Source organism: Drosophila mauritiana, chromosome X (genome assembly GCF_004382145.1).
Source record: "Drosophila mauritiana strain mau12 chromosome X, ASM438214v1, whole genome shotgun sequence".
In the NCBI taxonomy this organism is placed as follows: domain Eukaryota; kingdom Metazoa; phylum Arthropoda; class Insecta; order Diptera; family Drosophilidae; genus Drosophila; species Drosophila mauritiana.
Genome location: NC_046672.1, coordinates 4,136,069 through 4,196,817, shown reverse-complemented (window position 1 = coordinate 4,196,817; position 60,749 = coordinate 4,136,069). Strand labels below are relative to the sequence as shown.

General features: G+C 42.5%; 6 protein-coding genes across 9 annotated transcripts; 4 read left to right on the top strand and 2 right to left on the bottom strand.

The window, feature by feature from the left end:
• Positions 1-5,028: 5,028 nt before the first annotated feature.
• On the bottom strand, positions 5,029-44,701 carry LOC117146369 (1-phosphatidylinositol 4,5-bisphosphate phosphodiesterase). Of its 3 annotated transcripts, none has more exons than XM_033312522.1 (15): positions 44,149-44,701; positions 33,956-34,000; positions 17,316-17,878; positions 17,185-17,244; positions 13,513-13,659; positions 13,148-13,227; positions 9,808-10,044; positions 9,573-9,739; positions 9,203-9,507; positions 8,641-8,805; positions 8,210-8,576; positions 6,822-8,085; positions 6,601-6,757; positions 6,446-6,535; positions 5,029-5,202 (listed from the first exon to the last, which is right to left on the bottom strand). In XM_033312522.1, exons 3-15 carry the CDS (start codon positions 17,493-17,495, stop codon positions 5,134-5,136), a joined length of 3,288 nt encoding a protein of 1,095 aa, XP_033168413.1. In that variant the 5' UTR covers positions 17,496-17,878; positions 33,956-34,000; positions 44,149-44,701; the 3' UTR covers positions 5,029-5,133. The 3 variants fall into 3 exon arrangements, with proteins under 3 accessions (XP_033168413.1, XP_033168414.1, XP_033168415.1); XM_033312523.1 differs by lacking the exon at positions 13,148-13,227 and adding an exon at positions 12,523-12,602; XM_033312524.1 differs by lacking the exons at positions 33,956-34,000; positions 44,149-44,701 and adding an exon at positions 18,830-18,927.
• Positions 37,246-40,228, top strand: LOC117146370. Its single transcript, XM_033312525.1, has 4 exons — positions 37,246-37,534; positions 38,793-39,151; positions 39,217-39,707; positions 39,767-40,228. Exons 1-4 carry the CDS (start codon positions 37,396-37,398, stop codon positions 40,032-40,034), a joined length of 1,257 nt encoding a protein of 418 aa, XP_033168416.1. The 5' UTR covers positions 37,246-37,395; the 3' UTR covers positions 40,035-40,228.
• A 396-nt stretch (positions 44,702-45,097) lies between the features above and the next one.
• Positions 45,098-45,555, top strand: LOC117147210 (39S ribosomal protein L33, mitochondrial). The gene is made up of 3 exons (XM_033314023.1): positions 45,098-45,220; positions 45,276-45,379; positions 45,443-45,555. Exons 1-3 carry the CDS (start codon positions 45,180-45,182, stop codon positions 45,490-45,492), a joined length of 195 nt encoding a protein of 64 aa, XP_033169914.1. The 5' UTR covers positions 45,098-45,179; the 3' UTR covers positions 45,493-45,555.
• A 72-nt stretch (positions 45,556-45,627) lies between these two features.
• Positions 45,628-52,418, bottom strand: LOC117147209 (bifunctional lysine-specific demethylase and histidyl-hydroxylase NO66). Its single transcript, XM_033314022.1, is given in 3 exon segments — positions 45,628-46,673; positions 46,676-48,020; positions 52,045-52,418. Coding segments are annotated over 3 exon segments (2,523 nt in total). The 5' UTR covers positions 52,261-52,418; the 3' UTR covers positions 45,628-45,711.
• Positions 52,419-52,643: 225 nt separating this feature from the next.
• LOC117147382 (DNA repair endonuclease XPF) lies at positions 52,644-56,556 on the top strand. 2 transcript variants are annotated; one of them, XR_004459836.1, is made up of 8 exons: positions 52,644-52,938; positions 52,997-53,158; positions 53,226-53,822; positions 53,876-54,030; positions 54,093-54,919; positions 54,986-55,962; positions 56,051-56,195; positions 56,399-56,556. XR_004459836.1 is itself a non-coding variant. In XM_033314254.1 (7 exons), the coding sequence occupies exons 1-6, from the start codon at positions 52,718-52,720 to the stop codon at positions 55,925-55,927; spliced, it is 2,904 nt and encodes a 967-aa protein (XP_033170145.1). In that variant the 5' UTR covers positions 52,644-52,717; the 3' UTR covers positions 55,928-55,962; positions 56,051-56,556. The 2 variants fall into 2 exon arrangements, 1 of the variants encoding a protein (XP_033170145.1); XM_033314254.1 differs by having other exon boundaries at positions 56,051-56,556.
• A 91-nt stretch (positions 56,557-56,647) lies between these two features.
• On the top strand, positions 56,648-59,365 carry LOC117147383. Its single transcript, XM_033314255.1, has 2 exons — positions 56,648-57,011; positions 57,072-59,365. The coding sequence occupies exon 2, from the start codon at positions 58,948-58,950 to the stop codon at positions 59,230-59,232; it is 285 nt and encodes a 94-aa protein (XP_033170146.1). The 5' UTR covers positions 56,648-57,011; positions 57,072-58,947; the 3' UTR covers positions 59,233-59,365.
• Positions 59,366-60,749: the final 1,384 nt, after the last annotated feature.

Genomic DNA, 60,749 nt, shown 5'->3' with positions numbered 1-60,749 from the left:
TACATATTGACCATCTCTTAAATCTAATAAGACTTTCTAAAAGTAAAAAGTGTTGTTAATCGCAATCATTAACATTTGATAATTATTATTTTTTTTTTAATTAATCAATCAACAATATATAACCACGCGTTTGTCAAGAATGACAAAAAAAATCTTTGTGGTATAAATATAAAGCCATGCTGGTCCTTGGATAAAAATTCTAATTGATTGTTTTTATACATTAATCACTTGGTTTTTTTTTCCATGAACCAAATGGTTTAAGTGCTGCAACCAAAATTGTGAAGATTATTATAATACGAGTGGGAATTATAAAATACGCATAGCAGAATTCATAGATTTTATATAGTCTACTTTTAACAAGTTTTTATTTTCCCAAAGTCGTTTAAAGGTGCCGAAAAAATATATTTAAATAAAAAGGAACAAATGTATCAAGTTAAAAACCGAAATCATGCTAGATCATGAGCAAGTATCATGTAAATTGAATTTATGTATATATCAAATACATGTTATTCGTTCTTGAACTTAATGGTTTTAGAGCTGCAAGAAAAATTGTGAAATTTTTTATAAATATTACAAATATTACACATGATTACCATTCATTACCTTCACAGTGTTCCTAATAGATAGTTATTATTACACTATCTTTAGCAATACTGTCGAGATAAGGATGGGATAACGCTGCAAGAATAAGTATAAACATTTCCAATTCATCAATCTAAGCTTGATTTCACAGCTGAAAAGAGTGAACGCAACCATTTACGCCCTTGAATGCAGTCCTAATAAAGAATTTTTAATACACCAGTCGTGAGTGATACTTTCAGATGGTACAGTCGCACACCCGTCCTTGAAAAAATTACTAATTGATTGTTTTTATACATCAATCATTGGCTATTTTTCCTTTATCCAAATGGTTTTAGCGCTGCAACCAAAATTGTAAAAATTATTATAATACGAGTGTGAATTTAAAATACGCATTGCAGAATTTATAGATTTTGTATTGTCTACTTTTAACGAGTTTTATTTTCCTAAATTCGTTTAAAGGTATTTCTGAATAAAAAGGAACGAATGTATGAAGTTAAAAAACGAAATCATGCTAGATCAAGAACAAATATCATGTAAATTGCTTTTTTACATCAAATACACGATATTCGTTCTTGAGCTTACTGGTTCTAGAGCTGCAAGAAAAATTGTGAAATTTTTTACAAATATTAAGAATGTTACAAATTATTACCATTCATATCCTGGACAGTGTTCCTAATTGTCTGTTATTATTACACAAACGTTGGGAATACTTTCAAGATAAGGATGGCATAACGCTGCAAAAACAAATATAAACATATCCCTATCCATCATCAAATCAATCCATCAATCTAAGATTGATTTCAGTTTTGAAAAGAGTGATCGTTAGTGATACTTCCAGATGGTACAGCCGCATACAAATATTTCTGAATGAAAGGGAATGAATTTATCAAGTTAAAAAAAGAAATCATGCGAGATCTGGACAAATATCAAGTAGATTATTTTTATACATCAATTTAATGATATTTGTCCTTGAACTTCATTGTTTTAGAGCTGCAAAAAAAAATTGTGAATTTTTTTTAACACAACCATATATGTACGCCCCTGTGAGTATTCCTATTATACTGTTTTTGATACACCAGTCGTCAGTGATACTTTCAGGAATAAGATGGCATAATCGCATACCCCGGTAAAAAGAAATATAAATTTGTATATATTTATCCATCCTTCTTTGTTTGATTTCTATAAAAGAGAATGGTTAAGTAAACAACTTTAAAAGACAAAAATAGGCGAATTTCATTTTAAGATTTATTTCCAATAACCACCAAAACACCCAGTAACTTCTTAGTTGTTAAATCTTTTGTTTTTTACAATCTTTGTTGCAACCCAAAGGATTTTCGTATTGATTTTTATTTAATGTCCATTAACTAGTATGCTTAATGTTCTCAGCTTGTTCCGTTAAATCAACAAACGCAATCAGGCTAGAGTCTTAGCAATAGAGAATCCGTTTCTGTATCTGTATATATTGGATTGGATATATGTATGATGCTTAGTGTGTGAGGCTGTTCTAACATTTGGGCTCATTTGGTTTTTCGCGAAAGTTCGCAACATCTTAAAACTTGATAGGATACTAAACTAAACTATTTTTTGCAGGGGCCGAATTGTCGGATTCAAATAATAGCACATCTCTCGAGACAGCGGTGATATGAGGCTAAAACTAAAATATAAAGTAAGCTTAGTGCTGGCCACAAATAATGGCTTACATATAAGAGTAAGTGTTTTAAAAATCCAACTTAAAAGGAGAAATCTAGGGAAAATCTCTAGAGTCGCTTTGGAATAGGATTTATTGCAATTAAAGTTATTCGATATCGGAACAATCGTAATAATAATCATAATAAAGATAATAATGGTAATCATAATAGTTTAATATATAGTTCATAGTATATAATCATAAGTTCATACGCAGCATTTTTAATATAAGTTAATTTCATCGACAAGAACCTTTTGGTCTCGCGACCTCTTTAAACTATTCATTTCACATTGTTTGTTTGTTTGTTCGCAAAAACATAATCAATAAATACGTAGATAGTAGATACATCCGCGAGTTATCTGCCTCGCTTGCTATCGCTATTCATAATAATAATCTGGGTTTTTGCTCTCACAGAAGTACAAACTACAACAGGGTGGACCCAAGTGTATGGGTTACACCATCGTGCATATCCTGTAACATTTTTGCTCTAGCGCTTCATTAAAGACTACAACTTATTAAGATTACAAAATAACAAAAAAAAAAAAAAAAAAAATATATATATATATATATATAAAATAAACAAAAAAAATTGACACATTTACTAAGTGTAGAGAATCCGTCAATTGGCGGGGTAAAGTTTCTTAAATTGACCTCGAGTGATTCAGATTGGTTTTATATGGCAACAATGTTGTTTGTTTTCGTTATACGCTTTCTTTGGTTTTAGGGAAAAGTCCACTTGCCTTTGAAAAAAACCTTCACTAATAGTGCTCTTCAGAAGCCAATGTATGAATTATATTCGTAGTAGATGTAGTACCTTCAATTATTGAACAACAACTTGGGAAAAAAGGAACAAGTCCTTGAAGTATGTACCGGAATAGTTTTTACCCGCGCCAATAATTTTTGTGTGTTATAAGTGTGCCAAATTTGAGGGCTTTTCGACTAAGAGGCTAGGCCTCTATCTAATGTATACATTATACGAGCGAATAAATAAATTAGTTGCGATCTCAGTTAGACAATGTTCGTTTCACTTTTTTAGTTTTTGGTTAACATTGGGATTGGCACATTATATTACATATCATACAAAGCTTTGCAATCGTTTTCCTCCATCCAACCTTCAACTCGTGCCCTTGGGGAGAAATGATAATAAGACAGTGTTGGCAAAGGCGAAAGTATTGGAGATAAAGGGTAGTTGGGATTCGCTTTTTCTCGCGTTCGTGTAATAAAATGTAACCGCTTATCACATTTATAAAACTCGATCAATTCTCTAAATACATAGTCGTAGGCGTTGGTTAAATATTGTACATAATTTAGTACAGTTACCTTGTATGAGTTAACTAAATGTTTTCGATTCGTTAATAGCACAGTGTAAACGCTTCTCCGTTTTCGATCTTTAGGGCACATATTTAAATTTAAATTCAATTCAAATGGGAAATTACATTCTTTCTTTGCATCCTTGCCATAGTTTCGTTCAATTAATTTTCTACATTTTCGGTTTCTTTTTCTTTGTAAATTTTTTCGTTTGGCTTTGCAACAACTACAATACATGCAGCAAACAGCAAATTTTGAGTGCAACATAAACGCTTTTGACAATTCAAACAGAATCTATCTTAAGTTGTTATATTTGTCTCTTACTTTGGTATAATATTTACTAGATCTACATATGTATTTTTTGTTCCGTATGTGTATATATGTATATATTTTTGGCTACTTTTTTCTGGTAGTACACAATCGCAACATCTTTATCTCGTTCAAGTTTTTAATTTGGAAATAAGATAAACACAGCGGATAAAAATGTACATTTTATGTAAGTAAACCATTTCGTTTTTAATAATTCCGAAATTATTATTTCTTTCGTGTGTGGTAGGTGTGAGTGAGCGTGTTGTGTATATATAACTGCCGGTAGGGGTGTTTCTTTGTCTGAATTACACATTTAATACTTTGGTATTTATATTTATATTATATACGACGTGTGAAAGGGTATTCCTCCGAAGTTTTTGCAAAATAAATGCTCTTCAAAAGACCCCCAGCTCTTACTATATTTTTTCCGAATTACATAAACATTTCTGTCTGGGGTTGTTTGTCCGGTTAATTGTGGGCGCCTTGGATTGCTTAACTGGTTAATTGATGGCTTCGGCTTACTGGTTAGTTAATTGGCTAAGCTATTAGGTGGAGAATCGGAAACTCATGTAAGTTGTTCACTGGAAACATACGACTATATGGGGCAGGATGTTAGGTTGGTGTTATGTATACATATATGATTGTGTACAGTGCGAACTGTTCACCGATCAAAGAACAAAAAGATAGTTCTTTTAGTTGCGAATCGCACTGTGTGTGGTCTATACTTATCGGTGTACCGTTTTTATTGTGTTGTTAGCACAAAATACCTTACAAGATTTTGGTATCCTTTATTTTTCATTGGTTGTTTTTTTTTATGTTTTTCAAAATAAATTACAATCAATTCGAGAGGAGCAAGTCCCCATAAACTGCACACATTACTGCGTGACCTCCTCATTGACTAATTTTTTTCCTTATTCTTTTATCTTCATCAGAATCTTAAATAAATATAAAGCACAAAGTGTTTTTGAATTCTAGGTATTAAGAATATAAGCTTATGCTTCCGCCATAAAACATATACATAAATATTTGTAAGTTAAGTTACGTTTTCAAGATGTGGGCGAGTGTGTGTTTTCGAGTGATGGGTGTGTAAATGTAGTTTATAAGGAAAAGTATATATGTTAGCATCTTCAGCTAAATCAGCATTCTTTTTTTTTTTTGGTTTTTCTCAAATTTTTTAGTGTTTTTTTTTTTTATTCTGTTTGGTATCGCGGTGCTCTTTCCCGTTTATGACCATTGATCTGGGAATCTTAGGCATAAAATTCCGTTTTTCCTTGCGTCTTATACGCCTCCTCCTCGATTTTGTACATGTCCATAAGCTTGTTTTTGAAGCGGCAGTTGGATTTTGGTTGACAGACGGCAGCGTGTGAGACAGCAAATACAAAATATATTGCAAAAGTAAACAAATTGTGTGATTTTTGGTGGTTTAAATTGAAAGAGAGACAATGGGCATATGTGTACGTGTGTTAGAAAGAGACAGAGAGAGAGAGAGAGAAAGAGCAAGAGAAAATATAGAATATCCTTTTAGTTTTTCTCAATTACTTTGCCATTTGCGATTTGGGGCGACACAGCAAACAATAAATGACTAGGCGGTTAAGGTAAGGGTACGTGACAGATTGGGTTTTTAGACAGAGACAGATTTAGAGAGTGAAAGTGACAGAGAGAGAAAGAGAGAGGGAGAGAGAGAGGCCCATAAGGTAGTTCGATAGTAGAGCCGCGAGCTTGGTATTACGGATTATGGGATTCAAGCCAAGAATCATATAACACTTATAATTATTGGTGAAAAAAAAAAAAAAAAAACAGTCTTTAGACAGAAGATTTAGGGATATAGTGATTTTGACACGAGCATACAAAAATGATGAAAAAGCACAGAAAAGCAAAAATAAATAAAAATTGTTAAGCCAACTCAGTATTAACGTGGGACTATTTTCAAATCAAAAGTATTCGGCCAACAAAGTAATTCAAAAAGATGTTTAAAAGCAAGGCAAAAAAAGGAACCACATCAAAGAAAAACGCGATCTCATTTTTAATAGGATCGCGAAACCGTGCTCCAAAATTATCTGAACAAGTCGAAAACTAGGTAAACACGATGAATAAACAAAATGAACATGTACCAATAAATATATAATACATATATAGGAAACAGTAGATAATTACATCTTAGCAGTTAGTGTGAAAGATTAGCAGCTACTGACTGATCGATTACGTTTCAGGTTAGTACGGATGGGTTCGGTTAGGTTGGGTTTTCGTTTGTGATCGGTTATTGTTTATCGTTTATCGGAAGATGCATCCCCAGTCGATAATCTCTCTCTCTCTCACTCTCTCTCGATCGAAAATTAAGGGGCTACAGAAACTACAATCGTATCTGGGATGCATATCTTCACTTTGGTTTCAGTTTCGGGTTTTCTGTTTCGTTTTTGATTCATATTATTTTGTTAGGTTATAGATTATAACGTTTATCGTTTACGGTTTATCGCTTTCTAGCTGTACAGGTGTGGTTGTCTAAAGTACAGTCTCAATACTGGTTATAGTGTCGGTCTGCGGCCGAGTTTCGTTCAGTACCTTTTGCACGTCGGTACTGAATTCCTCGACCTGCTTCGAATGCGCCAACTTTAGTTTCTCCATCGCACGGCCCTGCTTAACGCCGATTTGCTGTAAGCAAATAAATACATATATATATGATTCAGTTTAGTTATTAAGAATAGAACAGAACTAACCTTCTTTTCCTCCATGAAGCGCTTCACATTGTTCTGGCGCTTCTCACGCAGCCGACGATCCTTCTCGTTCTTGGTCTTCAAGGTCTTGTCGTTCTGTACCTCCTTGGCGGTATCCGCCGACATCTTTGCTTGCTTGGCATTCAGATCCTTGATGTCCCTGCGCATCAAATATTATGGGTACTTGTTTAGAATGCGTTGTCGTTGTGTGATAGTTATCTCACCTGGCATGACGATCCTCCAGCTGCTTGATCTGCGCCGCCTGAACGGTGAGCATCAGTGCCTTCATGGCGTCCTGCGAGTCCTGGACATGTTGGCGCAGCATGTCCCATTCCTCCTTACGGTGCCTGGCGATCATGTCGGTCCACTGTTTGGTCTGGTCGTTGATCGAGTTCTTGATGTTGGCATCGTTGCGAATGTCGTCTTTGCTCTTGCCCTTGATCAACTTGTCGATGGCTGCATTCTGGGTCTTTTGCACCGAGGTGCGCTCTTTGGCGTGCTTCTTGCGCAGGGTGTCGAGCTCCTTGATTTGCTTTTTGCCCACCTTTTGGAAGCCTTTCTCCTGGCGCAGAGATTCCAACGTGACGGGCTCAAAGACTAGTGGTGGCTCCTTCTTTTCCTCCTCTTTGGCCTTGCCAGCATCTCGGGCGGCACCGCCGCTCTGCTCTTCAATGCCAAGGGCCTTCATCTGTTCGTTTTGCTGCTTAGCGGCACCGGCGAATCCACGCGGATCCGACAACATGGCCATGAAGTCCTCAAAGCCGTCAGGTACGTAGATCTTTAGCTCGATATTCACGAACAACATGGGCAACGACATGGGGAAGTTAGCCTCCGTGCGCAGGGAAACATGCCGATAGCCAGCCTGTAGACCGTCCAGCGGCAGAATACGTTGACCCAGAATCTTTCCGCTTTCCTCATAAACGCCAAATCTTAGCACAGCCAAGTCCGGAAGGACCACTTTGCGGAACACAAAGGGATCCTCATTGTAAACTGGATTCAGGCCATTATTGGCGACCAAACGCGTGCGAAACTCCTTCTTCACCGTGTCCGAGGGCAATCCAAACATGTCCACCTCCACATAGGTGCCCACTTTCTTGTCGGACAAGAATTGGCCGGCAATCACCTTCACGGAACACTGGGCCGCAATCACGCCGTCCACCGGCGCATCCGCAAACGGATCAAAATCCTTGTCGGCTCGACGCATGAAATCCGGTTTCAGTAGATAGCCACAGCCGCCGTTATACTCGAACTTGCCCTGGTTGAGTTGCATGGGTAAATCGGAGCTCTGGAAGTTGAGTGAGACCATCTGGCAGCCGGCGTTCCAGAACACCTGCGGCATATAGTTTGAGGAGTCCGCTCGTGTGCCCTTCGGATAAATTCGCGACATCTGACGCTTGTTGTAATTGACAAAGTCGATGGAGCTCTGCTTCAAGTAGTTCATGCCCGCCGATTCCGCAAACGAGGACATGTTGTGGGCAATGTTCTTTTCTGTGGGTAGGACACAAATTAATATGCATTAATAATAATAATAATTAATAATGGAATGTATTGAAATTACATATATATTTAAGCAACATTTAAGTAAATGTCTTGTTGGTATGTTGGTACATACCGATTGCCTTGTCGAAGCCCTGGAACTTGATGGGCTGCGCGTAATTGACCATGGAGGAGAGCCACGGATGCACGTTAGTTGTGGAGCCGCTGTAGTTGGCAGCGGCGGCTTCGGCCTCCGCTCCTCCGCCACCCTCGGCCGCTCCTTCGGCGGCGGCGGCTGCTTCCGGGGCGGGTGCGGGGGCGGCGGCTGCCTCTGGCGGCTTGCCCGCACTGGCGTCCTCTTCCGGATCGTCATCCGTCTTGAGTTCGCCCTTCAGCCAGAGCTCCAGCTCGACCTTTTCCACTTCTGGCTTCATTCGCTTGTTCTTGATGAGGATCTTACGCTTCAGTTTGCAGGGTGGCGGCAACGGAAGGCCCGGATCCAGCTAAATCGGTATGCAATCGGGATTAGCAATATGATGCACATTGGTTTGGACTATCGCCACTTACCGGATGATCTGGTAGCGGCTCCTTCAGCAGCAGATCGCCAAAGAAGTCATCACAGTATTTGGCCAACTTGTATTGCTGGGCGCGGTTGCAGTGGTTTTCGAAGGACAGGATTACCGGATACTCGGAGGACACGAAGGCGCAATCCGCAATCGCCTGGATGCAGTCCTGCAAGGAATATATGAAAAAAATATTAATTATATTTAATTTCTTACAAGTCTCAATTTATAAATGTTTAGTCGAATCCTTTATGTATGTACTCAACATGCATTTCCTAATTTGGTTTGCAAACTACACAGTTAACTCAAACAAAATTATTCTCGGAACTATAATTAGTACAAATCTGCATGTAATTTGTTTACCACCGCAAAGTTTCCAAACAATGCAGTCATATTCCCAAACGGACTGTGCACATTAGATGCACTTGGACCATTGAGAATGCTGACATTACATGCGAAATGATTAATGTTTCAATTAAAAGCTCATTCTACCAATTGAACTCGTTCTCTCGTAATGACTGTTGAACTTTTGCAGCAGTTGAGAGACTAGAGGGTTAGGATCTTACCTTAAAGAGGATTTCGGTGCAGTAGGCGTGGCCGTGGGTGACGATGGGCTCCTCGTCCTCACCCTTTCCGTTCCAGCAATCCAGCTCCACGCAGCGACAGCCTGCCAAGAGTGTCTGGCGGTACATTTCCACGGAACTTTTGCCGCCGATCTGACGACCAGATAGGTAGGTGTTATGCGAGCTGTTGATATAGTAATGGGCCAGTGGCTGATCCATTTCCATGTAGAAATCCAGCCGATCCAGGAATACGGGTGCGTTTTCGTCGGACATTAGGTAGCGCTTAAATCCGTCCAGCGACATTTGAACTTAAGTTGGAATCGAAATTGAAATCATCACATTTACATTTCCCAATAGAACTAGGAGCTCTTACCGTTCTTCTTTTTCTCCTCATCTAGCTCGTAGTCGTTGATGATCTCCGTGCAGCGTTTCTCCTCGTAGAGAGGGTACAGGATTTCGTTCATCCGCGGATCGCGCTGTTTGTCGTTCATAAACTGGATAAATTGCTCCAAGCTGATGAAGTCCTGCTTGCCCTTGGTGCTGAAAAGAAGAGCAAATAATGACAAGTGATTACGATTATGTTTTAGAGGTCAGCGCCTTCTACTTACATGGAGGTGAAGAGCTCCTCAATGTCGTTTCGGGGACACACCTTGTGGTACAAGGCGTAGAACTTGTCGAAGGTGAACTGCTCCTTGGTCATCGTTGCGTTTTTATCATCGGGCAGACCGGCATCCTTTATGCACGTGTACACCAATTTCTCCGTTTTGCCGGATGCGAAGGTTTTGGCCAGCGTTTTAACTGGAATTTTGCCACTCTTCTCTACGCAGTAACTCAATCGCATCCAACTATTATTGGGTTTAGGAATTTCGAGAAGGTCAGATCAGTTATAATTGCACTTTATTCTCGGAAAGAAACTGAGTTGCTTTAGGGGTTTTCGGATGATGCAATTAAAACGACAACAGCGAGAACAACATTCAAAATATATACATATGTACATACCTTGGCTCAAAATAGCTGGAGATATTTAAACCTAATTAAACTACATATTTTGTTATCTACACATTTAAATGATTAATATAACGAATGACTATTTGAATAGTATATAAGATATTGCAAATGGAAAAGTGGTTAGAGTAGCAAAGATCTTATAATTAAATGAATGAACAGAAAAGTGATGAGATTAAAATGCATTTAATGTCGCATTGGACGCAAGTCTTCATAAATGTAATTAAAAATCCCCTTCGAACCGTAAGTAAATAACAATTTGGAATTTACCAAAAGCAGCAGGAAATTGCCATCAAATTGGCTTGAAACTACGTCAAAGGTCCTTGCCATTCCGAGCCCTATTTCACTTTCATTTAACGACTGTTTAGTGAACTAAGCTGACCGGTAATCGAATCAAATATTGATTAGCAATCAATTCCAGGCGATCCATTACGCAGATGATTAACGACCGCTCCGAAAACAGAACTCATAACTAATTGAATCGAGGGCCGCTCGCACTTGTGTCCAATTTGCAATTGGGATCCATTCGTGGAATGTGGCCCCATCCTTCGGTTTCGGGCCAAGTAATTGCAAAATGCGCCGTATGCGCCGAATGACGCATAAATAATGCAATCAGAAACAAATTGCAAACTAGGACAACTAATTTACAATACAAACGTGCAACTGCTACCGTGCCACGCCCACTCACGTTCCAGCCACCTCTCGTCCGCCTCCCATTTGGCCAAGGTGTTGGCTACGCCGGCGGTTAACACGATTGTTCGTTGAATGCACTTTGCAACTTTTTACCATTCCGCCCGAAAGACCACAGAAACATTTGCACACTGAGAGAAAGTCTTACTGATTTGCATAAAATCAAGTATAGTTTTTAGCAGGTATTTCCTCGGCTCTTTCTGCCCGTTGGATCCAAAGGCAATACCAATAATATATATATATATATATATTTATATAAACCCTTAATCCGAATCGATATTTCTCACTGTTCGCTGGCAGGTGTGTGATCCCGGATGCAACACACCCATTACCCGTAAACACACCCGTTGAACAACCCAAAAAACACACTCGACTGGGCAGGGAGTTCACCGCAAGGCATCGCATATCCAATGAACCGCATTTTAGCTGCCACCTTTCATCCTTGGACCCCTTGGACCATCCACCATCGACCAGCGAGCATTGGCCATTGAGTGCATTCGCTGCACTTGTCTATCGGAAGGGAGTCGAGCAAACTTTGGGCAGTTTAACCCAATTTCGGTTGACGAGGCTGGAATTTTCATTGCGGCGCCCATTTGATTCAAAGTCAACTAAAACCATTTCTGCTTGCTTTTTTCAGAGCAGAGCGATGAGACTTAAAGACGTCTTCAATTATATACTAAAGCCTCTCATTAATATGAAAACATTTTATTTGTGTTACAAAAAAAAAACCTCTTTAAACTGTACTGCTCGTATGTTTTCATCACCATCGCAAATGCGCTGCAACATTCGCTTGACATCGCATCCTGAGTTTCTTTGTGAATAAAGATTGCTTTATTTTCGCTGTTTATGCTATGACACCCATAATACCCTTATTTTTCAAAATGTGCTCCGCATAAAGTATGAAGCCCTTTGACCGAACACCCACACACACTGCACCGCACCCACTCCTGGAATTATTCATGGTGGCTTCGGTGGGAAAGTGAGCAGCAGCCCAGGCCAACTGAATCTCCCCGTACTTATTCCCATTCTGCCCATTTTGTGCGGAACAGGAAATGCAAATAACGTGAATTTATTTTGTGCTAAACGTGAAACGCACCCGTGGAATAGGATAATCAACAACTATGGTTTTGGGCGAAATGTCGAGTCGAGTCCCTTGGCGGCGGATCGAATTGGTACTCTCGGAATTACGTAATCAGCAATTAGGAAATTAATAACGACAGTCCAACACTCCATAAAATGCAAATTTAGCGAATGAAATAACAGGTTTAGGATAAAGCAGCATCGGGCATTCCAACTTACTTATAGCATATTTAGAGCTGAATATAGTCTTTTCGACTAATGTTTTAACGAGTTGTTAGTGTGCGAGATTAGGTTGTTAACTACTTACCGTAACACCGTAGTATTTGTACTCTTTATAGCTTTTACTCGAGCTCTTCTACTTATGACTATATGACACCAGACATATGACATGACACCAGTTACTTTTGATTACGAATAATTCGAACTGAAAACCATAATTTAAATTTTACTTTCCTCATCAGCTGATTAATGTGATCTTAGCTTAGTGTCATAGAGTCATAATTCGCCTAAACAGGTGTTTCATTCTACTTTAGTGTGACCGTACTTACTGCTTCATCAGGTTGACGCGCGGACACACATTCGTGGCGCGGTTATTATGCGTGATGAGACGCAAGTTCTTTTGCCAGCTCTGTTCGAGTGAGACAGTTGTACACATAAATATATATGTGGTATATACAGAGGTGGTCAAAAGTATTTACACAACGAGCTTTTTTTTCAATTGTCAACTAATTGAAAAAAAAGCTCGTTGTGTAAATACTTTTGACCACCTCTGTACATATATGTATGGAGAAAGAGAGAGTAGACAATCGTAAAGGACAACGACATAAACAGCAACAACAATAACGAGAACAAGAAGAAGAAGTAGAAGAAAAGGAACAGCATGCAGAACAGAGAGAACGGAACAATCGATGCAATTATGTACACAGTGTAATCGAGTGAGGTGCAGCAAGTGGAATTAATGTGGCAAGGCGAAGGGACATAGGGCACATGGGATGCAGGGCGAAAGGGAAGCACCGAGGCCGTTGCAATAATGTGAACAAAGACAGACAGCAAGTGCTAAGGAAGGGGTTGGGGAGGGGAGGAAGGGGTTAAAGGTGGGGTTAGTGATAAGGGTAGGGGTGAGGTAGGGGGATGAGGTAAGTGGTGAGGTAAGTAGTGAACACGCCCACTTACTGTTTCCGCAGACACATCATGGGGCAGATATTGTTCGCTTTGACATTATGGGTTATTTTTCGTATGCCATCTAGCCAGATCTAAAAGAAGAGTCGATAGAAGGAATGTGTGATTTCAATGAGTGATATCAGTTTCGTTGCTTTTCTGCATTAATTTTTATATATTGCATTACTCTGCTTCAAAGGCTTCCATAGTTGAAGCAAGAACCACGCGTATGGTTATTTGTTTTTAAAAACTTAAAAAACACAAGGAATGCAGGAATGAATTGCGATAGGGAAATGAAAATTACTGACATAAGAGATAAGAGATCCCTGTCATTTCCGCTTCCGGACTTAGCCCTTAGCGCCTATTAGGACGTGACTTACCTTGGCTGTTGCCGCATCTGGACAAATAACATGGTGATATGTTATATTGATATAGTCCGTGTTCGAACAGATCGTCAGGGATCGCTTATCCAGTTCCGGTATATTAGTGCCGTTCTTCTTCGTCACCTTATCAAGTATCTTCGGATCCTGTCGGAAGTAAAGCAAATACAAATACAAATTATAGTCATCATCAGCTCAGCTACTTCAACGGCACATTGCGCATACGCCCCGTGGCCTAGCATTTGACTGCAATTTGGCGCATCCCGACTGAACGCTGTGTTGTATCGGAATCGCCATCGCAGAACATTAATCTCCAGTCGCATCATTAATCAAGGCTTGCACAGAACATTTATCAACATTTGTGCAGCATTCGCGGAGCCAAAACAAATACATTTTCATTCTATTTTCCCTTTGGCCGTCAGCAACAATTAAATGCTTTGTACTTCTTTCGACCTCAACCCCTCCGCCCTCCCTTGTCCTTCAATTTTGGCCAGCAATTACATTGAAATTGCTGCGCAGTCCAATAAAGTGCAGTTAACGTACCTTTAAGAGCGCGAAAAAGTATGCTACATTTTCGGTCTTCCTCCAAATTGAATACAAACTGTTAACATATTGAATCATGGGGCAGAATACCTTAAACACTTGATTTTCCTAACCCTGTAGCCATTTGAAAAGTGCAATTGTTTGAGAGAAACCTGTTGTTTGCCACCTTAAATGCCGTTTCAAAGTCTTCCACTTAAATGGTGAATTTCTTAAAGGAAATTGAATTATGCAAAGACCCCATTGAGGATTTTTCCCCGCCACCAAGGGCACACACACACACACACACACACAGGCACAATAGCTCAATCAGTTCAAGTGCAATTTGTGAGGAAAGTCGGGGCAAGAAAGCAGCAGACTTTCGAGTGCTAAATAAGTCAGACTTCCACGATTTTATCCCCTGTCGCTCCTTTGAACCAAATAAAGTGAAAGCAAATGTTATAAAAGTTTTGTTCCCTTATTCTTTCCTTTACTTTATATATATATTTTTTTTCTTCGTTATTTTCTTCCTTTTTCGTTTATTTTTTTTTTCGTGTGCCACTCGCTTTGTTACGTTTGCAGAGCTTCGTGCATTATTGAAAAGCGCCAGCAAACTAAAAGCCAGGAAAAGTCGGGGGCAATAACGAAAAACTGCAACCAAGCTCAAATTTTTCGTTTTCAATATTTTTTTCGGTTGTGTTGCCCTCCTCCTCCTTTTCTCACTCTTTTTGCCGACTTTTTCTGCGGTTTCCCTCTGCCAAACGAAGCAACTTTTAATGGTTCATTGTGCAAGGCTTTTCAGCAAGCACTCTGCCTCTCTCGCACTAAATGATGCCGTCTCTTTTGCGCACTTGGCGCTCCTTCTCCTTCTGTCCCTAATGTGTCCCCTCTCTTTCATTTATTTGCCTGTGTGTGTCGCTCACTGATTTAATATTGATGACCAAACATTTCAAGTGATGGCAGAGCACTAAACGCACACTTACACACACACACACACACACAGACACGGAAAAAAAGAAGATGTGTCATAAGAGACTCACTTGAGTTGGCATTCAGAAACGCTAGCACGGTAGCTTTTTTTCAGTGTATGATATATTGAAACCCTCTCCGGTTTTTTTTCCTTTCTGCTGAAAACTTTTTGCATTTTGTGTCTGTTGCTTTTACTCAGTTGGCATTTTCTTTCCGGGCATCTTATTTGTGGTCAACAATTTTGGCACACACACACGCACTCAGCTGTGATCATTATGTGAGTTTCTTGCAACTTCTGCTCCTTGGTGTTTATTTTGTATTTTAATTGAATTTGCCCGAGGACTAGAGCAAAGCAGAATCGATGGAACACAAAGATGTTGGTAGAAAATATAATAATCTAAAGTTTTCTTTTTCACTTTGGGCACATTTAAGGTCTCATTTGCTTAGATATTTTTCAGCCTTCCAGTATTTTTCCCTTCCAGTGCAACCTGTTCACGATTGAATGGAGCACAACCGACGACCGCACCTGGAAGCCACTTAGTAGTCCCGTTCGCCGTGTCCATTCTCCCATTCCGCCCACATTTCATTTTCATTTTCCCCCAGATGCACCTGTAACCCACATGCAGAATAGTCAAAGGGTTTGCCCCAGGCTCAAAGGCAAACTGAAGAGAACGTGGAGGGTGAGGGCGGAAAATTTGCAATGCTGCTTAAAGGCGAGCTTGTGGACTGCAGTGTGTAATACTTTTACCAATAAATGGTAATATTATGGGTTATATTATTAAAATTTCAATTCAATGCATGTTCTTTTAATTTCGAAATTTACCGAAAAGATGAATTCATAAAGACAGATCCAAATGTGCAGCACTGGGTGTGCCCTCTGGCTGTGCAAAATGTGATGGGATGGGAGTGGATATGGGCATACCTATTGGTTGCCAGTTGGATGCACTCAACCGAGCCTTCGTTTCAGTTTCACTTTCAGCCCTTCCCTTCGGAAAAGTGTGTCAAAGGAGGGCAGGGGAAACACCAGAGGGGGAGGAAACTGGACAGCAAGTCTACATTAGTTCGAGTCTCGGGGCAGCACCTGCATCGCCCATAAATATATGTATGAAAGACTCTATATATATATATATGTATGTACACATACACATACACATACATACAACGTATAGATGGATTGGCCCAAATGGAGCTTCATTTCGGGCTGTTGCTGTTCGGTCATAAATTTCATTTAGGAGACGACGACAGACAAGCAAACAAATACGTCACTCTATCAGTCCGCCTCCCACCTTATATACACCCCGGTATATGGCATATATAGACGTGCCATATGTCGGGTTAAAGGGAATATATAGAAGGGGGCGTGGCCGGTCGGTGACAATAAATCTAGCGCATGGAACAAATGCGTTTCGAGTCGAAGACGGCGACTTTGATCCACAAATGGCGCTGGATGAAAACAATTGAGAGCAAAAGTGACATATTGACACATTAACCGATGCATACACCCACACATCAGGACACACACGCGCGCACACACACATACACACAGGCGACAGTTTTATGGCTTTGTGATAGTTCATCCTGCCAGCAAAATAGGAAAAATAAAGGAAACACCAACTGCACTTAGTCAAAACTTGGCGGGGAAAATACGGGAAAATGTGGAAAAGAAGACAGGTGCCACAGAAGAAAGCACACAAAAATAATAATTTTAAATTAAATATATTATTGATTTTCAAACTAATTGGATATGGGAGCAAATATTCGCCATTGTAACATAAGTCTTTTAAAAATGCGTATTTATTTGTTGCATGCAGTTTAAATTTCCCTCTGCTCTTAATTATGTTTTATTATTGACAGTAAATCGACTAATGAAACAGCGGAAAAAAGGGATTTAAATATTATTCTAAGGCCAACGATTCAACGAAAAATCCCGCAAAATAAATCTGTGGAAAACATCATTTATTTGCAGGAAATTTATATTTTTTTTTTTTTGTGAGGGGGTCTCTCTTTTAAATCAATTTCATTGCAAGGAATAAATTAACCATTTCATGGTTGTAAAACCACAAAATGGCGGAAAACTTGATTTATTGGAATTGCGATTTGAAATACGTCTGCCAATTGGATTGTTACTCTTTCGACATTAAATAGTACCGCCCCAAAACAGATATGACACATGTATTTACTCACCTTTGGTGTTCCGCCCGCACGAATGTCGCTCACTTGGCAGAGTTCTATGACATCGCCATCCTGCAAGGATATATAAAATATATGCTTAGCCACCGTAATTCCTATTTCTCAATATATTTGCCATAGCTTACCCGGCCCTCGCTTTTCCAGTACAGAAAAAATCCGTATTCGTCGACCTTGAAGAGAGCATCGCGCTCAAAGTCATTCTCCTTTGTCTCCTTTTCGTTTTCGAACCAGCGATCGAAAACGCAGCCCGTGGTCAATTCCGGCGGAACCGGAATGATCCAATCGAACTCGTACTTCTTGGTCATTATTGCCGACTGTGTGACGTTAGCTTAGCCACTTCCGTTTCCGTTTCCACTTCCGTTGCTGTTTCCGTTGCCGCTGACGCTTCCGTTTCCGTTGCCCTGCACATGCGATATATATCTAAGCCAGATCAAGATCTGTCCCCCGACTCTCGCTCTCACTCTCTCTCTCTCTTTTTCAACTGTCAACTTAATTTCCGGACATATTATATACTGGCCCTATCTATCGATGCTCCCAACGGATGTGTGTGTGTGTATATACAATCGCATTTATAGCAGATCACATGGTCCGTTTTCCGGCTAATTGAACTTGGCCCGGCAGCACTTGCTGCACTTCTGCCACGACTTCCGAGCGGCAGGTTCCCTTTTATTTAAAATCCTCGACGCAGCTGCAAATGTAAAACGAGATTCGACCATTAGACATGACAGGCACAACGGGTTTTGGGGTTGTGCGTTCGAGCACTCCTGCAATAATAATTGTGCGGCAGACCACAAACAAAATGAAGACATGAAGACACGGACATCCTGCAGTGGCAGAAAAAGCGGTTAAAATTTGAAAATAAGATACAATTCGTATACATCCTTTTATATTCCAGGCAATTCTTATATGTAACTGTATTTATCTTATTCATAATTCCCACACTTGCTACCGCTTTTATCGCAGTGTATGATACGAAAATCAGGAGTGCGCCTTGATTGCTCATGTTACAATAGGAAATTCAATAATTTGCTTTTATTTTGCCTTTCCATTTTGCCATCAAGGGTTAGCTTCTAGTTTCCGAATGCAACATATAATTTTCAATTTCGATTTGTTGTAAAATGTCTACAAGAGAGCGTATTTTCTACCATTAATTATGCAAGCTATGCCACTTTCAACATGAGAAACTAGAGACGATAACTAACTAACTGCCCTTGGAAATGAAATGATTTCCCTCACAACGTTCAGCACATTGAAATTGAATTTAAAATTGCCCAACTGATTAAGTAATGAACTACTGATGGTGAGTGAATAATTTTAATCAAGATTGTTAAAATAATTGCTATATAAATGATGAAATATTTCGAAAAATTGCATTCAGAATGAGCATAATCAACAGGAATGCCAATCGCATGCCAATTTGCGAATAATTTCGGCATAAAGTTTAATGAGTTTTATTGCTGGGAGAGGGGAAAAACTTTCAAATTGAATTAGCATTCGAATCGAACTAATTTCGCACGCACAAATCCGCCTGCCAATTTGCAATCTGCACACACTTTATGAGTTCGACACATTCAAAAAATGGGTAAAAAAAAAAATGAGAACAAAACAAAAATCCACTTTAAAGTTGGCACAAGTTTACCCCGAGCAAGGGTTTGAGCAAATTATCAAACAAGGACTCGCAGGAGCAGGAGTCAGTTCTAGAGCACTTTTTTGATTTTTTCTAACGAAACCGGCTGATAGCTGATAGACAACTGAACTAACAGCACATCGTTGCAGCCGGAAGCCAAGAAACATCTAAAAACTAAGACTAATGGAATTAGCGAGTGACGACATTGCCAGGGCCATGGCCACAGGTTCTTTTTCGCTGCGATTCGATTTTGACGCACTTTGGGGACTTCCCGCCGCCAGCCACCCCCACCCACCATCACCCAACCGACCATCCACCCACTGAACGGAACACCATGGCCATGGCCTCGTGCACCTGACTTTGATTCCATTTCGGGGACAAAACTCAAGTGGCTGCCGTTTTCGCAGCTTGTTGCTGTACCTAACACATTGTTGGCTTTTCAATTTAGCTACACGGAAACATCACGTTCCACTTGCGATGGCCGAAAATAACTACAAATGGCCATTAGCTAGGTTCTAACATTTTTCAAGATCACGTTCTAGTGCTTATCTACAATGTAACTACATATGTGCAGTAGCTGCATTCAAAATGAAAGCCCATTTACTTAGTAGACTATATTTCATATTGCTAAACGTTTTTTCTGTGTGTGTACATATTTAGTCCGCCGCCTTGGCTGCGTTTTATTTATTTTATTTTTTATTTATACGGAGTCTGTGACAGACGCTCTTCACGGCTGTCGGAGTCCTTTGTGTGACATTTATGCGCCACCGCCCCCCCCCCCCCCACGACAGCTATCGTATACACAAAATATATATATATATGTATATATAGAAAGCTGACTGATTACTGGCAGCCCCGTGATTTCTTCCGCTTTCTTTTCGACGCCGCTGTCGTGTTACACATGACTTCAAATTCAATGAGCTGCGAAATTTCGCTCATTGTTAAACTTGGAGAGCTTGTTAGCCAGACGACACACAAACACAAACACAAACACAAATACAAGCAAGCGCACAGCCAGGACTCTAAAAAAACGCACAAAAAAACACTTTCACGCCCGCTCCTCCACGAATGTTTAATGAATTTACGCTCCTTGCGCTTTTGAACTTTCGTCTGGCGAATTGGAAGGGAAGCGCCAAGGACGACGGCTCAAATGGAGGAGGAAGGTGGGAGCGAGGTGCAAGGATACGGGCATCAATGCAACTGCTTAACTACTTACAAATACATAATAGTAATGCTTGCGTTTGGAAATGACTAGTTTTGAGCTTCGATCCCTTTGGAGTGGATCCCCTTCCAATGGAGTGGCTGCCATAAAGTGCTAATTTAATCATGGCCATTAAAGTGGTGCCCAGTGCCGGATGGCGGGTCATAAGGTCGTGCCGTGAAAAGCGCCCTCTTCACTCGCTCAAAGCCCTCGAACACAACACTTTTCCCGAAATCGAAGCACTTGAATTCATCTTTCACCGGCGACCATTAAATGCAGATACCAAGAGGAGGAACTTGAGCACGAAAAGGAGCGTGGAGCAGGGAGCGGGGAGCGGGGAACGCAGGCGGGCAGGAACAACACGAAACGAAATCAAATCGTCCTTCTATGTAGGTGCGGAGAGCACCCTCTCCTTTTACCTTTCACCTCCCAGGAGTTTTTTTGCGAAGAAGTGTATGACAACGGTCCTTTTGCTGGGGGTTTTCCTTTCCTCTCCACTCCCTTCCTTCATTTTTTCCTTTCCGTTCGGCAAGTGCCACGCCTCAGCACCTGCGTTCCCCGGAATCGAGCGGAAATTCGGCTCGCAGCTCGAAGCTTTCTGGGCGAAGGGTGAAAGGAAGGCTCCCGACTTTCCGGGTTACAGAGTAAAAATAACTTGCATAAACTTTCCCTCAAAGGACGCACACACACACTCACTCACACACACACACGTATGCCGAGAAGTGTGCTACAAATATGCTCATTACGTGCGCGCCAAGTGGCAGTCTCAGCCCCAAAGGACACGCCCCCCGCCGCCTACCCCCTCGACACTCCTCCTTTTCCAGCGACAATTGCTCAATTTATTATTGCATACTTTGCGGCCATAAAACTTGGCAGGCATCCTTTCGCGGCTTCTGTTGCATGTACTTACTATTATCTATGGGGAATACAGACACACACATATACACTCGCATAGATATAGCATTTATATAGCTTTAGCACACACACACACATATGCGCAGTGCACGGTTACAGGTGCACGGTTATAGGCCATAACTATCTTCAGTTTAGCGGCATTTCTGCTTTTGATGGCCTTTGGACAAAGGCGAAACTTAGGAACAGCGTTCAAAAAGTTGCGCAATGCTTGCCGAAAAAGTATTTTAAAGTCTAAGTGGCCAGCTGAACTTGACCTTAAGACGGTTTTTTTTTTTGGTATAATAAGTTAATAAAGTTAGGTTGCACTACTCATAATATATATACACATATATATGAATATAGCTTAAAATAAAATCACGCATGAAGAAATTACCCTGATTAGTAGTAAAAATGAATAATAATGTAGTTTTAGCTTTTTTATTTTGGTGCTGCAAATAAAAACATTTAAATAGCATATGACACTTTTATTGTTTTCCAAGTAGTGTATTTCTTATCTGATTGTCATATCTGGCAATAATTTAAATATATTCGTTCTGTTTTTTATGATTATCTTGTCTACTTAATGCCCTATAAAGTTTTAGACAAGACATTTTTCAATGCTTGTTCCATTTTTCTTGAACCGAAGTTTACTAGCCGCTGTCATTGCTTTTTGTTGGTTGTATCATGGTTATGGTTGTAACAATTGTTGATACAGCTTTTATGGCCGTGCGGCATTTTGTTTATTTTTGCATTTGCATTGCAAGATCTGGGTATCTGTAAACATTGTTGTTGGGATTGCAGTTAATAAAATTGCTTTGTCTACGGCAAAACGTTGCTGCAATATTCATATCGAAAATCTTTTGATGTTGCTATTGTAGTTCTGATTTCACTAGTGAATAGTTTGCATAGTTTTGGTTTGGTCCCAAGTACCTCGCTACATTTGTGTTTACATTTTATTCTCCATTTTAATTTTGCTGTTTTTTAAGTCCAGCCTTTTACCTACTGAGTCCAATCAATTGGTTTAGCGATCTTTGTATGCCATTGTTGCTGCTGTTGGCCATTACACTTAGGAAATTGAATTTGCCGGCCATAGAATATTTGTGAAATTGGCATTTAAATATTTTATGAGACAAGCAAAGGGAAATGCGCAGCGAATCGCAGGTAGTAAAATATTTGAGTGCCGGCTTCTTTGATTCTGGCCAAAAGGGCGAAATGAGGCAAGCGATTCGAACAGTGAACTGTGAACACTGATTGCACGAATGAAATATTGAGGGATGGGTTGAGCGGCGTGGAGTGTGGGGTCAGGGGTCGCACAACTTGACCTTGTCAGTGGCGCCGGGCATCCATCAAAATTGATGGCACTGCACACTCGGCTCATGCAGTCAGTTGGTCAATCAATCAAGCGCCCCGCTCAATTACATCAATCAAGCGGGAAAGGTAATCCAAAACCGAAAACCAAATGGGCTTTTTCTCTCTCTCGACTTTCTTGACTGAGGACCAAAAGTAATTACGTCTGATAAACAAGTCCTCTATTATTCTGTGCACACATTGAAAAGGAGAAAGAGATAGCCAGACTGCTGGCGACAGAGATGGCTAGCGTGTCTAAAAGTGAGCAGAAAGGATTTGACCGAAAATGCATTTCGCATTTTAAAACGACAGGAAATATGGAAAATAACTTAACAAATTGCCAGATGCCAGCTTTGTGTATGTTTGCAAACATGAGTTATTTCCAGCGCCATTCCGCTTTGTGGAAATTGCAAACTTTTGCATGTTTCCATGAGGCCAGACGAGCTTTTTTCAATTAATTGCAGCAAGAAAAGCCAGCACGTTTCTGTTTATTTGAGTAGTACTTTACGTATCCTGCATCATGGCATTCTAAATATAGACAGGAGCTTAGACTTATTTCAATTTCTATGAACTAAGCACCCCTATTTTTTTTTGAATAATTTATAATGCGTAAAAATACTTTAAAAGGATTGGAAATAGTTAATAATTTAATTGATTGTGAAATAATAAAAGTCAGCATTGACACTAAGCCACTTGTCTGTCTGGCATATCATTAACCACCAACGCCTTACGCACACACACACACACACACTTGTGCACATACACATACAAGCGTACACACCCAGGTGACCCTGGCGTATACGTGATGTGTGGGAATATGCAAAGTCCTGGGACAAGAAACTCGCTTAGGCACGCACCATCCGTCAAGAAAAGAAGACGACCCCAGAAAGGCTCCAAGGGCTGCCGGCGTCGTCGAGGTAGGCGTGGCAGGGTCAGGGGCGAGTGGGGCGTCAAAGGGCAAGGGGCGTGGCACAGGCAAATCAAAACCGAATGATGGGCGGAGCGACAGCACGGGCATCCTTCAAACAAACTGTCAGCAACTGTCAGAAGAAGTTAAACGAAACCGAAATAAAACAAAGGAAAGTGGGTGGTGTGTGTGTGTGTGCGGCTCGCCAGGAAAAAAGCGTAGCAAAACAACATTGACAGCAGATCGGCCCCAAAACCTTACCGAAATCAACAAAAAAAAAAAGAAAAAATGAATGGATAGATGGGAAAAGGAGGCTTTGTCATATGGCTTACAGCTGTTGGCGGACTTTTGCGGCACGTAGCTCCTCTCCTTTCTGGCGGTGGTTTTATTTTTAGCCCCACAGGCCGTGAAACACTTCGAATTCCCCGAATCAAAACAATACATTATCATGGGGCGGACGCAGCTCGAGAAAACGAATGCCCTTTCCTTTTGGTCCTTCGGTGAAATTGTGCATATTAAATCTGTGACAGTGCGGGAACAAAAACAGCAGCGAACACAAAAAAAAAATAATAAAAATAAATAAAAAATATGGAAATTCAAAGTTCTCTCTTGTGACCAAGGTAAAGGCAACAGAAATGCTCTTTAAAATTATTAATTATTAGGGTCCCTATAAGCATGCATTTAATAATTTTGCTAGGATTAAAAAATGGCAAAAGCCCAAATGTAATGGCAAAGAGAAATAGCCCTAAATCGCTCACGATGACACTGATAATTGAATTAGTACATCCACTTTTCAGTGGTTTTCACGCTCCGTGAGGGTATGAAAATATGCAAAGGGCAGAACACAATTTGCGTGTTGTGATTCGACAAAGGTTTTGCGAAAAACCTTTGGCCTCACAGTGCTTTTCCGGCATGGGAAAGCGGCCCAAAAATGCAAAACCGACGGCCCAGAGACCCAAAACCCAGGCCCAGATTCTTCGCCTGAATGCGAGCCTGTTTCGATGGATGTATTGGTTGGTTCATGGGGCGGCGGCATTGGGGCTTTGGGCATGGGGCATGGGGCATGCGGCATTTATACTAATTTGTCGATAATTTCGCTGAGCTCGTAAAATGGCCGCTTATGTTTACGGGAGACAAAGTGGTCAGGGGGAACGGCAATGGCAATTGGACATGGGAATTGAGCTGCCTGCGACTAAGTGAGCAGGTCTAATAGACATTTTATCGATTGCCGTGCACAATTATATTTGATGAGCTTTTAATTGAATTGATTTACTTTCACTTTGCCGTATAAATAGCAGGCGGCAAGGTCGACGGAACCGCAGGACATGCGATGTGCCCTAGATAACCGGATAGATAAGCCACCCCCCAAACAGGAGTCGGGTTAATTCGTGGCACAGGAATAATGGAGGCAAGGCAGCAAGAAAAAAAAAAAAAAACAGAAAAAAATCAGAAAAAAATAAGGCCATTACTTGTTCAGTTATTCAAGAACTAAATGATTGCGATAAGTTCTAATTCAAATTAAATAAAAGACTGTGCGTCTGGTCGGTGAAACAAAACAAGCAAATAAAGTTGAAATACTAGTACCAGGATGGAACAAAAGTGCGATCGAGTTACAAATTGGAGCGCCGAATGGCAGGGCAATTGTCAGCGACAGAGTCGAAAAGTTTGGCGCTGGTTTATCATTTAGTCAAACTGTCTCGTGTTTCTCTGTTTTCAGCAGGAAGAGTTCATCTGATTTCGGGCTCCTGGATGAGTTTTCCTCACTGAATCTTCCATCCACCGAAAAAGTCACGGCTGATGGAAATGCCAACAGCAGCCGAGAAGTTTTCCATCATAAAAGTTTTCGTCCCATCGCAAAGTTGTAATTCTGTGCACGCCGCCTTTGGTTTTTCGCAAAAACTTTTCTCTAGCTGCCTGTGATGACTGCATTGGAAAAACAAGTTTGTTTTCATTTTTCCCGTTTCCCGTTTCGCATTTTCGCATTTTCCTCTTTGTTTTCGTTACAGTTTGTCCTTTATGTTTGCTGGCCTTTGTGTTTTGCTGTCTCATTTCGCAGCCATCTATCTGTTCCTTTCGCCAGCGCCTTTTTATCCCTTTTTCCCGCCGTATATAAAAATTGTTTTCGTACTTTTTTCTCCACATTTTTCATCCTTTTCTCGTGACTGCAAGCTTTAGTTGTAAGCTGCGAGCATAATGTCATTTTAATACTTTTTAAGCGCATTAATTACACATATACAAAATAAAAAAAAAAAGAGCGAAAGAGAAGGGCTGGGCGGAGGGAAAGAGACAATTGCATTGACATCGTCCAACCCGCTTAACCCTTGCCATCCCTGTCTCTCACTTTAAGTGGATAATATGCGAGGTAATATCGTCAAATGAATTGTGAGAACGCTCTCGCAAATTTCCCCCCTTACAACCATCTCTTTCCCTTTTTTATTCATTTGTCAGAATGCAAATATACCTACATTTATACCTATATATTTGTCTGTTTATTCAATTTGTAAGCTTTATTGTCAACGTCGTTAGTACTCGTTGCTTATTCATTTTCCGATTCCCATGCAAAAGGGACTTTTATTTAATACCTTTGCAGCACATTACGTATACGCATACGCCCCACACACAAGCTGCCAATTGAGGTAGCAATGAGTGGGGTTTTCCCTAGCTTTGGGAACAAATTTTCTTTGTTTTGTGTGCAAAATATATTATTAACTCGATGGAGTCTATTAGGGTCTCACAGTCATAGGTGCATTTGCCAAATTACTCCTTTGCAGGCGCAGTGACGAAACGAAAAACTCTTGCCCCTAATCCACCAAGTAACTAATTCGCTGTTGGCACTAACCTTATCTAAATGGTCTCAAAACCCATGGAAAAAACGCAGCTGCTGTTGGCGAAATTGCAACGTGTCAATGCCATAAATTTGGGCCAATCCGTGAAGTGCAGCGTATTTACGACCAGCTACTCCAATTGCACTAATTAACTGAGTGGTGCGGGGCTAAGTGTACAGCCCTTGCAATCGGCAGACGGGCAACCTTCACCTGAATGGACAAACTGTGACGCCATTGCGACATCCAACACCAGAACCATTTTGCAATCGAGAGTCTGTTCGCAGAGCTACACTGAGAAATGGCATACAGTCTTTAAGGACAAACCATTACATTATGTACATACATACATGTACATACTACGTATGCAATGCAGTTGAGATTGTAACCACTTTGGACTCCTTTTATTGATATTTGTTTCGGCCAGTGTATCGTGTACACCCACTTTGATTAGCCGTGTGCTGTTGAGTGCATCCCAGTTGTGTTAAGGTGGTCGTGGTGCATTACGTATACGTAATCAGCTTAGCCGCTGTCGCCTAATCAAATAATCATTGCCTGCTCCCGGCTCGTCAGGTCGACCTTCGGAACGGGGAAAACCAAATCGAAGTCGTAGCAATTACACGCAGTCCTGGAATTGGTCAGCCAGCGACAATTGAGCGATTCGTAAGCAAAAGTTGGGAAATGACAGCTCATTATACAGGAGCTAATCAGATAACATGGCCATCTTATATGGATATAAACTCAAATCAAGGCTTAAAGGTAACTGTTTGTTTGCACCCAACTGACACTTTACTATTTACTGAATTTTGAAAAAAATTTGAAGAAAGCGCGAATTCAGTTCGTATTTGACCAGGGTTTCCAATTTTTTATTGCGTGTTTTGAAAAGTTTTTGAAAAAAAAAAAAAAAATTGAATCTGATAAAAACTCGAAAGTTGCTACTGAAGTGGAAATTGAAAGCAATGGGAATGACACGCAAGTTGGACGAACCGAACCAGGAAGTGGGCAAGGTCGACTCCAGTGTCCTTAAATGCGTTCTCAAAACGGTCCAAGGTCACCTATTGAAGGAGCACACATAAATATGTCGCATTGCAAGAAAAGGTCCTGGAAATCAGTAAACGCATCCGTGAGCACCAAAAATGCATCGAGAAGGTAAAGAAGTTGAGGCTCATTTGCTCCATGTCCGAGGATGCCAACAACTGGATGTATGTGGAGGAGAGCGAAGACAGTAGTCCTTGCCCATCCAATCACGATGTTATTATTATTATTCAGATAATATAACCACTTTAAGCACACTTTCCGCGAATTAAATAAAATGCAATCATTTCATAGGTAATTCATATGGTTTTACTGAAAGTTTTCTGGGCAGTTTTCAAAGTAGATAGCACACACGCCTTAAATTATGCATCTTTGACATTTCCACAGTGCTACTCGTACTGCTGGTCTATTTTCCCAGAAATTCGCTCCCGTTTTGTCGGTCGCATTGTTCTGGGAATTCGATTGCAGTCACTTTGGCCAACTTGTTTGTTTGAATGCCTATTTATAGTCTGTCATTTGAATGGCATTCCAGGCGGGCGGTTGCCTACGCATCATTTAAACGATATGGGGGTCTATTGGGGCTGGGGTGTACACCATATACACCATACACCATACATACATACATATATATGGTATATATCGTAAACACATTTCCCGTTACACGTGCGGACATTTTGTTTAGTTAGTCGATATCTAGCTGCGTGTATGTGCGCATCGTAATTACATAATAATTTATTTTCGCATACAATTCGCTTGATTTTGTTTTTTTCCCCGAATGCCCGACTATAAACGTTGTTGTTGGTGTGTTTTGATTTATTTACATTGATTGCGAGGCCATCATCCAGCATCATCCATATTGCACAAGGCAAAAACAAGAGCATCTCCACAACGAATCTCTGATTAAACGAGAAAAGTCAAGTAAAAAAAAAAGTAGAAGAAAGTAGAAAAAGAAATCAAATCAAAAGCTTAAGGCATCCGCATCTGGAAATCGGCTTTCTCTTCAATTCGGAGAGCCAATTGAGTAATTTTAAACTTTAGTGGAATCGAAATTAATTTGATTTATTTATTAGCTGTCTGTTATTTGTTTATAAACAATAAAAGCCGAAAGAATGCGCATTTGAGGTTCATGAACATTTTCGCAGCGCCCAAAGCGAAGCGAAAGCCAACACCACCAACAATTATTTTTATGGCAAATATTTATCTAACAGTATTTCGGGGCGATGGGTGGTTTTTGGTTTTTTGGTTTTTTGGTTTTGCTGTTGAGTCTTGTTGTTGTTGGCTGTCAAAGGCAAACAAAGGCATCGAAGGTTGTTAATGCTGAAATATTAATGTGCGTTAATTACCCGCAGACGGCAAAAAAACAAGAAGAAGGTGGGTGGCATTTGGGTGCTAAAGTTCTTTTCGGTGTGGTTAGGGGTCGAGAGGTCAGAGGGCATCTGCATTTGCTCTTCTGATTTCAGCTGATTATGTGTGCCTTTCATATTGGCACTATTATCTAAGGCGAAACTAATCTCCCTTACATACATACATATATTTATCGAATTGATATTGAAATTTCCATTATTCAAGGCTAAGAAGGCATTGTTCATTATTCAATTACTGGAAGTGCCTAACCATGTGTAAGCAAGTTCAAGGTTGCACACTCAATTATTTTGTACCACCGAAATGTATTATTTTCAGTCTGTGTATTCAAGGATTTTAGTTCCTCGTATTTCACGTTAACCTTAACGTCCATTGTTCTTTTGCTAATCAAATCTGTGGCTCAAACACGGCTTTCAGGCTAAAAAATAATTGGCATCCTAAATTTATTATTCCTAGAATCTCCAATTATCTCAGATTCCACAAGTTCAAGGCTGTCATATCCAAATGACACCTGCGTCCATCGCTTTATATGCTTTAAACAGAAGTAAGTTTTCTGAGTCGGAAGCTCGAAAATGCCATTGATTTGCAAAGATTTGGAAATAAAAAAAAGACCTATGAAAAGTGCCATAAAAGCAATCAAAATCAAAATGCTGGAACCGAAAGCTATTGAGCTAATAGAAATTCAAATCTATTTTGCCAGTTTATATATACAATGTAGTGTATATAAAACGAGAGAGCTGTATGTGTAAATGTTTTTGGTTCCATACAACACACACAAATCTCGTTTAAGTTAATTTGCTCCGATCGTTAGGTATATACTACGCATTTTGTTTATTATTTTGATAAAGTGATGTTGGTGCTAATGCTGCGCAGTCTGCCATTGTTATTGTTAATTTATTTTTACCCTTTCGCCGCCTTTTAGGATTTCCAAGGCGACCATCGAAAAGGTTAAGCTCATCGAATTACACGCGCAGCGGTGAGGATATTAAGGATGAAATTCAGTGAACTTAATTGCGAGTCACAAAGCAAATTAAACTAAGGAAAATCATATATATATCAAGCGAAAAGATTAAGCACCCATAATTTGTATACATTCTTAAACTATGCAGCGATTTTTGTAGCTTTTAGGTTGAATAGAAAGTCCCAGTTCTAGTGGACATTTTCGTTTATTTATTTTCTTTTCACAAGTTTTCCCTGCTGGAAAAGCGGGCGAAGGAAAGACCAAAGAGAGAAACGTGAAGTAAATATAATCAAATTTGGAGTTAATGAGCGACCCGGAAATCATTTTCAGCACCATCAACAGGGAAAAACCAAAACAGAACCATAACCGTAGCATAAATTCAGGATAGAGCTCGAGAGGAATTCCAGGCGATTTTTTTCCGTCATCTGTTTTTCGCTTCCAGCAGGACAACGAACTTTCCGTGGAAAATGTCGGGAAACCCGGGTAAACTGGCGAACACGAAGCGGAGTGAGTGGAAAGGCAGGCTGGCGGCCAGTGCCGACCAAAAAAAGCAGAAAAAGCATCCAAATATTTTGTCTCGGTCAATATTGAGTTGAAAATGAATACCAGGCCACTCAGCCTCCCTTTTAATAGCCAGCACAATGGTGTTAGCTTCGTTGATTGCAAAAACAAAAAAGTGCGTATAAAAAAAGAAAAAAACAGTTGCCACAAAACAATCATCAATTTGAAATGCTCAAATGACGGAGAACTTGCTTCAGACACAACATACACACATGCAAACAAACAATATCGGTTCAATGAACCTTTTCTCAATAGTTTGTGGCAATCGCTGGTTGTCCCTCCAGAAATATAATCAAAATCAAAACCAAAATATATATTGTTGCGTACTTTTTGAAATACATTCAACCAAATTCATTTGCAATCCTTCGGCGAGTTCAAAGCCTTTAAACGCCACGATAATTTGCTTCTCAAAACGCCACTCCAGTGGTGACAAGTAAAGGGATTGAACGGAACTGTGGGGAAACCAATGACAAATAATTAATTGCGCACACTTTGACGGAACGGAAGAACGGGAGTAGGTCCTCCAAAAGGCCCACTGTCTATCGTGTTTCCCTCGACCGGCCCGCCTGTCAGTCAGTCCTCGTCCTGCGTGGAATCCTGTATCCATTTATAAACAGCACACAAATATGTCTGATGTGCGAGAGGCTTAGTGGAGATGAAGATGGCCATGGAGCCCCTCTTCGGCCCCGCCACCAATTAACTTGGGCGTATTGTGTAAATAATGTGTTAGACATGGTTACACATTCATGTGCCGGCCATAGACACGTCGTTGGCATCGTCATCTTCGCATCCCGACGTCCCTAGGACGCCCCAGGACATCAAAAAACCCCGGGCTGCCGCCATACGATTTTGATTGCACTTGGCGCTCTAATTGAAGACCGAGACAGAAGTGAATATGTCCCACCTCCAAAATGGGGCCCTTGACATTGATCCATTCCGATTAGAAGTTGAATTCTGATGCCGTCGATGCTTGTTGGTAATTGCCATCAAATCGAGGGATAAAAAGCCAAAGAAAAAAGAAAAGGGCTACAATGTTTCCCACACTGTCAAAAAAAAAAAAAAAATATAACACAATTCTAGAAAATATAGCAAGAAATAAAATATAATTTAATAAATGTTTGTGCATGAAAAAGAAAATCACCTCATTATTTGCGCATAAGCACAGATGAAAAAGCTGAAATCATTTCCTTCTTTTTTTTTTTTTTGAGTGTAAGTAGAAGCCAAGTGGTGTCCTTCTCCTCACGGACTGACTTGTGTGCCATGCATGTGACGGCAGCTCAGCAGGATATTTTGTAAATCATTAGTCAACAAAATGGTGGTAACGGTGTGTGTGTGTGTGTGTGCGTGTGTATATATGTGTTAGTGTGAGTGACGCCATTATTCTCCCCTCGCCCTCTTCACACCCCCGCCAGACCCTTGATCATGATTTTATATTCCACATTCCTGGGCCTGATGAGATGCGCCGCCTGCGCAAGATTGCCCCGACTTTCGCTGTTTTGAGTGCAGTCTGTGCCACCGATGTCATCAGCATTACGAGGGGATGGTTTGGGGGGGTTTGGGCGGCGACGGAGGTGCCAAATGCCACACAAGTCCAGCCAAGTAATAAGTTAACTTTGGCAGAAGAAATCAATGATTTCGAGAACGTAACGTAAATTTGCTTATTTAATCAAATACTCGTATTTTATATACATACAAAATATGTATGAAAACACACTAAACTTGCACTAATGCAATAGTTAGAAATGCAGTCGAATATATTATTGTATATTATAATTTGCAATGCAACCTTAATAAATGGCATGTGAACTGGAAAGGAAAAGTAGTTTGTGCTTGTGCAAAAGAAAAGCAATATGTGAGTGCACAAATTGCCTGGCGAGAGTTCAGTCAGTGGGAAAGTCTTGCCAAAGGCATGAACATGGTGAAAAGTTTGGGCATAAGGTAAAAGTTCGAGGAAGAGCTGCCGGCAGAGGGGGCGTAGGTCAAGGAAAAGGGGTGCTCTTTTTTTTATTTCGACGGGTGGAGCGGCTAATGACGCCAACATTAGGCGAGCGTCTAATGTATGTATGTGCACGTAGCCCAGGTCCATTCCACACACTGTCTCACACTCTCCCTTCGTCCCGCTACCACTTTCTCCTGCTTTCTCCGTCTCTATCTTCGTTCCTCTTCTCGCACACTTGTGTGTGGTGCGTACGCATGAAAGTCAAGGCAGACAACGTCAGATGCTAGAGCATTGCATTACATAAGCGACGCAAAACTGTATGCTACACTTTTTGATGGCCACCCATCCATCTGTCTGAGTGTGTGCGTATGTGTCTGTGTGTCTGTGTGTCTGTCTGTGTGTTTGTGCTGATGTCTGTGTGTTATTTCTGGCCATGGAAAGCACTGAGGAAAATTGGGTGCGTGAAGGGCAGGGGGAAAAGGACAGCGTTTGAGGGTCGACAACGATACGCACGGCACGCCACTCAAAAGCCATAAGCCCGGCAAATTAACATGCCCAAATTATGACAAAAGGAAAACGAGGCTAAAACAAAGGCCCCAAAAACTAAGGTTTCCAACTGTGGGTGGGGGTATTTTTCCAGGGCGGGGCACTTCTGCTGTAGACCGGAAAAGCCAAAAGTGAGATTAGAAAACTTTCGTGCTAATAACATTCGGCGAATACGCTGCCAAAGTTATTTCATCTTAATAGAGATGGCCAACTATCGTTAGTAAAGAATACTTTCCGTAAATCATTGACTTGAGCAATATTGTTGCAGGAAATATAACATTTGGAGGCATTAACGTTAAGTCAATATAAACAAACACTCGAGTTTCGCTACTTAGCTTTATTTTATTTTTTAATTTCTTCAATAGAAACATATAGATATATTTTAGAAGTAGTCCAGTCTTACTGTAAAATCAATGAAATCGTGGCCCGACATTAAAACCTGTTTAAACCCTTCTCCTTTCCTTGAAACTCTCGTTGTCCGCAGTTTTGAGGTTAAGGGAGCTTCAAGTGCAGATTACTCATACGCCCCGTAAGCCGAAGCCGAAGCTGAAAATGAAACTGAAACTGAAACAAAAACAGACTCGCCAAACAAGCCGCACGACATTTAACTGTCATAATCAGGGATGCGGACACGGTAGCCAACAAAACATCAACTGGAACATAATGGGCAAGTTTTGGCCAAACTGGGGGATAAAGTAAAGGACCAGAACACCCTTAAAACCAAAAACAAAAAAAAAAGTACAGGAAACCGCAGTAGTCATAGTTTAATATCCATTTAACATGCTCGTGTTGTTGCTTCTGCTTTTCACTGAGAGAAATGCTTTGAGCACAAAATAATTTGGAAGATCAAGGATTTGGCATCTGCTTTCAGAAAAGGTAAACATTACCCCTACTGTTTGCTTATGTTTATTTCAAAAAGCCAGTGGGAAAAGTTTGTTTACCACATTCACCGCAATCGATCACGAATTTTTCAGTTTATGCTACATTGCATGCAATGTTTTAAAATTGTATATATAGCGAAGTAAGAAAACAATCGCATTTTAAGCACAGATTTTTGCCCAGTGCTCGCTTGGTAAGTCAGGGAAAATTCCCAAAGTGATTATATTAATACAACATGAGCCACAAGTGTGTTGCATACATTGAGGCGTGCCGACTCGAATCCATGACAAAACTTTCGTATGCGTGTGTATCTCTATCTGTATCTGTATCAGTATGTGTGTGTGTGTGTGTGTGTAGCAATGCGTGTGTGGGCCATACACGGCGTATGAAATATACATACATAAACCAAAGGAACCAACGAACCAACTCCAATAATAATAAAATAATAAAAACCAAAACAAACTTTTCACCATGCTCAAAAGTTGTTGGCCAAAGAAAAGCTGAGAACAAAGAACTAAAAGAGCGGCAGGCTATCGGTTAAACTTTACAACCTCGATTGCTATTGCCCGTTTACTGTTTTTCTTTAGAGTGAAATAAATTCAGCAAATAGTAATCATGATTGTTTAAATTGGACAAACCCATCCATCCATGCATCTTTAACCCCTTTAGAGATAATGAACTTACCGCAACATTTAGTTTAGTTTGATGGGAGCACGGCGATGCACTGAACTGCAGAGAGAAAAGAAAATAAATAATATGTATTAAAATCGAAATGGTTTGCAGGAAGTACGCGTACATATGCACCTCCCACGTATTTCAAATCCCTCAGCTACTGCAGTTTTGGCCTTAATTTTCCAAATCAAACAAAATAAAGAAAAGAAAAAAAGAAAAGAAGAGAAGAAGAGAAGAGCCGAGCACAAGTGCAATGGTTTTGCTTGTGGGTGGGTGTGTGTGTGATTGAAGGTCATCCATGTTGCATCCCCACACACACTCACACTCACACACACCAAGATACCAACGCAAAAAGCACACATACACAAATGCGTAGCGGTATCTAATTAACTAAATTTCCATTTCTCCGCACATGTTTTCAGTGCACTGTAAACATAAATGGTAACATAAAGTACCACTAATTATTTCCTAAGAAAGATTTCGAACTATTGTTACATTTTAGACCGCTGCCATTTGCAGTGTATTAAACCAAGTGGTGTGTATTTGCCCTCGGTGTACGCTGTATGTCTTCTGCTCCAGCTGCCGGAACCTCATCCTTGCCGCACCACTCCTCCTCCCCCCCCCCTAAAAACACCCAGTGCCTTGCCCTTGCCTTGCAACACAAACACATCGAAAAAGTGCGGAAAAATGAAGGAAAAAGCGGCTGAAACTCAGCTGGCGATCCCTGCACGCTGTTTATCTCGCTCGCTGTGCACATTAACCTCTTTGTTAATCATTTACAAACAAATGCAAATAAAATAAAATACAGCAGCCCAGGTGAGGCGGAGCGAAGGTAAAGTTAACGAAGGCAGCAACAAACAGCGATGACGACGACGACGACGGCTATGCAAATAAAAAAGCTGGCAAATGAGCAGCGAAATTGCGAAAAGGGCAGGCCGTAATAGAGGGGGGATTGGGGAAATTCCGGGACGGAGGATTACGGCCTGGGATAAGCTCTCGAGCTTTACGGCATACACAAAAATACGGGGCGGCAGACAGAGAGTGCCACGCCCACGCACGATTTCGCTTAAATACACAACAAGAAAATGCAAAACAAACATTTACCACAGTCAATTCCGTTGGCAAACAATATTTCCAAAAAAAGAAAAGAGTAGCGAGCAATTTTTCGCTCATAATTTTGCTTTCTGTGCTCGCATTTTTTCGCCGTGTAGATTTCCGCAGTTTTCCTGGACATTCAAAACATGATTCCGCAGCTGAAAAATTCATCTTGATGCGCTGAATAATTCAGCGCAACTTTTGTGACTCTTTTCACTGCAAATTGCATTTTGGTCTGGTCAAAAACCAGAGCTCCTGTGTTGACTTTTCAGCAAACTTTTAATCAATGGTGGCCAGGGCAGCGGGAAGGAGGTCTGAGCTGCTGGAAGGGGGGCGGTGGGTTTTTCACAGCGTTCCAATTTCCCAGCTGCTTTCATATGCAAAAGATACTCGACTTGCTGCTGCTGCTGCTGCTCTGCTTGTTCATAATTAGTTTGATGATGTTTGCAGTCAACCTACTACTTCCTCTTTCGCTCCCTTGGTTTCTGGCTTAGTGCGTTGCCAAGGCTCGAAAAACATTCGTTCTGCTGGCCTAATGATATTTTAATTAAAACTATGCCAACTTTTTGGGCTACGGAAGAAGCTAATCGCACTCGAATACACCGTGTTTTGAATTTAAGCATCTAAAGGTTTAGGTATCACAAACTTCGTTCTCAAATGCTTGAACAATCAAAAATGATGTCCTAAAATACATACTATTCAGGCAGATAATGACTGAGCTAGCTTACCGTCCATTTGTCAATCGGCCATTCAGTCATTCAGTTTGCCCATTCCGTCAGTTGGTCAATCAAGCGAAAGCAGCGGTTCGGGGAAAACCTTTTGACTTTTTACGCAACACGCTGCTTTAATAAAATTGTTCACTTTTCGCCCGTCCGTGTGCTGTGTGTGTGTGTGTGTCTGTTTCCGTGTGTTTTTGGTCCTGATTCGATTTTCGTTGATTTCCCAGAAAATTCCTCATTCCCCCACCACCACCCACCACCCACCACACGCTTTTCCGAGCCGGTGCCTTGGGGCCTGGGTTTGTTGAATTTATTCGCTAGCCTCCGTGTTGCGGCAGCAATCTTTGATCAAATCGAAAGCGAAAGCCATGAGATACTTCTGGCTGCCGGAATACCTTGAGATACTTTCGCTTCAAGTAGTACTTGTACCTCTCGTATAAATACGGCGAGAAGTAGTAATTACGCTATGCACTTGGGCATTTATCGATGCCCAGATATAGATACGAGCTTAACACGATTTTAACCTCCTTGGCAGGGCAAGATAAACAGATTACTGGGTTTGTGTGGATTTCTAGCCTACTTACATAGAATAAATAGAATATATTTGGATCATAGAAACGAGACCCAGTTATATATCCACACATTGACTCTTGAAAATACCAACAGTTGCAGGCTGCAAACTGCAGGGCACTCAGTTCGTCAAATGTATCTGTATCTGAGAGTCCCCGGGTCGTATCTAATCTTCTCTGTCATGTATCCGCCGCCGTTTTGTGTGCCAGGTAATTGCCCAGTCGGAAAAAAACATGTTACTCACTACAGGCAACTCCAATCCCTAAGCATTTCCCCCCTACCATTTTTTCCCCCGTTTACCCCACATCATCGCTGATATTACAAAGTAACGGGCAGCAAACATTTATCAGCACACGCAGAAAAATCTAAAGGACTTCAAATAATGCAACTTAATTATATAGGCGTGGGATGAGTTCACGTAACTCTATTCAAATAACTCTCTTGGTTTGATTCAGCTAAGGACGAGAATATAACTTATTGTTCACTTCGATTTTTCTCGCAGTGCAGCGTCAGGCGTCGCGATGCCATGCTGTCAACGCCATGCCTCCTAACGCTTTATTTGCAAAGCGTTCAAACTGTCAAAATGGCGTGCGGTGCGCGCTGGCCATAAAAAAAAAGAAAAAAAAGGAAAACCAAAACCCCAAAACAGCAAGAGAAACGAGAACGGCAACGACGTCAGTGAGTCAATAATGTAATTTCTCTTTTCTCGTTTGATATTTCGACTACATACTGGTTGGTATTCGTATATGGTTGAGGAAATGAGTGGAAGGCAAGCTATTAAATGAACTGAACCCAGCAGCATTCCTCGAAGGCAAGAGCTAAGCAAGATTTGCTTCGCATATGGATCCTCCAAGCAGTTGCATCCGCAAAATATTTCAAACGAATCCCAAAGGTAGACTGCTGTGACTGGACTGCCAATCGTCGACGATAATGACATTCACACTTCCACATTGAATCAAACAGTTTCAGAACAAATTTTCTTTTTTCGGCACATTTTGACCCTTAAAGTTATAGAATACATAGAAGACAGGATTATTTTAAAACTCAATTTAGCATAGGCCACCCACCATGCTCGTAACGAAGCGGTCAAACACTAAGCAACCATCTGACTATCAGCTGGAACTGAAGGAGTTGTATCCCGTCGACGGGGGCAATGACCTAATGACTACCTGGAAGGACGTGGATCGCCAGTTGGAAGACGGCATGGGTGAGCTTGGCAATCAATGTGAATTTAAGCTTTACAGAATATTAAAAGTTCAAAGTTTAATAACGATCCTAATGTTCTGGCCAAAAATCGGTTTATTTTTTGACGGGAAATTAGAAAATTTAAGTTACTAAGAAATTCGATATTTACTAACACTTCTTTCAGCACAACTTGGCTAAAAATGGTCATAAAGCTGAACAACAAACTGTTTTGTGACGCTAATTACCCATTCTAACTACCCTTATCACTTTTAAGTTGATTTTCAAAAATTAATTTTTCGGTGAATTTTCACATTTTTGATAAGGGGTAACATCATGAAAATTTGCAAAAATTGGCAAAAAATTAATGTTTCCAAATTTGAATTCCAATCGATTGGGAATTAAATTACGAGCGCAACGAGGTATTACAATCCATATTTGGACCAATATTTAAAATTTTCTGGCCAAAAATCGGTTTATTTTTTGACGGAAAATTAGAAAATTGAAGTTACTAAGAAATTCGATATTTACTAACACTTCTTTCAGCACAACTTGGCTAAAAATGGTCATAAAGCTGAACAACAAACTGTTTTGTGACGCTAATAACCAATGCTAACTACCCTTATCACTTTTAAGTTGTACTTCAAAAATTAATTTTTCGGTGAATTTTCACATTTTTGATAAGGGGTAACATCATGAAAATTTGCAAAAATTGGCAAAAAATTAATGTTTCCAAATTTGAATTCCAATCGATTGGGAATTAAATTACGAGCGCAACGAGGTATTACAATCCATATTTGGACCAATATTTACAATTTTCTGGCCAAAAATCGGTTTATTTTTTGACGGAAAATTAGAAAATTGAAGTTACTAAGAAATTCGATATTTACTAACACTTCTTTCAGCACAACTTGGCTAAAAATGGTCATAAAGCTGAACAACAAACTGTTTTGTGACGCTAATTACCAATTCTAACTACCCTTATCACTTTTAAGTTGATTTTCAAAAATTAATTTTTCGGTGAATTTTCACATTTTTGATAAATTTGAAAAATTGAAAAATTTGCAAAAATTGGCAAAAATTAAAGTTTTCAAATTTGAATGCCAATCGATTGGGAATTAAAATACGAGCACAACGAGGTATGACAGTCCATATTTCGACTGATTTTGGCCACTTTAAAGGTGGAATAAGTGATAATTTTCAGTTGGAGAAACGACTTCTTGCCATAATTTGGCATGAATAATATAATTATTTGTGGTATTTCCCTTGCATGTGCACCGCAGACGAGTTGGAGCTCATGTTTAATAGACTCGTATCGCCGCCTTTGCCGGGAAAAGGACTGCCCAACGACAGTAGACACAATCACAAATCCAATCCGATAATCCACCACTTTGATGATAGTCCGCTGCCAGTTGCCAAGGGATCATGTGGCCCTAGTAATAGTAATGTGATTCAAAATACAGTGGATAATGAACAGGAGATCGAAGAATTAGAATCAGAACAGGCAGATGAACTAGAAATAGATGCGGGAATCCGTTTCCTGGCCATCAGGTTCTTTAATGTATTGCTGGCAAAACTTTGGCGTCGCCGAAAGGCCGAAGTCTACGATCTGCAGACGCTGGTTCGCAAGTACCAAGCCCATGTAAGTAGTATCCACATATGTACCTAGGTAACACAAAACACATGTAAGTTGGCGCTCCTCCGCAGGCCGTTCGCACCCGAACAGAGCTGCTATCGCGCAAGCAACTGATCTGCACGCTGCAGCGACGTGGACAGCTGCTGAGCAACCAGCTGGTGCAGGCCGCCGATCGCCTGCGCGTGACCATGGACAGCTGCACCGAACTGAACACCGAACTGAAGCAGGTAAAGGAGCGGGAAGTTCAGCTGAGCAAGAAGTTAGCCAGTAAGTCCCTGGAGTGTGAATATGCAGACGAAATGCTGCATTCATATCGCAGAGGTATGTTTCGCGAGATGACCAATAATCGCGAGGGAGCCGCCGAGTTGGCCAATCAACAGCGACGGGCCATTCAATTGGAGTATGAAAATGCCGAGCTGGAGGATGCACTGCTAACGATTAAGGATAAGTTTATCAAGCAGAACGATCAAATGTCGGTGGCGCTTGGCGAGAAACAGCGGAAACTGGACGCTGCCTATGAGACACTAAGATACTACGAACAGGAACTGATTCTTCTGGAGATGTAAGTTGTCACTAGACACTAGAATCACTAGAATTTTGTTAAAAAACGTTTTTGAACAGTAAGTACTGGGAGACGTTGAGCCAAACCGCACTGGAAGTCGAACTGCAGGAGGAGGTTTCGAGTCTGAAGAAGAAAATGAGCTTGACTAGCCGCCTGATCTTCTACTTGGCTGCCTTCAAGGGGCAGACTTTCCATTGTTGCATGTACCACGTGGTGGACGGAATACTCGACTGCCTGGCGCCAGCGTACTCCTCACCCCCAATGAAGGACAATTTACTTCGAATAAGCATGGCCGCCCTCTTTCTGCTAAATGCTAAGATGTATTGATTTGGCCTGAAGGATGCGAAAAGGACTCTGGCGGCGCATCCAGGGTCTTGCAACGATGACTGAGAAGCGTTTGTTAACTTAGAAGCAGCACAACACAATACCACAAATTTTATGCGTATATTAGATATATTTCATCTTTAATGTGCCCACGGTTTTTTCTAAACAAAAACAAATTTCGAATAAAATTTTTTACCTGTCTTAAACTTGATTTTTTTTCTTCTTTTTTTCTTTAAAAACTTAAGCGAATTAAACTCATAGCGTGATGTCCAAATCCCATTCTTTCCAACTCACTTGATTGCAACATCCGAATGTGACGACTGTCCTCACACATTATAGTTTCGTTGCGGCGGACCGCAAAATACACAATTCATTCTAATTTCGAAATGGTGTTCAAACACGATTGACAGTTTGGTAGTGAATAGCCAATAGCCTGCCAGAATGTTATGACTGTTTGTATTTGGTCAATAAAATACCCAGTACTTTTTCACACAATAATGCGCTCTCTCTACTTTGAACATTAAGTACTTGGTGGGATTAATTTGTTTCAATAATTATTAGCCTAACACTGAAATAGTCTAGTATTTAATTAATAAACACTGATCATCAAGTAGCTACTAATGATGGGACATTGGACACAAAGAGTGTCGTCGAGTAAATATGACACAAAGTGCGAAACTGCTTTACAAAAATTACGCATACGACGTGTGCTCACTTCGAATATTGGCATTCATTGGAGGGCCCAATGTCATCCGAATTACGGAATCGCTGGCTCAACTCAAGCGAGGTGAACTGAGTCGATGGAGGCACAAAGGCCTTAACTCGATAAATGCATAATACAATGCGAACCATAATTGTGGCAATGGGTATGAAAGTGCGAATGGCAATGGTGTTCATTGTATGTACGTATGTATGTACATTGTATCATCCAAATGGATATGCCAAATGGAGCACGCAGACTCGACGTCGGATAGGCACTTTTATTAACAAACTAATCTGTAATTAGGAATGTAATTCAGCCCACTGATATTTCGCCTACTCATCGACGAATACAAAACTACGAATACCAAACAAACAAACAAACACCTGCACTCTTCACCCGGGCTTGTATTTATAGGCACAAAACAAAGCGATGTTTTTTTTTACGCACAAATGTAAGGCGAAAACTTCAACGTTTTATCTGCGCATTGGTAATCCTCGGCGATTTTTGATAATTTACGATAATTCAAGATTATTTACTGCATACAAGACCATAAATTGTTACCAAGCAATTTCCATATGAGAGATAACAATACATATTTCCGGAACTGGGAATATTGTACATATGCACTATCTATTACAAAGTGAGGCATGTGCTTGGCCGCCCTTTCAAATCCCCTATAATGCCTGCGACTTAATAATGGACGCTCTGGGGAATAATAATAACAATAATTATTTCAAAAGCAAACGATGACTCAGTAAACTTGCAAATGAACTTAAGATACCCCGAAATATGAATGCCATGACTAAGAACTTTTTAATTCACAATATAATCTAAAATCAAACATAACTTAACGTTACCCATGTTGTTATTATGTATGCTTCTTCAGTTTATTCTGTGAAACAATAGCTAACAGTTGCAGCACTTTTTCTCTCAGTGTCCTGATCATAGTTCGTGTTGGCTTGAGTGTTTAACTTACGTAGATATGTATTTAATTAATTGGCTTCGGCTTTTGTTGTTCTTGCTTTTGCTACCTATTTTTGTTTGTTATTCTTGTTTATTTATATTTGTTTGTTTTTTCCCGCCTTGCGAATTTCAGTTTGAAGAGCATTGCAAGATTTACAGTTTGATCAGTCGGCTGTCGCACTCTCTCTCGCGCTCTCTCCGCGTTTCCTTAATTTTACTCACAACAGGTGACACTGTATTTGGTTGCACTTGTTTTTTTTTTGTTTTGTTTTTCAGCTCACAGCCACTGCAAAAAATATGCGATTGCTGTGAAAATGTACACACATAAAAAAAGGAAAAGAAATGGATACAATGGGTAAACATGCGGCAAACAAAACCGAAACTGAAACCAAAACGAAACACGTTGCCGTTTTGCTCTCTCGCCGTGCCGTGTTCCCTTGTTTATCGCAGATTATATTATGCGAGCGGACTAACGGGAAAAGCTCCGGCGGACGACCACTGACCAACTGAGAACGGAGAGGCAGCAACGGAGAACTTTTATCTCAAGTACAGTGGGGCTTTTTCGTGCAGACGGATATGTGCTGATTTAAATAAATAATCTGCATATGAATATATTAAATAAACTAAACAAAATTCTATGAAACTAAACAGTACACTATAGAGGATAGTCATCACTCTTTTATGGCCAGCTAAATGCGTGCGACCAATGACTACTGTACCGGCACTCTCTGCTGCTCTTGCCCGCTCTTTCTGCGTGGGTGATGATCGTGCGAGAGAGCAAGTGCAAATATGATTATTGTTCCTTCGCCTGCCTTTCTCCTCTCCCTATATCATCCACCCCCTCATGCACACACACAACTATACCTTTGGTGCGTTTGTGTTGGTGCGATGAGTGTGTGACGGCGTTCGCCTTAACGGTTTGTTTGTTATTTTATTATTATAGCTTTATTGCACAATCCCGGGCCACCCACCGCCCACTGGCACGCCCCCCATTCCCTCGGTTGCAGTTCAAACAAACAAAAGGAAACGAGGGAGAAGCAGAATAAAGCTTCTGATCGCCACACTTGCCACAAAAAGTAAGCTACGTAGAACTACAGTAGAGCTTGGATAATGCGCATTTACAGCTCGATCCAGAGATGAAAAGTATGAGTATTTGTTATTTAACACCTACAAAAAAAAAAATAAAAATAATGATAAAGCTAAATGGGAATTGGATGTTTTAAAGTGTTTGCGGCTACACTTTTTTTAATTTGTTGTTTTATCGGTCGTGAATCATTATTATTTTTTATTTTGAAATAACAGTGGCGAATCACTGAGTTAGATTTTACACAAAAGACTAAACATTTTAAGGTCTTAAATTTGTCGAGTAAAATATTGTCTCATTAACAGAAAAGTGGACGTTTATATAAAAATATCAATCTTACAAGCGGTTCATAATTATGTTGTACCATGTCTTCTGTTTCTTTCAGTGCACAGTGGCTGCGTTGACGTCGACAGAGGGCAAAACAAGTGGCCGTCGTAAGTGCGAGCGAGACGCGGCGACCAGGTGCCGATGGGTGCGAGCGAGAAGGCGGGCGGCCTGGCAAATTGTTGTTTGCTCTGCCGACGTCGTTTTTTGCGTGTGTAAATTTGAATGCTTCAATTTTATGTGTGCTTTTCCCCTCACCCTCCCCTACCAACATCCACACCATCCTAAGAACAACAACCAACACCTTGTGTTCGTGTTTGCGTCGGCGTGCGCGCAAGTAAATTTCTTCTAATTTAATATTTTGTTTATATTATTTATTCATATACTTATGTATTTGCGTAGCCCCTCCCATAACCAACCTTCTTTCGGGCACTTGTTTGTTTATGTATTTCACCTGCTCCTGCTCCGCTCCAGCATACGTTTCGACCACTTCTTGCACCTCGTCACGGCCAAGTTTACGTTTTTGGTAAATCATTTACAATTTGGTTCCCGATCGCTTTTCGAAAACCCCCTCTTGAAATATCAACAATCGAGCCAGATGCACAGAAAGAAACTGAGGTGACTTCGATGACTTACTAGCTGTTCGATACTTGATGTCTCTAAAGAAGGAAAACGTTTTCCCCAACTTTTCTCCTAAAACGCGGAAAGCGATCTGTATGCAATCGAAAACTTTTATACTGCAGTCCTTCATTAGCACAGATGCACTACGAACATAATTGAACTACTACACATGGATCACATTACCATTTTTACCAATGAGTAAATGTAAATATTTCTTGAAAGCTATTTGAATTCTTGCCGTTAGTTCTTAGTGATTTGTGTACTTAGGAACCCACTGAATGCCAATTCCGGCAAATTGGCTACTAAGCTGGCCTTAAAAACTAATTTCTTTTGCAACCCTCGAAACAGAGAACTTTTGAATATGCAAATGCAAATCAAAAAAAATAAAAAAAAGCACGTATTTTTCGCAATTCGCCTCCTACCTTAGATTCTCCGCCGCTCCTCTCCACCTCCTTTTCGCGCTCTTGTCTCTCTTTTGAAGCTTCCTTCGCGTTCGCGTTTGTTTGACTTTGATTCCGTTTGGTTGGTTTGTTTGTTGTTGCCACTCTTTGCCTTACTTTCTGTTTCTGTTTTTATGTTGTTATCTCTTTCTTGTCAGCTTGTCTGCACTTTCAAAAAAAAAAAACACTGTAAAAAAATGAGTCTTGTTTACCACGCGCGAGTATGGAAAATTCTCGGGAAACCAACTCGTAAAAAAAATATTTAAAGGGGAAAACAAGAGCAGCGCAAGGCGAAAAGGAGTTACAAAAAGCAAGTGTGGCTGTGATTTATTTTATATTTCGGTTTCGCCCACGAAGGACTTCACCGAGCTTTTAGTGCGTCTATGTTTTTCGTTTTATTTTTACAAAGTTTCAATTTTTTGACCCGGAATTTTGACCGTTTTGCTTTTCGTTTGTTTTTATTTGTTGTCTGTTGTTGTTGGTTTCCGCAGCACAAATGAAAATTCGCGTCCGTTTCGCACGAGTGTTAGTGATGTAAAAAAGCATCGAATGCATCGACCACCGATGTTTCTCGCCGATACATTTCAATGCTTGCGCTGGGTATCGATTGGCTTCTGTTAACCTCGGTGGCGCGGTTGCAGTCCCTAGCAAGGACTCAAACCTAAATGTTAACTTTATATTTTATATTGAATGTGCAAGGACTTGACCCAAAGATATGTGAGTGACTACTACTATCCACATGGCATCTGAGAGCTTTTTGGCAGTTTCGAACTGAAGCCTTTAGACAGACAGACATAAATGCATCAAAAATAAATACAATAATATTAAATATATACTCATCATTCGTGGACACCGATTGTTTTTCAAAATATGCGGGTTAAAAGCTTGAACAGCTCATCTCCGGTTATCGGGTGGTAATCGATAGGCGCAGTCAGCTGTTCCTCGTTCCTATCGTCTTGCTTGCACAACAATTTCAGCGGCATATTTCCATATTCCCCATTTATTAAATCAAAATGCGGCTGACTAACGTTTTGTTCAAGAAGGTTAAGAGCAAGTGAGTAATTTGGCCATCCAATGTGTTTTTTTCTTAAAACCAATCGTTTTTACAGGCGCATCATGGTCGTACTGGAGAGTGTGGTCAGTGGCCATCAGTATAATGCTTTTCGCGATCGCTTGGCCGACAAATTGGAGATAATACGCTTCGATCCCTACAGTAAGTGCTGCCCATCACTGACTTTATGCATATGCACTGATGTTGCCCATGTTTCTTTTCCAGTTCAACAAGAAAGCCTTTACCGCGAACGCAAGAAAATCCGCAGCGCCTAGGACAACCATTTTTTGTTAGTGAAAAAATAAAATTTACAACCACATCAACAAACAACCGAGATATATGACGAATGTAGTGGTTTTATTTCGGCCGAGTTTGAGCATTAGAAATCTTGTTAAATATTTATACAAAAGTAATAATTTACGGTGGTTTTTAGGCACACATTCGCATCGATACTAAATTCGAATTATCAACAGCACCTCGCCTTCGATTGCCGTCTACTTAAACGGCTTCTCGGTCATAAGAAGACCATGCTCCCACAGGGCGGTGGCGACCTCCACCTTGCGAGCCGAAGACTTCAATGGCAACTGGTCAATGGTGAGGTAATATGGATAGGCCGATATGAGGAGTTCAACGGCTTTAGCTTCCTCTGGCAGAATCTCCATGAAATAGGGCTCGTACTTGCAGTAATCCAGTCCATTGTCCGCATGGTGGTAGATACGCACGTTGCCATCGGGCTCCGTGACCAGACGCAGAATGTTGGCGCGCAGCAGACGCACGGATGTCTTTTCATTGAATTTGTAATCGCAGACGCAGTTGCCCTGATCATCGGCGCCACTGCGGGCCCCATGAACAGTGCGGACCTCCTCCGAGGGCAATACGATCGGCGGAAGTGCCTCGTGCTGGAACTTCTTGGCCATCTGGTCGACGGCCTCATCAATATCATCTTCGGAGGGCATCAAGTATTTGGTCACCAGCTTCTGCACATTCTCCACCAGCAGTTGGCGCGACCCGCAGTCATTTGCCTTGTAGGCATTGCCCAAAACTTGAAATGTGTGCAGCGGCAAGCCGCGACGCAAGGCCACACTCCGATCGACGGCCTTCTTGAGAACCATGGGCATTAGTGTCTCTAGGAGATTGGCATATGCCTGCTGTTGGTACACACTCAAGGTAATGTGCAGAGAGTGCTGTTGCTCCTCGGTGATGGCCTGGTGAACGGTGCCTCTGGGAAAATATAGCACATCGCCGGCGCTTAGTACCTCATCAATTATGGGCTTACCCAGCTGTTCTTGATCATAGTTGCCCGACGAGATCCTGGCCAGATGATCGGCCTCCTTGGGCGGCTCGTACAAAAGCCAGCGCTTGCGTCCCTCCACTTGGATAACGAAGGCCTCGATGTCATCGTAATGGGGCGCAAAGCCCTGGCTATTGGGTGGGGTTAGGTACATATTTGCCCCACCTTGCAATGAAAGAACTCCTGCAAAACGGTGCACACCTCACGCAAGCGAGTTAGATAGGCAGAAGGATTCAGTAAACGAATGCTGCAGCCTTCCGAATAGAAGCCCCACACAGCTGGTGGCAAGGCACGACCCTCAGGATTCAATGTCTCACGCTTGCCGTTCTTGTAAGTGGTCACATCCAGGTTGACGGTGAAGTCCAAATGATGGCGAATCAGTATTTCGTCAAGCATCTTGAATGATATTAGACTTTGAAAGTATTTGGGATTCGTGCGCTGCACCAGGCAGGCGTTTTGCTCCCAAAAGTCTTTAAAGAAGATTTTAGTTTTGATCGGAAAGATTATCCACTTCAGGACGCGACGACCCTCTTCGACGCTGTCGGTTTTGTGAGTTTCTGATGTTTCGGTTGACATCTCCTTTTCATCATTGTTATTATTGCCCTCTTCGGGGGCTTTAACCTTAATTATTTTAACTGCTGACTTCACGGCTGCTGGGTCCCTTTTGGGCGGCGGAGGACAGGAATTGGCCTCCCCTGGGGGCAGCGATTTGCGCACCAACGGGCAGGCCAAAGCCGCGCCATTAACCTGGATCGGCGAGGTGTGCTCCAGTCCCAGACTAAATGCTTGCTTGCGTTCGGTTGCGCTGGCTCCTTGAGTAGCTACCGATTCCTTGGCCAACTGACCGGCTTTTTCGGTATCATTATTGTTGACGTCCGCCTCGGCCTGAAGACGTCGTTCGTGATCTGCGGTCTTGGCGGCTGCGACTTCCTTGCTGGATGTTGATGGACCGGTGCCATAGTCTAATACTTTAGATTCCTTTTCAGCGCGTTTGGATTCATTGGCCAAAAGGGTCTCCGCCTTCTTGCAATGCTCCATCTGCTCCTTGGTCACGTCGAGGTGCATATCAGTAGTAGCTACCGATTCCTTGGCCAACTGACCGGCTTTTTCGGTATCATTATTGTTGACGTCCGCCTCGGCCTGAAGACGTTGTTCGTGATCTGCGGTCTTGGCGTCGGCCTTGCTGGATGTTGATGGACCGGTGCCATCGTCGAATACTTTAGATGCCTCTTCAGCGCATTTGGCTATAAGGGCCTTCACCTTCATGTAATACTCAATCTGATGCTTGGTCATGAAGAGGTGCATATCAGTAGTAGCTACCGAAGTCTTGGTCATTTTACTGGCATTTTCGGTAGATTCCTTTTCAGCGTGTTTGGCCAAAAGGGCCTGCACCTTCTTGTAATACTTATACTGCTTCCTGGTCAGGAAGGGGTCCATATCAGTAGTAGCTACCGAAGTCTTGGCCAACTTACTGGCTTTTTCGGTATCATTATTGTTGGCGTCCGCCTCGGCCTGAAAACGTCGCTTGCGATCTGCGGTCTTGGCGGTTGATGGACCGGTGTCCTCGACTACTTTAGAGAAAAGGGTCTGCACCTTCTGCTCCGTGGTCCCGTCGAGGTGCATATCAGATAGCAAATCGGAATCAGTCGTTTCTATATCTAGATTGGGCTTCTTCTTGTCTTTAGCTGTGCCGTTATAAGCGCTTTCCTGCTTTTCGTTGTTGCCTTGGGGCTTAGCGGCCGCGGAATTGGTCACCTTTTCCATTTTTCAGCTTTTTTAAACGACACTGGGTTTTTTTTCAGAACACTCGCTTGGCTGTAGACACGTAGTTATGAGCAGGACTAGCAGCAGAATGATATTGCATATTTTTGACACTTGCCAGTATTCAAAACGCTCCTGCACGTGCCTACTGTTACTGTGTTGGCGATAATAGGCCACCGAACTATCGATGACTTCTGCGAGCTGCTGTATCGAAGGCATGGGTAAGTGGAGGATAAGGCATGTCCTTATGTTGTTGCAGTTGGAGTCGATGATACGTACAGCGATAGGGGATGATTTTGGGGACGGCCCCCTTTGGGATTCTGTTGGTCGATCTGGCCGTTTGAATTATCCCCGTTCGCTTCGGGATTACTCTTAAAAGGCCCGGATTTTGTCCAATGACCCAAGTCGGGTGAGGATTGGGAACATTGCGGGACCATGATTAAATGCAAATCTTACCTCAATCGCAGCCATGCGGACGCGCCTCCGCAGGTCACCGCCAAGGCAAAAAGTTTAGTTTAGTTTCACGTGAAGATATTTATTCTTTTCAATTTTCCCGAGTCAATCGCGAGTCCGAATTGTCGTCGTCATGCCTTTCAACTTTGGGTCGCGAAAAGCTGCTTAGCCTGACAGGGGAGACAACAGACATCAACGTTTACTTGCCCGTTCCTTCTGATCCCTTGGAGCTCCTCTGTGGTGATCCTACGTACATATGTGAATACGTCAATAGTAGTGCCGTCTCAACAAGCACCGCCAATGGCGCGGTGATATTCTTCTTTCTTTCTTTCTTTGACCATTTCAAAAGTAGTCGACGATCAAGGGATGGGGGAATGAAAAAGAATTGTGTAATAAATGTGTAATAATGTAATAATTGTGTAATAAAACAAGAAAGCCGTCCTAGTCGTCTGAAGCGACACCGAAGTGTGGATCATGGGTGATGTCCGCATGATGCGCGTGGTCATAACATCTGCGCAACCACCAGAACTTTAAGATGTTGTCGTTTATTTGAATTAATTCGTTAGATCGTGAAACGTCGATAGTTATCGATGAGTATGTTGCCCTGAGCAAAGCCCGAGTTAGCGGCACTGCCACTAAGGAAAGCAAGCATTTCGTAACAATGTTTTTACGAAAATCGCTTACTGTAGCTGAACAATGGCTCTAAATGAGCAAATTTAATGAAACTTTTAACTGAATTAAGGAAAAAAATGTTTTCATATATATTAACTAATTGTTCGCTTGCCATTTCCCGGCAGTCGGGCAGTCTGGCAGCCCTGTCACAACCCGCTACCGATAACCACGCTGATACAACAACTCTGATTGAACCGCCAGATTTGAGAAAGTAAATCCGTGGCGAATTGATTTCATTTTGTCCGATTCGTGTGCGGAAAATGCCGCCAAAGGCACGGAAAATGCGCTGCAGGAGGAAGTATAGGCCGCCAAGCTGCTGGAGACAAGCTCCCCGCTGGAGGAGGAGGGCGTAGAGGAATATTTGAAGCGCAAGAACATGATCCTTCTCGAGTATGAAAAGCAAATGTTTTTCGATTTGGTTGAAGCCGATGGTCTGCTGGTTTGCGCCAAGTAGTGTGTGCTATTACTATAGTCCAGTCTAACCCAGATATTGAAATACCATAGGGGCCTGAGCTACGACCGCGTTGTAATCAGCATCCTTAAGGCCTACAGCGATTCCGGCAATCTTGTGGTTGTGATCAACAGTTCTGACTGGGAGGAGCAGTATTACAAGTCCGAAATCGAACCCAAATACGTCCACGAAGTGGCCAGCACGGCCACCGAAAGGTAAGCGCTCGCAATTCCTAAAAAATATATAAAATTACCCCTTTTGTTTGATTGACTATTCTGATAGAGAGCCCGTTTATCTCGAAGGCCGTTACCGTGGAGAACTGACCAAAACGTTCCACCAGATCCTTCAGGCGCAGCTGGATTGCATCTGCTTATGCTTTTATTTCTTCAGAATTGGAGCATTAGAAATCTTGTTAAATATTTATACAAAAGTAATAATTTACGGTGGTTTTTTAGGCACATATTCGCATCGATACTAAATTCTAATTATCAACAGCACCTCGCCTTCGATTGCCGTCTACTTAAACGGCTTCTCGGTCATAAGAAGACCATGCTCCCACAGGGCGGTGGCGACCTCCACCTTGCGAGCCGAAGACTTCAATGGCAACTGGTCAATGGTGAGGTAATATGGATAGGCCGATATGAGGAGTTCAACGGCTTTAGCTTCCTCTGGCAGAATCTCCATGAAATAGGGCTCGTACTTGCAGTAATCCAGTCCATTGTCCGCATGGTGGTAGATACGCACGCTGCCATCGGGCTCCGTGACCAGACGCAAAATGTTGGCGCGCAGCAGACGCACGGATGTCTTTTTATTGAATTTGTAATCGCAGATGCAGTTGCCCTGCTCATCGGCGCCACTGCGGGCCCCATGAACAGTGCGGACCTCCTCCGAGGGCAATACGATCGGCGGAAGTGCCTCGTGCTGGAACTTCTTGGCCATCTGGTCGACGGCCTCATCAATATCATCTTCGGAGGGCATCAAGTATTTGGTCACCAGCTTCTGCACATTCTCCACCAGCAGTAGGCGCGACCCGCAGTCATTTGCCTTGTAGGCATTGCCCAAAACTTGAAATGTGTGCAGCGGCAAGCCGCGACGCAAGGCCACACTCCGATCGACGGCCTTCTTGAGAACCATGGGCATTAGTGTCTCTAGGAGATTGGCATATGCCTGCTGTTGGTACACACTCAAGGTAATGTGCAGAGAGTGCTGTTGCTCCTCGGTGATGGCCTGGTGAACGGTGCCTCTGGGAAAATATAGCACATCGCCGGCGCTTAGTACCTCATCAATTATGGGCTTACCCAGCTGTTCTTGATCATAGTTGCCCGACGAGATCCTGGCCAGATGATCGGCCTCCTTGGGCGGCTCGTACAAAAGCCAGCGCTTGCGTCCCTCCACTTGGATAACGAAGGCCTCGATGTCATCGTAATGGGGCGCAAAGCCCTGGCTATTGGGTGGGGTTAGGTACATATTTGCCCCCACCTTGCAGTGAAAGAACTCCTGCAAAACGGTGCACACCTGACGCAAGCGAATAAGATAGGTAGAAGGATTCAGTAAACGAATGCTGCAGCCTTCCGAATAGAAGCCCCACACAGCTGGTGGCAAGGCACGACCCTCAGGATTCAATGTCTCACGCTTGCCGTTCTTGTAAGTGGTCACATCCAGGTTGACGGTGAAGTCCAAATGATGGCGAATCAGTATTTCGTCAAGCATCTTGAATGATATTAGACTTTGAAAGTATTTGGGATTCGTGCGCTGCACCAGGCAGGCGTTTTGCTCCCAAAAGTCTTTAAAGAAGATTTTTGTTTGGATCGGAAAGAGTATCCACTGCAGGACGCGACGACCCTCTTCGACGCTGTCGGTTTTGTGAGGTTCTGATGTTTCGGTTGACATCTCCTTTTCATCATTGTTATTATTGCTCTCTTCGGGGGCTTCTGTCTTTATTATTTTAACTAATGAGTTCACGGCTGCTGGGACCCTTTTGGGCGGCGGAGGACAGGAATTGGCCTCCCCTGGGGGCAGCGATTTGCGCACCAACGGGCAGGCCAAAGCCGCGCCATTAACCTGGATCGGCGACGTGTGCTCTAGTCCCAAACTACGCGCTTGCTTCCGTTTGGTGGTGCTGGCTCCTTGAGTAGCTACCGATTCCTTGGCCAACTGACCGGCTTTTTCGGTATCATTATTGTTGGCGTCCGCCTCGGCCTGAACACGTCGCTTGCGATCTGCGGTCTTGGCGGCTGCGTTGCTGGATGTTGATGGACCCTTGGTCACGTCGATGTGCATATCAGAATCGGAATCAGTAGTTTCTATATCTAGATTGGGCTTCTTCTTGTCTTTAGCTGTGCCGTTATTTTCCCTTTTCTGCTTTTTGTTGTTGCCTTGGGGCTTAGCGGCCGCGGATGTGGTCGCCTTTAGCATTTTGCAGCTTTTTTACAAGACACTGGGTTTCTTTTAAAACTTTTTCGCTTGGCTGTAGATACGTACTTATGAGCAGGAATAGTAGCAGAATGATATTGTTTTTTTTTTTCAAAACGCTCCTGCACGTGCCTCCTGGTACAACTATTATCGCCGCCGGATTATCGATAACTTCTGCGAGCTGCCGTATCGATAGCCTCGGGTAAGTGGATTATAAGGTATGTCTTTATGTTATTACAATAATCTCTTGCTGTATCTGAACAGTGGCGCTAAATGAGCAAATTTAATAGAACTTTATACTGAATTAAAGTCAAAAAAGTTTTCATATATATTAACTAATTGTTCGCTAACTATTTCCCTGCAGTCTGGCAGCCCTGTCACAGCTCGCTACCGATAACCACGAACAGCTGATTGAACCGGCAGATTTGCAAAATTATATCCTTCGCGAATTGATTTAATTATGTCCGATTCGTGTGCCGAGAACGCTGCCAAAGGGACGGAAAATGAGCTGACGGAGGAAGTGGAGGCCACCAAGCTGCTGGAGACCAGCGCCGACCCCGCCACACAGGAGGTGGAGGGTGTTGAGGAGTATTTGAAGCGCAAGAACATGGTCCTTCTCGACTATGAAAAGCAAATGTTCCTCGATTTGGTTGAAGCCGATGGTCTGCTGGTTTGCGCCAAGTAAGTAGTGTGTGCTATTACTATAGTCCAGTCTAACCCAGATATTGAAATACCATAGGGGCCTGAGCTACGACCGCGTTGTAATCAGCATCCTTAAGGCCTACAGCGATTCCGGCAATCTTGTGGTTGTGATCAACAGTTCTGACTGGGAGGAGCAGTATTACAAGTCCAAAATCGAACCCAAGTACCTCCACGAAGTGGCCAGCACGGCCACCGAAAGGTAAGCGCTCGCAATTCCTAAAAAATATATAAAATTACCCCTTTTGATTGATTGACTATTCTGATAGAGAGCGCGTTTATCTGGAAGGCGGGCTGCAGTTCATCAGCACGCGCATCCTGGTGGTGGATCTGCTGAAGCAGCGAGTCCCCATCGAGCTGATAAGCGGAATCATTGTCCTGCGGGCGCACACCATAATCGAGAGTTGCCAGGAGGCGTTCGCCTTGCGATTGTTCCGTCAGAAGAACAAAACCGGATTCGTGAAGGCTTTCTCCAGCAGCCCGGAGGCCTTCACCATTGGCTACTCGCATGTGGAGCGGACCATGCGAAATCTGTTCGTAAAGCATTTGTATATCTGGCCCCGTTTCCATGAGAGCGTGCGCGCCGTCCTGCAGCCATGGAAGATACAATCAATCGAGATGCATGTTCCAATTAGCCAGAACATAACGTCCATTCAATCACACATTCTGGAGATAATGAACTTTCTCGTGCAGGAGATCAAGCGGATAAATCGTACTGTCGATATGGAGGCCGTTACCGTGGAGAACTGTGTGACCAAAACGTTCCACAAGATCCTGCAGGCGCAGCTGGATTGCATCTGGCATCAGCTTAATTCTCAAACCAAGTTGATAGTAGCGGATCTTAAGATTCTGCGCAGCTTAATGATGTACGTATACAAGTTGCACTTCATTTCGATTTTCTATTGGCTAATTTTGATAGCTCCACCATGTACCACGATGCTGTGAGCGCCTATGCCTTTATGAAACGCTACCGGAGCACGGAGTACGCGTTGAGCAACTCAGGGTGGACTTTACTGGACGCCGCCGAACAGATTTTTAAACTATCCAGGCAGCGTGTTTTCAATGGTCAGCAGGGTAGGCAAATCACCATAAACATTAAGCGTTGGCCCTCTAAATAAAATGTATTAATTGCATAGAGTTCGAACCGGAACCCTGTCCGAAATGGCAAACTCTTACGGATCTGCTTACCAAGGAAATACCCGGCGATATGCGGCGTAGTAGGCGATCGGAACAACAACCGAAAGTGCTGATTCTCTGCCAGGATGCACGGACGTGTCATCAGTTGAAACAATATCTCACGCAAGGTGGGCCACGTTTTCTGCTCCAGCAGGCATTGCAACATGAAGTGCCGGTGGGCAAACTCAGTGACAATTACGCCAAAGAGAGCCAAACTCGTGTAGCTCCGCCAAAGAATGTTTCCTCTAATAAGGAGCTGCGTAGGGAAGAGGTTTCTGGTTCTCAGCCACCTTCAGCTGGTATGGATGAACTGGCCCAGCTTTTGAGCGAATCGGAAACGGAGGGCCAGCACTTCGAAGAGAGTTACATGCTCACCATGACGCAGTCTGTGGAAGTCGGGCCAGCAACGATAGACATTAAACCCGATCCGGATGTGTCCATTTTCGAGACAATACCCGAACTAGAACAATTTGATGTCACTGCGGCCCTGGCCTCTGTGCCACATCAGCCCTACATTTGCTTGCAGACCTTCAAAACGGAGAGGGAGGGCTCCATGGCACTGGAGCACATGCTGGAGCAACTGCAGCCGCACTATATCGTCATGTACAACATGAATGTGACAGCCATTCGGCAATTGGAGGTTTTCGAGGCCAGGCGTCGCCTGCCGCCTGCAGATCGCATGAAGGTGTATTTCCTGATCCATGCACGCACAGTAGAGGAGCAAGCTTATCTGACCAGTTTGCGTCGAGAAAAGGCAGCCTTCGAGTTCATTATCGACACTAAAAGTGTAAGTTTTTCAAGATATGTTTTGCTTTAGCTTGGTATCAATATTTTTGTCGCTACTTCCCAACAGAAAATGGTGATTCCAAAGTACCAGGATGGAAAGACCGATGAAGCGTTTTTGTTATTAAAGAATTACGATGATGAGCCGACGGACGAGAACGCCAAGAGTCGCCAAGCGGGTGGGCAAGCTCCGCAGGCGCCCAAAGAGACGCCAAAAGTGATTGTGGATATGCGTGAGTTTCGCTCAGATCTGCCCTGTTTGATTCACAAGCGTGGTCTGGAAGTGCTGCCCTTGACCATTACGATTGGCGATTATATACTCACACCGGAGATATGTGTGGAGCGAAAGTCCATTTCTGATTTGATTGGGTCTCTGAATTCGGGAAGATTGTATAACCAATGTGTGCAGATGCAGCGGCATTATGCCAAGCCCATCCTTCTGATCGAATTCGATCAGAATAAGCCCTTTCATCTCCAGGGCAAATTTATGTTATCGCAACAGACCAGCATGGCCAACGCAGATATTGTGCAGAAACTGCAACTTCTCACGTTGCATTTTCCCAAGCTGCGACTCATTTGGTCACCCAGTCCGTATGCCACTGCCCAGCTTTTCGAGGAGCTGAAGCTGGGTAAACCGGAACCGGATCCCCAAACGGCGGCCGCCTTGGGCAGCGACGAGCCAACGGCGGGTGAGCAATTGCATTTCAACAGCGGCATCTACGATTTCCTGCTACGGCTGCCCGGCGTTCACACGCGCAATATACACGGCCTACTCCGGAAGGGAGGCAGCCTGCGGCAATTGTTGCTGCGCAGCCAGAAGGAGCTGGAGGAGCTGCTGCAGTCGCAGGAGAGCGCCAAGCTGCTGTACGATATCCTGCATGTGGCCCATCTGCCGGAGAAGGACGAGGTCGCCGGCTCGACGGCGCTGCTGGCGGCTAGCAAGCAATTTGGCGCCGGATCGCACAATCGCTTCAGGATGGCGGCAGCCGCATCGAGAAGGGGTCGCCGATGATGCTCTCCAGCAAGGACGGACCTTAAAAGTATAATGTATGCTCTGCTTGTGTGCATTACCACCTCGCCTTCCCCATTGATTATGACATAATTAATTACAAATTTATGTAATAATACTTTCCAGAAACGACAGCGACAGAACAACCAGAACTCCACCGGCTCTGAAGTGCCGAGCACACAGACAGCGCACAATTATGGAAATTTTTTAAACGTTGCAATTAAGTCGACTTGGGAATGGGTTGCGGATGCAGTTGCAGATGTCGATGAGGGTGAGTGACTGTCTGGTCGTCAGACAACGTTGACAATCGGCAACTGGCGCTGACCGCTGGGAATGCACACAGTGCACACAGTCTGCAGCCAGTGCCTGGGCCACTGCCATCGGGGATGAGCGCTTAAAAATCAATTTTCAATAAATTTTTAATTGCCCCCGCACTGGCCGTCTGTTGGCACAACTGCGCCACCACTCCCACAGGACCTACCATCCAACAGAACGAACACCTGCAGCATTGAAAAGCAGCTATAAACAGAATTTTGTATCCATCAGCAGAGGCGCCCCAGTGAAATCTATGAAAGAAACTCTGTCAATGTACCCACAAGTAAATATTAAGAAATACATTTTCATGATGCTAACGTTTGATTATGCAAGTCCATCGCCGATGCAGCGCAAGTGCATTTGAAAGACCGCATTTGGTTGGCAATAAGCGAGGTAATTGGCCATCATCAGGAACGAGTTCTACGATTTTCACTCAACCTATTGATGGCTCCTTGTTTCGCTTGAATTTAACCCAATTTATAACTGGATTTCAGGGCATCAGTCGGGCAGTGTTATCCCCATCCGTCTGGTTTCCCAGTTTCCATGTTTGCCCTCGCTTTTTGTTGCGCCTCATTGGGCAAAGCGCGCTTAGAGCGTGTTTCTGATTGTTGGCATTATCTCCGGGTCCGGTTGCCACGTCCTGCGGAATGAGGCGGGAATTTCTGCCCGCACACACACACTAACTTCATGCTTCCTGCATACACCGAAAGAATGGAGGTGAGCTTATCAGACACTAAAACGTTCGACTTTCGAGTTAAAACAATAATGAGCTGTAAGTTTGTATCTATATATTAACTTATACATATGTTATATATTGATTATTTTGCCGTAGGTTTCACATTTTCATCCGTGTCCTGCTGCCCGTTGCCGTTGTCCGATTCTTGGACTTTTGGGCTGGCTTTGTGGCCTTTCGATCCGATCCGATCCGATGCGATGCGATGCGATCCGCTCCGGTGTGTGTCAAAGCATATTTGCCAATTGGCTGCGCTTTGTGCCCGGCAAAGTCGGCAAATGCCAGCGGGCCGAAAGTCAGCCAGGCGGTGGTGGCGGGCAGACGAAAACGCATGGGTAAGGAGGACCATCGACCGAATGGGGTGCACAATTAAAACTCCATTACAGCGCTCTTGTCCTGCTTCTTTCTGATTTTGCCTGGCTTTTGGCCCCGGGGTGTCGGTTTCGCCCCTGCCATTTTCAGCATTTCCTGAGCTTTCGATTTTCCATTTCCACTCCCGACTTCCGCAGCTTGGCCGCAACAAACGGTTCAATCAATGGACAATAGGGAACCTGATCCGAAAACCCCAAAAACATTGCAGCTAGTTTTTTCCCCCACCAACATCGACAACGATTTCCAGAATGGAACGGATCCCTGATTTGCTGTTTTTGGGATTTTTTTTTTGGTTTTTTTGGTGGCATGTTGTTTTCACTGCGGCTTGCAGGTGCCAAATATTCCGAAGTGCTAAGCTTGTTTAAGCTTTAATTTGCCATTTAATTAGTGAGCCCATTGAGAGCTGCTTAGTGCTGAGGAAAGCTGGGGCAGCACAAAGAAATTCAGTCGAGTGCAAAATGAAATTAGCCCGAAATGCCATGGATTAATTGAACAAAGTTGTCCCGACTAATTCGATAATTGATCGCAATTAATTGCCAGTTTTTTGCATATGTACTCAATAAATAATCGCCGGCTCAATTCGAATGACCATCGTTGGCCACAGGCAGCATCATTAAATATTTTGGTGGTAATGTGATGGGTGGGGGAAAGTGTCTGTGATTGGCATTTGACCTGGTACGCGGCAAGTTCAAAGCCGCCGTTAGACAGCCGCCGGGTGAATAAGTGGAATTTAAAGCACTTTCCTTTCCAATTTCCACGTACATATGTATGGTATGTTTTCATATTTATGTATCTCATGCCAGTGTAATTAATGAAATTATTTTATTTGCCATGCAGTGCATTTCGCACTTTCATTAGTCCAAGTCAAATTATTTCTGTGGGGTGCTTTTCATCGATTTTTGCCCAATTTTATTCTCGAGCAGCAGCAGGACAATAGAGAAATTATTTGCTCAGTTTAATTGTATATTGCTATTTGATTAGTGCTCCAAATGATATGCATCTCTGTTCAGATTTTCCAACGTATGTATTTCACAGATTTTCCAGGCTCTTCTGCTGCATTTCAATTTGCATCTGGACTGAGCGTGATTCCCCAATAAATAACTATGTACCCGTATACAGTACAGTAGTTACTGGCTTAAAGGGACGCTAAACAATGACTGGATCGTGCCTTTTGCTGGGCAAGACTGCTTATCATAAATGACAAATCTAGAAGTGAATGCGAATGCTAAACGACCAACTAAATGGGCCAAAAGACTCTGGAAAATGGGAAAATGTCTGGCGCTCCAATTTTCCTGCATTTGGTGTAAATGTAAATGTAAACGATATAATCGCCAGTCTCCATATTCTTCCTTTTCTTTGCCATGGAGTGGGTTGCTGCCCCCCAAGTTGAAGCCAAAATGGAAAACAGCTAACAGTCAACTGAAAGTTTAAGTGCTGGGAAATTCCAGGGTATAACCCAAAGTTTCATGTGTTTCGTATGATTTTCCAAATTCAGTTTCATTCTGTCTAGAAACCTTGTTCAGATTACTCACTGAGCAGATACGACAGATTACTCTTAAATTCTATTTTCACCAAGCATTTCCCTTGGAAATTTGTTGTGGCAATGGCGCGTTACCTGTACGCTGACCACATTTTGGAGGCCTTCAACGTATTCCGTCGCCCACTCAACCTGGACGAGGTGGCCTCGTATGTGGCCGAAATGGAGGCCAAGGCTGTTGACGAGGTGCGACTGGCGGTGGATAACACGCTGACCGCCGGCTGGATGCACGGATTCCTGGCCATAGAGGACGGTCTGTTCACGCTGGCCTGCGGCTACTGGGACGAGACGCAGCCGTCTGGCGGCAAGAGAGGGAGACGCCGCACAGCGAAAGCAATGCTAAGGAGTTAATGGTGAATCTATCAGAATCAAAAGTCTTGTCGCTCTACCATGGTGGGCTTTGCACAAAAAAAAAATAATAATAAGAGAGGGCACAAAATTGTTTGGATAATTTCCGAAAATTGCTAGAAATAAAACCGTAATGCTTTCCAATCGAAGTGTTTCCATCATTTGGCTGTAACTTGCAACCTGCTCCTCAACGAGAATTCCGAGTCCGACATGCCGCCAGTTTGTTGGGCATCGGGGAGCTCTGGGCTCCGGTTCCGGGTTAAGTGACCGCACTGGGAGCCATTTGGTGACCCACTTCGTATTGATTTCGGCACTCCGCCTCTCCTCATCATCGTGAAGCCCAAACCGTTGGCCTCTATTGTTTGCCGGCCGTCGGCCGGAGAACTCCCCAAAGTCGGGCAGAGATGGAGTCTCCGATAAGCTCGCACCTACATGCAGCCCCAAATTGGGCTGTCAGTTGTCTGTAATTGTGTGGGTTCGACTGCACAGGAAGAAATCTTGGGCAGTCTGCCATTTGATGGAACATCAAGTGGTGTACTTGCTATATAGTATATTAGCTTGATACTTTTCTGCGAGTGCTCGCAAGTGTTTGCTCGTGTTGCGGTTAAGTAGGAACTACGCCAACTTATAAGGCAGCCAACTTTCATTTCCACTTCCGCATCCGCATCCGGCGAGGCCCACACCAAGGACATTCACGCCCCCTTTTCATTCACGAAGGAATGAAAGAAAGAAAAGAGAGGAGCGAAAAGTCCTCTTTTCCGAGTCCTGCCCTTTGGCATTCGCCGAAACTATTAAATCACATTTTACGAGCGTTAAGTGCACAATTAAAAGCATTTCGTTAATGTGAAAAATGTGGCGCTGTCTTGGCTCGGACTTTCCCGAAAATTTCCACCCGCTCCGCCATTGTGATGTAATTAAATTTTCAGCTGGCAGGCCGCGCATTGCGCTGCGTTCACCTTGGGGCCACTTTTTCGGGCACAACTCCGGATTTTGGGCCATTATCCTCGGTACTGCGATGGCAATGCGTCCTTTTCTTTGCGGCGCAGAAAGCAACTAATTCGATTATTGCTTGATGTTGATGTACTTTGAGCTCCATTAGAACTGCCCAAATGGTCCTTTAATCTAAAGTTGATCGAAACACATGAGAGCAGAGCTCAAGCGGTTAACTAACTATGCGCTAAACATCGATTATCAATTCTTTCAACTGCGTTGGGTCACCATTTCCTCGTCGGGGTCACCAAACCTCCCACCCCACTTTGCATCCCATCGTCTTCATTAGGAGAAAAACGCAAACTAAGTGAGTAATATGAGCCTTAGGAGGCGTGTGAAGTGCACACTTGATTTAGAGCGTGGGTGGTTGCGAGGGTGGTGGATGGGGTGGACTTGCACCACCGTGCTACCACCCCGCCACACCGCTAGCCCCCCTTACGCATTCGCCTAAGTGCGGAAGCATGTTCAAGTGTGTTGGAAATGGAAAGCAATGTGTTACTCTGGTTTTTTTTCAGCGATTTTATATTTTG

Excerpts from the sequence above, each read along its gene's own strand:
- LOC117146369 (XM_033312522.1), bottom strand. The coding sequence starts at position 17,495 with ATGACCAAGAAGTACGAGTTCGATTGGATCATTCCGGTTCCGCCGGAA. Across the intron at positions 13,228-13,512 it reads CAGATGCGGCAACAGCCAAG|ATCTGGCTAGATGGCATACG; the intron begins GTAAGTCACGTC and ends CTCTTCTTTTAG. Across the intron at positions 8,806-9,202 it reads GCACCGAAATCCTCTTTAAG|GACTGCATCCAGGCGATTGC; the intron begins GTAAGATCCTAA and ends TATTCCTTGCAG.
- LOC117147383 (XM_033314255.1), top strand. The coding sequence starts at position 58,948 with ATGGCGCGTTACCTGTACGCTGACCACATTTTGGAGGCCTTCAACGTA.
- LOC117147382 (XM_033314254.1), top strand. The coding sequence starts at position 52,718 with ATGTCCGATTCGTGTGCCGAGAACGCTGCCAAAGGGACGGAAAATGAG. Across the intron at positions 53,159-53,225 it reads GCCAGCACGGCCACCGAAAG|AGAGCGCGTTTATCTGGAAG; the intron begins GTAAGCGCTCGC and ends CTATTCTGATAG. Across the intron at positions 53,823-53,875 it reads ATTCTGCGCAGCTTAATGAT|CTCCACCATGTACCACGATG; the intron begins GTACGTATACAA and ends TAATTTTGATAG.
- LOC117147210 (XM_033314023.1), top strand. The coding sequence starts at position 45,180 with ATGCGGCTGACTAACGTTTTGTTCAAGAAGGTTAAGAGCAA. Across the intron at positions 45,221-45,275 it reads TTCAAGAAGGTTAAGAGCAA|GCGCATCATGGTCGTACTGG; the intron begins GTGAGTAATTTG and ends TCGTTTTTACAG. Across the intron at positions 45,380-45,442 it reads AATACGCTTCGATCCCTACA|TTCAACAAGAAAGCCTTTAC; the intron begins GTAAGTGCTGCC and ends TTTCTTTTCCAG.
- LOC117146370 (XM_033312525.1), top strand. The coding sequence starts at position 37,396 with ATGCTCGTAACGAAGCGGTCAAACACTAAGCAACCATCTGACTATCAG. Across the intron at positions 39,152-39,216 it reads TTCGCAAGTACCAAGCCCAT|GCCGTTCGCACCCGAACAGA; the intron begins GTAAGTAGTATC and ends GCTCCTCCGCAG. Across the intron at positions 39,708-39,766 it reads GAACTGATTCTTCTGGAGAT|TAAGTACTGGGAGACGTTGA; the intron begins GTAAGTTGTCAC and ends GTTTTTGAACAG.